Raw genomic sequence first — 70,594 nt, 5'->3', positions numbered from 1 at the left:
AATACACCAATAATGCCATAATTAGATTCTAACTTTATTGCAGTAGGTGCTTTTAACCTAAAGTAGTTATTCCCAAACGAGTTGTTAAAGTAATGTTCCTCCTTATCAAATTACTTGATAGCGAGACTTTGGGGTTGGCTTGATGATATTATTAGGATGATATTTGATCATTCAAATCATTTTCATGTGTAATGAATATTACCGGTCCAATTACGTAACATGGCTAATAATATAGTTAAATTCAAGTTCTAGTATGTTGGGTCTTAATCATTCAATGAACGACCGATTCAATATGAATTTTAAAATAACGCTTACGTATCTATTTATAGAAATATCAATTATTTTTTAAAATTATATGTGAAATCATAAAATAATTTTTGAGATGTCAATAAATAGGCAAAATTTTGACATTTATTGTCAATTTCAATATATTTAAACGAACGATATTATTACGTATATTTATTTTGAATACATAAATAAATATATATTCGATACGTGTTATTATGTGATTATGTAATTGTAAATTAAAGATAAAATAATATCTAATTATGTGATGATAAATATAAATATACACTTATTTTTGTATTTAAAATAAATATGTATAATATTATTTATACTTATTATTAATTTAGGAATTAATTTACTTATATATTTATTAATTTAAAAAAATAAAATCTTAAAAAAACAAAGAAATTAATATGAAAAACGAAAAATGCAAAAGACAATCTATGGTTACAATTAAGTCAAGCTAAGTAATTATTGATTGCAAGTCCAGCGTAATTGGGTATATGTCAAACTCAAGCCCGAGTTTAAGACAGGTATAATTTATTTGAATTCAACTAAACTTCGTATTAATTGTGAAAAAATAGGATTTTAGATACAAAAGTGTACAATTTTTTATTTTAAGATTTGTATTATTGTATTTGAGTAAAGTCAAGAACTTGTAAACTCTCGAACTCAATAAAAACAAGTTCAAATTGGATTTGTCAATAATCAAAGCAATATTTTTATTTGTTAAGCATATTTATCCCATAATATTTAAAGTAATATTATGTGCATAATTTTATAAATAAATAATAACGTATTATTGTATAATTAAATATTAAAAATTAAAAATTAAAAATAAACTAATATCTAATCACAAAGAGACATCTCATAGTTTATGCATAAAAGTTAAGCATATAATTTTATTATAATATATAAATATTACTCATATTTATGTCATCACTCATAAAGTCGTATTCCAATCTCATGTTTAACTCTTCATAATACTATATATATATATTTTTAATATATAATTTAAGTATATAGATGATGTGTCATTATATACTTAGATATTACTTTATCTTTAATTCTAAATTATTTAATTATATAATAACATATCATCTAGATACTAAAAAATATATATATAATTTTATTATAATAAAATAATATTATATATAATTTTAAATATTTAAATAATATAGTATAATTATTTATTATTTTATTTTTAATTTATATTTATTTAATTATATAATAATATATTATTTAAATATTTAATTAAATACTCCTATCGAAGGTAACGGGAGTAACCACGTAACCGTTAGGGGGTGTTTGGTTTGGGTAATATTTTATTATCAAAATATAAAGATTACTTTGAAGATAAATTACTTAAAAGATTATTAGGTATAAATGATTACTATGTCTGATAAAATTTGATAAGTATAAATAATTATTGTGTTTGATTAAATGTAATAAAAAATTACTAGTAAATTATTTTACTTAAATACTATTGAATATAATTATTTTTAAATTTTTTATATTATTTGTGATATTAATTAAAAATAAATTTCAAAAAATTAATAAATATTAATATAATTATAATAAAATCAAGAGTACTTTGATAATTTTTAAATGCCTAAGGTAAAAGTGGTAATCAGATTAATATCTATATTATCTGTCATATCAACATTAATAATAAAAAATTACTATTGTAAACCAAATAAAAAAATAAAAGTTAAATAAAAAATAGATTAGCAAGATAATATTTAAAAACCATAACCAAAGCCCCTTAACATACAATCGGTGGCGGCAGTAAGAAAAAGGCAGAGGGGACGATGCTTAACGGCGAAACACGAAGAGCCGTTAAAAGTCAAAGCAAAAACCAAACGGCCGTCCGTGGAAGGAGCAAGCGATGTTGATACATCGTCACTCAGAGCCAGCCACGTTATCACTGTCAATTCCCAAACAGTCGCCGACAGGTGTCTGTCAAATCTTAATGTCTCACCTGCACAAAACCTGGACCTGTGACCTGACTCGCCAGTCACCTCATCCCCTTCCCCAAAACCTTTGGCGATTTTTTGAAACGGTTAATCTCCTTAAGGTATGAGAAAATAACAGATATGTTATTAAAATTTCATAAATAATAGAAACCCCCTATTGTGAAGGTTTTATGTTAGGGACAATTCAAGCCTATATTTGGCTCGAACAAGTTAAATTTAAGTTAAAATTTTATTTTAGTATTTTAACTTAAATTTAACTTGTATATCTCTTTAACAATATTATTTATCTTATAATAATATTATTTATTTCTTTAATAATATTATTTATCTCATCGATAATTTTTGTATAAAATCATATACTAGCTTGAGGAAGCTCAAATTGGATATTGTGGATTTGAATAAATCTTTATTTGGGCTCGGCAACCACCACTTTAATGTTCGGCAATGTTTGAGGTTTTTTTGTTATTTCAAAACCTGGTGGGGGATCTTGTTAGTTTAGAGAATCCCAATGACTCCACTGACATTTCAAACATTTTGAAGATCAAAAATTGAAAAAATAAAAAATAAATTTTAAAAAATAGAAATATAAATCTCTTTCTCTCTCTCGCTCGTCTCTCAACAAAGACTTTCTCCTTCACCTCTCTCCCTATTTTAATGGCGCGTGAAACCCTAGCGCTTGGCCGCCGCCTTTGAAATTCAAAATTACATGCATAAGAGCAGCACGACGGAACGACGTCGTTGTAAGTTGTCGTTTGGTTGATTAGTTTATTCTACTACGTTTTTTTTGTTCGATTTTTTTTTTGGTGATTTTTCATTTTGGAAGGAGTTTGTGAATTCGTGTTTGTTTGAGGAGATAAGAATCCAGACGGCTTCATTTTAGTGGAATGAAAAATGTGAAGTTTCGTCTGTTTTTTTTATGAGTTTTGAAAAATTGAAAGATTGATTGTGTAATAACTATATTGAATTTTTGTGAGATTTGTGAATTAGTTTTTGTTTGAGGAATTTATACGATGTCTTGTTAGTTGAAGGAGAAATGTGAAGTTGAAGGATTGTAATTAATGTTTTGGTTCAGTGATTGTGGCAGACGTAAGGTCTTTTTTTAATTTTTTTTAAATTAGGAGTTATTGGAAGATTATTATTTGTTTGAGGATTTAGAATGTAAAAACATGAGAATTTTTTCGTTTGTGGTGTGATTTTTTTTCCTGAAATTGAAGAATTTAAGGCTTTTTATTTTTTTAATGAATTTTAATTTTTTTCTGTTGTGTGTTGATTTTTTTTTTTTTGGAGTTTTCAGGGGGTAATGTGGAAGGAGGAGTATCTATGAGATATTTGGGAAGGTGCCGTTTGTGTTGAAGCTTGTTTCTGAATTTAGAGTTGTTTGGGAATTTGAATCTTATGATTGTTTTGGGGCCTTGCTTGTGAATTTGGGAGCTAGTGTTAGCTTGTGATTGCGGATGGCAGAAGACAGCCTACGCATTGGCGGGCTTTCTTCTGGTTTGGCTGTGATATTGAATTGTGAGGATGGTAAAGAGAATTCATCGAGATCCCACTTCATTTCATGTTGTGATGATTTAGGCCATCAGTCTGTGGAGCGGACTCTTGAGTATGTATTTGCCCTGCCTAACAAATCACTTGGTCCATTGAATTCTCCAGTTGATAGGAATGCAGTCCAGTCTATCCTAAAGAATGACTTCTTGAAATATCATGTGAATCCAGAAACTTCTGTCAGTAGCAGAGATGGGATAGCTGTGGATGGTGGTGGTGTACCCCAAATTGTTGGTCTTGAAGGAGTCAGCATTTGTGGTGAGATTAGAATTGTTAAGTCCCCTTTGCTTTTGGAGAGCCTAGCGATGTTTAGTAGTGCAAGAGCTAATGTTCATGTTTGGAAGGGTAAATGGATGTATGAAGTGACTTTAGAGACTTCAGGGATACAGCAGCTTGGATGGGCAACTGTTTCTTGTCCTTTTACTGATCACAAGGGTGTTGGTGATGCTGATGATTCTTATGCCTTTGATGGTAGAAGGGTTAAAAAATGGAATAAGGAAGCTGAGACATATGGCCAACCATGGGTTGCTGGTGACATCATTGGATGCTGCATAGATTTGGACTGTAGTGAGATTTCTTTTTACAGGAATGGTGTCTCACTTGGAGTGGCATTTTCTGGTATCCGTAAGCTAGGACCTGGGTCTGGCTATTATCCTGCTGTCTCCCTTTCTCAAGGTGAAAGGTGTGAGTTGAACTTTGGGGCACGCCCCTTTAGATATCCAATCAATGGTTACTTTTCCCTTCAAGAACCTCCTTCTGTAAATGCCTGCTCTACTCAATTGCTGCGATGCTTATCAAGATTGTTAGAAATGGAGCGGGTTGAACGTTCTTCGGTTGAGAAATCTAGGAGCCTGAAGAGGTTTGTCTCAGTTGAAGAAATATTTTATCCTGTCTCTCATGGGATATGTGAAGAGTTCTTCTCCTTGCTTGGGGCAGATACGAGGAGTATAGAGTATGTCAGTTGTGGTGTACTTGTGTCGTTCATGATGGAGGTGTTTGGAGTGCAGGTGCCGCATAATTATTCCAGTTTGGATAGAATTGTGGATGTCTTTCTACAATATCAGAGTTCACATTTGATGTTTGAGCATGTTTTAGATGCACTTTCCTGTGGTTGCAGAACAGCATCAATTGTTCTGTCTGAATGCCCATATTCAGGATCATATCCTCATCTTGCATTGGTATGCCATATCTTACGCAGAGAGGAATTGATGATGCTATGGTGGAAATCATCAGATTTTGAATTCATTTTTGAAGGTTTTCTGTCAAGGAAGAGTCCAAATAGGCATGATCTTCAGTGCATGATGCCTTCTGTTTGGTGGCCTGGTTCATGTGAGGATGTGTCCTATGAAAGTAGCATGATGTTAACGACTACTGCTTTATCTGAAGGAGTTAGTAAGGTATGCTCTTTTAATACAGAACCAAAATTTCTAGCTTTGGTGTTTCACTACTCTTTGACTATATATGATATATTATTTGTATTTACCTATCATTTGGTTGTTCCTTTTCTCCCTTGGTTCTAAATAATTTGATGACATGGAATTAGAGAAGATACATGGCAACATCATTTGCTGTGAAATGACTGTTAAAATGAATGGCTGAGGTTGCAATATTGAAGTACACATGAAATTTAGCTGTTGAAATGTGCACAAGCACACATTTAATGTCCAATTAATTTAGTTTAAAATTACAAATAGATTTAAAAAAAAAGGTTGAATCACCTTTCATTTGACTTTTTATAATCATCTATGTTAAAGTATAATGCATATTTCTTTGTACAGAAGGGTTCATGAGAATATGGGATTGTGTGCAAGTGGACATACTTGCATGGAAAATGGAGACTGACTTGTTACACATCAATAATCTTTGCTTTCACAGTTCTTAAGTGATTCAAGTTTCATTTAGAGCTTTTTGTAAATCAATTTCCGGTATGAATGATATTTTGTCTTTTTTTTGTCCATGCTGAGTCACTTGAGTGATTCCTTTTATGATGTGATGCCAACCTTTCAATTATTTTCCTTTATTAGATTGATTCCTCCTAACTCTTTCCATGTTGATATTTGACCTATCTTGTGCAATATTTTACTTGACCCTGTTTTCCCTGGAGTTTGATTACCAGCTTTTGCGGGGCGAACTTTTTTATATATTCATTTTAATTGGGAAGTTGTTCTTAGTTGCTTGCTTATTTGAGGATTATTTTTGCCAAAGGGTCCAGGGTGTCTTTATTATCTGTTTACTTATGGTTACAGAAGCCTGTAGATTGATTTCCACAGTTTAAGATACCTGTCTTCAGAAATTCTTTTGCTTCTTATGCCCTGGTCCACCTTTGTATCTCATTCCAATTAATATTATTTTTCACATTGTCTCTGAAAAAAAGAGTGAGATAGCTTGTTTTGACCACATCAGGTGAATTGTTATATTGGATTCTAACTGTATGGATCTTCATTTTTATCTATGGCTAGAATCAATCTAATCATTTGTAATTATTTTTTCAGATTGAAGAGAAGCATAGAGAGCTATGTCTTTTAGTCATGCAATTCATACCACCTCTATATCCTCTCCAATTTCCGGGTTCAGTGTTTAGGACATTTATACAGAACATATTATTGAAGAACAGAGGAGTGGATCGCAATATGTCACCTCCTGGAGTTTCAAGTAACTCTGTTCTTGTGTCTCTGTATACAGTTATACTCCATTTTTTATCTGAAGGGTTCTCCATGGGGGATTGCTGTAACTGGTTGAAGACTTCTGAAGGTGATGGTCGTCAAGTCGGTTTTCTGCACAGAGGTGGTCAGCAAAGCTTTCCCATAGGTTTGTTTCTGAAGAATGATCCTCACCGAGCTGACATTTCAAGGCTTGGGGGTTCATTTAGTCATCTATTGAAGTCTCATCCTGTTTATGATCGAGAAGATGAAGTAATCCGGTGGGAGGAAGGCTGTATGGATGATGAAGAAACTAGAGTGACTCATTCAACCGAGCAGAAACCATGTTGTTGTTCAAATTATGATGCTGATTTTTCCAGAAGCTTGAAGTATCCAATTAGATATGCAGCCAAAGGTTCTCGGGTCCATTGCAGTTCTAATTCAGAAAGGTCTGCTCAGGTTGCTGCGGAGTGTAGTGCTGGGAGTTTGAATGATGAGATAGTGGATAAACCTAGCACCAGTGATCAATCTGAATCCGAATTTGGTTATCGCCCAGTAAGACATTTGAGGATTGTGCCAAGAGAGAGTAATATGTCTACAGCTACACTTAGAGAAGAGGAGCTTCTGGATGCTTTGCTCTTGTTGTATCATCTAGGTCTTGCGCCAAACTTTAAGCAGGTGAGGTGATTTTGGGATAACTTTTTTTTCTCTATTTAATTCACAAGTGGTCTATTTTGTCTATTAAATTCTTTCATCACATCTACTCGGTGCCCTTTCTATGTTTTATGTTACTGGTAAACAACTTGGGTTGATTTGAATTTTGGAACTCTAAAATGCAATGTGAATGCTATTAGGGTAAAGCAGTTGGAATGAGCAAAATGATAGAACTCTTGCCTTTTGTCTCTATTTGCAAGGACTGTTATGATTACACACCTTCTGATTAAGCAGAATAATTTTTCAATTAAAGACTACTATAGCTAATCCATGGAATAGAAGTTAATGAATTACATTTATCGATATCATTTCATTTCACGCTTCTAGTATTTGAAAAAAATAGATCAAAATGATGATAATAATGTCAACAAATTGTATTATTTGCCAAAGTAATGCGGCATTTCTGGTCTTGAACTTAATTAGATAATTTGTTGACTTGTGATTTGGTTTTCCTCTATTTGGTCAGTTTGCCTCTGCAATGGCTTTTTATGTTCTGATTTGGTGAAACAAGTGCCATGGTAATATGTGTGATGTCTTGCTGTTGTCAAGTTCTGCTTATCTTGAACCGTACATTTTCTTGGAATAAGTACTATAATAATTGTTTTTACTTATTTTATAGTAGGCCTGACCTGTGGGCTGTTCTCCAGGTAGCAGTTTATTTTCTAATTGTTGTATAAGATCTGAAAGAAATTTTTTCTGATTGTAGGCATCGTATTACATGTCTCATCAATCACAGTCAATATCTCTCCTGGAAGAAACTGATAAACAAATAAGAGAACGAGCTTGCGGTGAGCAATTAAAGCGCTTGAAGGAGGCTCGTAACAATTACCGTGATGATGTTATTGATTGCGTCAGGCATTGTACATGGTAAGATGACTGAGGTGGAGCTTGTTAAATTATAGTGGACTTTACTTCTCTCAGTCTAAGTTTGTTTATTGTCAAACATCATTTGTATCACCTGACCCCTTCTGCTTTTGGCTGAAGGTTTTAAGGAACAACAGTAACCCATATATCTTCCCTTGTACTGAAAATCTGTATTCCTTAGAGTTGGAATCTGTTTATTCAATTATAATCTACAATTCCTAGATTGGTGCTAGTGTGATAATTTGATATAAGTTCTCCAGTGAACAAATGACAAGTTATTCTCAAGTTTCTAAGATCTGAATTCTTTTTTGTATTTAGGAAGTCTTCTATCCCATTATGGCTTAGTATCATAGTTTTAGCTAGTTTTCTAGTTAATTTTCGAAGTTATATATTATTGTAAAGATGTTTTGAAGCTTTTTATGGGTGTCTTTAGACATTCTATGCTACAAGTCTGCATGTTGCTCCCCCTAAATTTTTATTGTGCTTCTGTAATGCATTGTGTGTTCTTTCTTATGATATGGTGCCAATATAATGCTTATGACTTGGGCTTGCTCTGTGTATGTATGCCGATTGAAATGAAGATCATTAGACCTTGATTAACCTGATTTTTATTTGATAGATTATTATTGGATTTTCATCTTTTAGTGCAAGGCCGCACCTCCAATTGGATCTGGTAATGAAGTCCAGTTTAATGGATTTCAGTGATGCTGCACAACTACATCTTGTTACAATATCATTTTGTTTCCCTTTATAGTTGTAATATATCCTAAGTGCCTGACGACCTAGTTGTATGCACTTGTGGACATGTAATGGCTTCTTCCCTTGTTCTCCAGAGCAGCAACTGTGTTTTACTATTTTTGTCACCATTATTACTACTTTCTGCATCTATAGCATAAGCATGTTTTCTGGTTAATTCTATGATTATGGTATAACAAAGATTTCATTTCAAGGTGGCATTCTCGATGTGACGTTCAATTTGTTATGATTTCGAAGCATATTTTAAATTGTCAAGATTCTTGGAAAACATCTTTGTTCAAAATGGCTTGTAATTAGAAAAAAAGATTGATTAATATATTGCTTCTCTGAATTCTCAGATTCTGTATGTCCCTTTTTCCTGATTTTCAGGTATCGCATTTCCCTGTTTTCTCGGTGGAAGCAAAGAGGCATGTATGCAACATGCATGTGGATTGTGCAATTGCTTTTGGTTCTTGGCAAAATGGATTCGGTGTTCATATATATCCCAGAATTTTACCTTGAAGCTCTGGTAATAATCTTTCATACATATGGACTAGTCTATCAGTCAATAAGTATACAAATAACAATTTCTTACGAGAATATATATTAGGCAGCTTGCGCTTCATCTTATTTAGTGGGTTGGAGCAATTATATTATTATTCTTACATTTCTTCTTAGGCTCATACTTAGTATCTTATGTGTGTGGTAGAATTTAATCAAAATTTTCTACATTTTTTACTTAAGTTAATGTTGTATTTGAACCATGCATGTGCAATGTCTTTTCTGGTATTTTTACTTTATTTTGTTTTATTTGTTTTCTGAATTTTTTTTTTTTAAATTGCTAACATAATGATTCTTTTAGGTTGATTGCTTTCATGTCTTACGAAAGAGTGACCCACCATTTGTGCCTTCTGCAATATTCATCAAGCAAGGACTTGCTTCATTTGTATGTGTCATCTTTTGATCTTTCTGTTGTTTTTGTTTATCTGCTGTTTTCCTTATATATTGGAATATATTTTATTTATTAATTGTTATCATTGTTATTACTTATCTAATCCTATCAAAGTCTTACAGAATCTGTTGCAGGAAATCAGTAATGGGTATTTTTAGATATTCTCAAAGTCCTAACCGGGAAAAAAAAAAAAAAGCTTAGTGCACGATTCAATATCATAATGCAGCGTTAATATTTAGAATTTGAGATTTGCATTCTTCCGAAGCTATGATTATGACTTTTACACTTTTTGGATTGGATTCCAAAATTATTAATTACCGCGTTAACTCCTTTTTGCCTGGTTCTGAGCTTGGTTTTCTATTGTTTAGGTCACATTCGTGGTAACCCACTTCAATGATCCGAGGATATCCTGTGCAGATCTGCGAGATCTTCTTCTTCAATCTATATCTGTCCTCGTTCAGTATAAAGAATATTTGTCAGCTTTTGAGAACAATGAAGCAGCCACTCTTAGGATGCCAAAAGCATTATTATCAGCATTTGATAACCGTTCCTGGATTCCAGTAACTAACATTCTTCTGCGGTTGTGCAAGGTTTGTGGCTTTGGTTCTTCTAAGCATGGAGAATCATCATCTTCATCAGTTGTTTTTCAGGTAAATAATGAATCATTGTTATGGCTTTTTTTTCTCTCCCGTTGTAAATTCTGATAATTGATTTATGTTGTCCTCTCTAATGTACAGAGACTACTTCGTGAAGCTTGTGTCAATGACGAATGTCTATTCTCAGCTTTTCTTAATCGCTTGTTTAACACTCTCAGTTGGACAATGACAGAATTCTCAGTATCTATCCGAGAAATGCAAGAAAAATACCAGGTGCAAATATTTACTCTACTTAAGATACATTAAATCATTGTTGTAGGAAATTCATAAAAATCTATGTTCTTGACTTAAAAGTGAATGACGCACTTGACAGGTTTCAGACTTTCAGCTAAGGAAATGCTGTGTTATATTTGACCTCTCATGCAATCTAGCTAGAGTTTTGGAGTTCTGTACCCATGAGATCCCTCAAGCATTCCTTTCAGGAAGTGATACAAACCTCCGAAGGCTCACAGAGTTGATTGTATTCATTCTAAACCATTTAACATCAGCTGCTGATGCTGAGTTTTTTGATTTGTAAGTTCTTGTTGCTTTCCCCCCCTTCGTAGTAATTTCCCTTTTATATTCTCAATATTCTCAATTTAACTTATGATACGTGCTGCAATTTTCAGTAAGGGTATATATCCTATATGTTCATTTTAAATGTTTTTTTTTTTTTTTGTGTTGGGACCAAACTGATTATTTGATTGGTTCTGATTGGCTCAGCTATTTTCTAATGCGAATCTCCAGTGATTCATTGCTTATCTTATGGTGTTTTATGCTGCAGGTCACTAAGACGGCATGGTCAATCTTCGGAGAAAGTCAACCGAGGCACCATATTAGCTCCTCTAGTTGGTATCATCTTGAATTTGGTGGATGCTAGTACAGAGCCGGAAAGCATCGGGCAGAATGATGTTGTGGGAGTCTTTTCAAGCATGGACTGCCTCAATACCATTCACTCTGGATTCCAGTACTTGCTTGAGTACAACTGGGTGAGTAGCGGCCATCTTTATCGTACATGAATTTCTCCTTTAAAATGCCTTCAATTTTGATTTTCTAATCGTTCCTATCTCTTGCCAGGCCGGATCCTTGAGAGGAGATGCATATCTTACAAAACTGGGGCAACTAAAGTGCTTTCTGAGCCTCATCCTTTGTCGGATTGAGACACAAGAGATTGAGAGGACAACATCTAGGATAGTCACAGATGCAGATGATGGCATGTGCTGCATCTGTTATGCAACTGTAGCTGACACACAATTTGTGCCTTGCTCCCACAGGTCCTGCTATGGCTGCATAAGCCGACACCTTCTGAATTGTGTCCGATGCTTCTTCTGCAATGCAACTGTTGCCGAGGTCGTCAAGGTTAGTGAGAAGACAGTTTAAAATTCCAACCCTTTCATTTTAGGTTCTCAGCATTATCTTAATTGATGAATAGCCGCAGTTTGAGCTCGAATGTTGAAATTCTCATCGATTTTCGCTCAAGAAGAAACATAAACACGAAGAAAAAGAAAAGGTAGTTGATAATTAAATTTAGGAATCTGCAATTAGATAGATTATATGTGTACATGATATGGTATTATCTTGGTTTAATGTAACAGGGTTGGTGATTAAGGAATTTTTGTAGTGGAAGTCGAGGGCATTATTCTGTAAATATGAGATGTAAATGGCAAAAGGAAAAATCTTTCAATGTTCTCCATTAGTCTTATTCAAACCTCCCACTGGACTGGACTGGACCGACATTTCTATAAAATTGCAATTTTTGCGTATAATAATGAAGGCATCAATTGTATTAGCAACATGAATTCAAGACCTATAACGTTTAGCCTATGAAACTCTCACAAAAAAAATCTAAGAAAAAATGACAAAATGTCATTATAGGCATAGTGATCTGAGTTACGGATCCAAATCATAATGAGATGGGCTTAAAAAAAAAGTGTGAAAAGAAGGCTGCAAAAAATTGGGATTAGGGGGGTGGATAGCTAACCCGAATAAGAGTAATTTGAGCTTGATTTGAATTTAAGGTGATTGGTTTGAGATTAAGCTTAGTTTTTTTAGTTGGTGAATAATAAGTCCAAAGAAGAAAAATGGTTAGAGAAGATTTGTTGATGAAGAAGGACAGTGTTGCCAAGGCGTTGATGCACAAATGGAATTTATCCCTACTTGAGATTTTATTAATTTTTATTTGAGGTAGTGTTAAAGCGGAAAATTGGGATGGTACATACAATTGATAAGCCCATTCAAAACCATCCACATCTCGTACCATAGGTGGATTAAGTTTAAGTTCAAGTTCAAACTTATTCATCAGAGAGCTATAACAGGATGAAAAATATCATCAAAGGATGAGAAGTGCTGTCAATAAAATGAATAATATTACTAAATAAATAAAACAAGCTGAGCTGTTGACTTAGAGCTCCAGTTCAAGATCAACTCTTTCGAATTGAGCAAAGCCTTGGATATTAGCCAACGCAGGTCGTCATCTCTAATTAAGAATCTTTCATTTTCAACGTTGGATTCATGGTAAGCTAATATAATTTCCAACGTATCCAAAGCCCAAGCCCATTAAACCTCACTATTCCAAAACGCTATTTGTTGGAGATCTCAAAGCTTAATGAAAAACGACACAAGAGTTAAATCGTCCACATCTACTAGCCTACTACATGCTCACAATCACTGATTGGCGGAGTGAATGAAATGCTTTGTACATCGAAATTGGAGCCAACCGCTCCGAGTCTCGGCGGCTCCGCCGTTCTTCGAAACGATGACTCCTCGCTTATGCTCCTTCGCCGGCCTTCCTACCTGAGCCTTCCGGTCCGATCTAGGCGTTTCGCTCTGCCCTCTGTACGCTCGGAGAACGCGGCTTCTTCAGAGCTTTCCGTTTCGTCTCGTTACACGTCGTCTGTCGGTTCGGTGTCGGCGTCATTCGTCCAGGTGTCGCAGTGGAATCTCACGCAGCGCCACGTTATGATGCTCAATATCATTGCTTGCGTGGTTAGTTGTCGTAACTCTTCTAAGCTCTATAAACATGAACGGTTTTTGAGGAAGAAACATTTGGAGGAACTTCTTCCGATCGAAATGGTTAAAAGTGCTTTTTGAAAAGCGCTTTTTAAGAATCACTTTTATATGAAAATAAAGTATTGCAGTTTTAATTTTATTCTGTTTGGTTGAGATGGACAAAAGTGCTTTTTGAGATCGATTAGGATTTTTAAAGAGTGGTTTCTTTGAAGAAGCAATTGAAAGTTGTTTCTGGAAATGTACTTGGTGAGTAAGAGTTGCATTCTAAGTGATTTTCTGAGAAGCCCTTTTAGATAACTAAAAAGGTTTTGCTTCAATTTTATAGTGTTTGGTTGAAATAATTGAAAATTCTTTATGAATACTTGAAAGAGTGTTTTCTATGAAGAAGCAATTTCGAAATGATACTTTTTTAAGTAAGAATGGTACTGCAAGTGCTTTGAGAGATTAATGAAGATTTGCTTGCAGGCAGCGGTTTCAGCTACGTGGCTGTTTTTCTCTGCGATTCCGGCTCTTCTGGTATCTAATATTAGGATTTCTGCAGCTTTTGATGAGTTATTTATTTCTTGGTTGATTTTTCTATTTTTGTACACTAAATTTAGGCTTTTAGAAGAGCGGCAGAATCACTAGAGAAATTGATGGATGTCACCAGGGAAGAGCTTCCTGAAACAATGGCTGCTGTCAGATTATCTGGCATGGAGATCAGTGACTTAACAATGGAGCTTAGTGATTTGGGGTTAGCATTAAACTTACTCTATTTTATCTTGACTCATGAGTTTGATTAGATCTATTTGTATTTTGTGCAGCCAGGAGATTACCCAAGGTGTTAGGAGCTCAACTAGAGCTGTTCGTTTAGCTGAGGAGAGATTGCGACAGTTAACTAACATGACTCTGCCTAACATTAATCCATCAAGTTCAGGTTCTTATAGCTTTATTTGTTAGTCTGAAGTGTAAAATTGATTTGGAACCATTGATTTTATGACATCTTTACTTGATTAGCTTCACTGCAGGAGGTAGTGAGTCAGAATCCTGAAGCAGGTGGACCTGTATTAGCTAGAACTGCGAGGGGCTTAAGGGAGGGCATTGTCAAGGGTCGAATGATCTTGAAAATGTTTTTCACACTGACCCAAATTTCGAGGATGGCCCTTAACTATTTTGCCAGTCATGCTAAGAAATAGATTCATACCAACAAGCATTGCGATCAGGTAAAACATCAAAATTTTCTTTACTGAAAAAATGTGTTGTTTCTCTGCTTTCAGTCAGCTTTGTTGTGATATTTTCACGTTCTGGCTATTCGACAACGAGTTATCTTAACTTGTTTTTGTTGTCAAAGAATTTAATAGGAATTTCTCTTTTGGGTAGAAATGCTTTTTTTTTTTTCCTCCTTTGAATAGACTAAGTATCATTCAGCTTTATATATCTGTCACTTGATTTTACTAAGCTCTGGTAAAGCAGAAATCTAAATTTGCATCAAAACTTTCTGATGAGAAAGATACATTTGTGCAATTAAAAGAGGTTCATTGTGAAGCGAAGGCATATCAACACTAGCTGAAACTTAACATTAATGCTTATCATAGTCACTTTTTAATGTCTATAGTAACCTGAGAACCTAGTAGCTCCTGAAGAGCTGATTAGAATTTTAAATTTTTATAGATATGGTCATGCTAAGCTTTGGCATTGGTGCTTTAGTTTGATTTGGTTTTGGCTTCTCTCCTTGAACCAAGACCTCGGATAATCTCCACTTCTAGAATATCGTGCTTTTTGCCTTCCCTTTCTGGAAATTTATATTTGCAAAGGTCATCTTTCTTCACATCCTTCATCTTGCAGAAGGCTTTCCACCCATGAATCATTGTTTGACCATGATGCACTTGACAACCATTCCTTGCCAGTTTCACTTTGAGCTTGTTGAGAAAGGTAATGTTTTTGGCTAGTTCAAATTCAAAATTTTCCATGCTTCTGCTGCAACATGCTGCGGAATGAAGACAATTTGTATCATAAGCATTTATACCAATAAAATTCATGTCAATTCTGTTAGGATTCACAGATTAGCTGAGATCATTACCAAGCGGTAATTCTTCTATGTGATTATTTTTTCCATGCAGTAGGGGTTTAGATGTTGAGAATGATGACTCATGTGAACTCCTTTGTGCAATCCTCTGTTACCAGCTGCCCTTTTCTTAGATCCTCCTAAATCAAATTCTCTAGTAGGTTATATTTATCCCATCACACATTCACCTGAAGAAGAATTACATGATATTTACCATTGTTTCCTCGGTTGGTTTTTGCCTCTGTGCTTCACTGTTTGCTTCTTTTTCTTTTTCTTTTGGATGCTTTGTCTCCTGGTCTTCTTCTTTGAAGTCTTTGTCAGGATCCTTTTCAGTGTGTTCTTCAGGATCCTCTATGGGGTTTTCATCTGGATCCTCACCTACATCCTCTTCAGGGTATTCGTCTGGATCATCTTCTGGGTCCTTCTCCTCCTTGTCTTCCTCTTCTTCTAGGTCCTCCTCCTCCCTTCCTCTGCTTCATTTCGACCTTCCTGATAATTTGTTTCATCATTTCTCGCCATCAAAATCGCCATCTTTTTCTCTCTATCTTTATCTTTTTCATTATGTTTTTCCTCCATATTTATCTATCAACAATCACGATAGCATGAGACTTTCTCACCTGAAGATTTCCCAAAAATCTCATACATAAATATATGTGTGCATATATATATAACAATAGAAGATCATCTTAAATTTCATAAATACTGAATATTCTTTATGTTACATTCACTGAAAGCTTCAAAACAGAAACTAGCAAAACAAAATTCAGAAAAAGAAAAGTGCTGAAACAGTGAGGAATATGTTTATGAAATTACTAAGTCATTAAAGCTCTTCTTGTTGTTTTTGTTGTGTGTATTGTTGGATGCCATTTCTCTCTTCAGTTTGTGTGATTTTTGAAAAAGAAAAGCTTTTTTGGAAAGGATGAAAGTGTGTTCTTATATTATGAGGAAGAGCAAGAGCTACAAAATAATGGTGTCTTGCCATGAGAGTTGTGCTGTGTAAACACGCAAAGAGCTCTGAAATGAGAACCCGGAAATTACGGGCAGCATATCTGCCAGGAAGCACTTTTTTACTGTTTACCAAAACGTCCATTTACAATATTGTTTCCCTGTGAATAATGGGTTGTAAATACAACCCTTACAGGAAAGATTATTCTGCTGTTGATAGAATGACTAGAATTGTCATTTTATAAATCTCTCGCAGAATCAAAATCATGGATTTATGGGTGTCTTTTATTTTCGGTAGGGTTGGATTTGAGTTATGCTTGAGTTTCAAACTGACTCATAAACAATCGTTTTCGTCTTGGCTTGAAAAAGTTGAGTTTAATGGGTTTCCCTTAAACCAATTCAAGGTTAGTTAGGTTTGAATAAAATCAAATTTGAGTTTGATTTGAGTTCAATGACAGTGCCAAGTTGGACTTGATTTGGTGTTGTATTTGAGTTAACATCGTCAAAACGACGTTGTTTTAATATACGTTGGTCAAAATGATATCATTTTAATCAATTCACATCAAACTTTTTTAAGCAAGCGAACTTGGTGAGTTGAACACTTCTAAGCTCAAGTTTGAGTTCAACAATATAAAACTTATATGTTAGAGCTTGTATAAGCTAATTTTATTCCAGTCAAACTGACAAACGAATTTGAACTCAATTTGAATCTAACTGTGTATCTGGGCATGCGATAAATGGAAAAGATTTTATTTTCACTGTTCTATTCTATTCATCCTTGAGAATTATGTCTAAATTTTGAAAAAGATTTGATATAGAATGTTTAAGTGCTTAACTAGTTAATCACATAGGTGGATTCGGTTCGATTAGAGTCAATTTGATATTTGACTCAAACGATTCAAGCTCGAATTGAAAAAAAATCAACTTAATGAGCGTAGTTCAAGATTATGCCTTTCCAAAATTGTTACATCAGAGCTTGTTGTCGACAATTCTTTTTTATCCCCTTATTCAATAATTCTTCTTTTGTAATGTTGTTGTTCAACAACTCAAGTTAGTCTTTTTAGATTTAAGTCAAATTTGAGTTAATTTATATTTGGTCACAATACAGTTTGAATCATCCTTGGTGGTGATTCTAATGTTGTTACTGTTTTCCAATTGAAAGTGATTTCATGGAGGAAACGACAAGTTTCAGGTAGCTTTAGGTAGTGTCATAATTGTTGTAAATCTAATTAAGCAATATGAAAAATAATTGAAGGGAAATAAAATATTGAGAGGTGAATAATTGAGAAAAGGAGAAGAGTGTATATGTTGTTTTTTCCTCGTTAAGCAAAATATAAAGGGAGGGGAAGTATTTATATGCTTTCTTGCATCATTTCCTTTACTATGTTTTGTTTTATCGAGTTTTCTTAATAAGGTTTTTCATAAAGTAGTTTAAACACGTTCAACTTTAACTTACAAAATATAAAATAATTGTATTTTTTTACTTTGGTTTTTATCTCATTAAAGTTTCCTTAACAAGGTTAATATAATTATCTATAAATAGTAAAAATTTAATGAAAAGTATTATAAATAGTGGTTTTTCCACCACATATGAAAGATTTTGGGTGAAAAGGAATGTAAACACGTTAAATGCATTGCACATTAACTTTAGAAAATGTTAGCCATCTATTTTTACTTGAGGGGCAAGAATGCCTATATATACCTCCCTTTCTTTGTATTTTGCTTATCTAGGAAAAAGCAATATAGACACTCTGTACTCCTCTCAATTATTCATCTTTCTCAATTTTTTTTTTCCTTTCAATTATCTTTCATATTACTTAATTAGATTTATAACATGTTATCAGTACGATTTGTTCACGTATATCATTATAATTTTTCAATTATTATATATATTTTATTTTTTGTTATGCGTTCATTTAATTTTTCAGTTATAAGTGTATCTTATTTGTAATTTGAAGTTTGTAAAATCATAAATTTTAATCTGAAGTGTAGAATATCATAAATTTGGACATAAAATCTTAAACATAATTTGTAATCTGAAGTTATAAAATCATGAGAATATATATATGTCTGAAGTCTTAAATTTTATTAAAATATTTATTATAACTATATCCTATATGCAACCTGAGAATTGCATAAGTGGTGAAAATAATAAAATAAAAGTCTAAAATATTATATAAATTTTACATATTATAATATTATAAATATTAATCAGAAATTTTGTAAATATAAGACATACGAATCTGAAGTTTGTACATAATTTTTCTGTCATAATATTATTAATTTTTATTCCTTTCATCAACTTGTAGTTGGTGAAAATAGCAAATCTTGTAAAACTTTAATATGTTGTCTTTTGATTGATGGAGAAAATTACTTTGAATGGGCATTGGACATCGTTTTCTATTTACTTTAAAGAAATAATAAAAAAAAGAAATCAAACATTTCAACAGGATAAATCTAAAACTACTATTGTCTTTTATCATCATATCCACGAATGGTTATGAACAGAATACGTGGATATTATGGATCTATTAGAATTATAAAAAAATCTGAAAGAAAGATTCGATTCTCATAAATCAATAACATTATCAATACCCTAATATAAATGAACTCATTTATGTTTACAAAATTTTAAATTTGTAAGTGAATATGATTATCAATCGCAAAATTGTGACTATGCGGAGAAAAAATAACTGAATAAAATATGTTAGAAAAAAATTTCTTCATATTTCATCTCTCACATATGTTCTTGTAACAACAATATAGGAAAAGAAATTTTAAAAAATATTCTAAATTGATATCTTGTTTATTAGTAGTTGAACAACTTAATGAATTGTAATTGAAGTACCATCAAATATGCTCCCTTGGTACTATGTTATTTCTTGAAGTGAACACAATTATTAGTAATACTTTTCATGAGTGCAAACAATGTCATAGACGAAATAAGTTTCAATTTAAAGGTGGTCATAATAAAAAATCTTTTTATAATAAAAGGATCGGAGATGAAGCGAAACACGATAAAAAGAAAATGATACAGAGTAAACCACAAAACCGTGAAAGTAAATGTTATAGATGTGATTCTAAAAGTCATTGGTCGCGTACCTGTCGTACGTTAAAACATATGATTGATTTATATCAAGCGTCTATAAAAAAATGCAAACAAGAAGGTTGAATCAAATTGTGTCGATGAGCTAAACCTTGTCGATCTGGCGAACTTTGATATTTCAAAATTTTTTCAAGATTAAAAAATAATGTATATTATAATATGTAATTAATACTATATATATTTTTTCCATTTAAATTTTATAAGAACTAATTTAAATTTTAAAATGAAAGAAAATAGGCTACACAATTAAAATGTTAACTTCAAAAGCTGGTGATGGAAATATGTGCTTGGTCAATAATGCAACCACCCACACAATATTGAAAGGAAAGAAATTCTCTGAACTTTATTACCAATAGAGACTAAGATAAATACTATATCAAGATCAATAAATTTGATTGAAGGTTCTAGAAGAAACACTATTGTGTTGAAACATCTTTCACCATTGATGCATTTATAGATACAACAAAAGTAACAAGATTACATGTTTCAGTTGTAAATACACTAGTAAGAATTAATCTTACTATTAAACAATTCAGTCGAATCGTGACTGATCAATCCATTATACGTCAGAAACGTGATAGATGTATTGAATCGAAAGATACTGTTCATTGAAAAAGAAAGTAAATAATCAAACTGATATGATCCTAAAATGAGTTAAAAACACTCTAATATTCTTTTAGAAGAGGTTATGATCCTTAAAGAGATTCAAGCTCATACAATGGTACAAAATCTTGAAGAACGAAAAAATGAGAATACTGAAATATCTTTAAATTATACGCACACATGAAAGATATGAAACCACGAAACATTTACAATTGATAATATATTCTTAATTACAGTAACTAAAATTTTAAATGATGATGATTTTAAATCATGTACTATGACTAAGTGTAAACAAAGAGATGATTAACCTAAATGGGAAAAAGCAATTCGAGTGAAATTAGTTTCTTTAGCAAAATGTCAAATGTTTGGACGTGTAATTCTAACACCTCAAGATGTACAACCCGTTAGATATAAATAGTTATTTATAAAAAAACGAAAAAAATGAGATTGCTAGATATAAAGTTAAGTTTGTGGCCAAGGCTTTTTCCAAAAACTCAGTATAAATTTTGATGAAACATGTATTTATGATAGATATAATCATATTTGGATATTTAATCAGTTTAACAGTCTCTGACAGATTAGGTATGCGTCTAATGGATGTAGTTACTATTTATTTATATAGAAATTTAAATACTGAAATTTATACGAAACTCTCTAAAGGATATAAATTGTCTGAAGTGAAAGGGGGCAATTCAAAAGACGTATACTCTATCAAATTACAAAGATTATTATATAGATTAAAACAATCTGGACGAATATAGTACAATCGCTACAGTGAGTATTTGAAAAAGGAGCTCTACGTAAATGACCGTATATGTTTATGTGTTTTAATCAAAAGGTTAAAATAAAAATTTGGTACCACTTGAGGGTTTTAAGTCTCTTTAGGGACTATAACCTCTTTTGAAAGAATATTAGAGAGTGGATTTTTGGTTCGACATTACGTAGGTTTCAATTTCCTTTATCATTGTATAGTACAATTCAAATGATAAAGTAGATAATTTTTCTAAGATAAACCTTCTTCCGAAGGTATTACCAATTGTATAGATAAATTATACACTATTTTCACTCATGGATTTAATATAATAATAATTATTTTTATATATTTTTAAAAGTACATATATTTTTTTGGATTTATTTGAATATAATATATCATTTATGTTTAATTTGTTTCCATTTTTCGACCTAATTGTGGGCTTTCGAAGCTTTCAATAAGATTTATCGATTCTAATATAGTATTTATTTTAGCCTCTATTGATGATAAAATTAAGAAGAATTTTTTTTTCAATATTATATGAGTGGTTGCATTATCGACCAAACACTTGTTTTTATTACACGTTTTGAAGTTAACGCTTCAATTGTATAGTAGTAATTTTATATTTATCCTATTGGGATGTTTGATTTCCATTTTTAATTGTTTCTCTAAGGTTTATTAATTGTAGATGGAGAACTGTGTCCAAGACCATTCAGAGTAATTTTTTCATCCAATTGAAGGGTAACATATTAAAGTTTTACAAGATTTGTCATTTTCATCAACTGCAGGTTATCGAAACGAATAAAAATTAATGATATGATAAGAAAAAAATTATATGCGAGCTTCATGTTTGTATTTGTCTTTTATTCACAAAACTTCTGGTTTTATGATAAATATTTATAGTATTATAATATGTAAAACTTATATAATATTTTAGACCTTTATTTTATTACTTATGCAATCTTCAGGTTACAAATATGATATAATTATAATAAATATTTTAATAAAATTTAGGAGTTTAGGCCTATATATATTTTCTCATGATTTTGTAATCTTCAGATTACAAATCATATACCGTAATCATATTTAGGAGTTTAGACAATGTTCATAATTTTGTAACTTCATGTTACAAATGATGTTTATGAGTTTAGGTCTAAATTTATGATTTTGTAAAATTTATATTATAAATGATATTCAAAATTTAAGATCTAAATTCATGATTTTACAAATTTCGAATTTTAAATATGATACAATTATAATGGAAAAATTAAATAGAAGCGTAATAGAAATTATGATATATCTAATATATATGTAGCATAACAACATAATAAAAAGGTTATTGTTGCAGAAGGTGGATTTTCCACCACGTGAGAAGACTTTAGCCAAAAGGCGATGGGAATGCATTAAATTAGCTTGGAAAATTGGCTATGTTTACAGCCATATTTGTTGACTAATGGGGTAGCCAAATGTCTATAAATACTGCCCCCTTACTCTTCATGAAATATATAGAAATCTTCTTCTTCTTCTCTTCATCCGGATATTATATAAATTCTCTCAATTGCTTTCTCTCTTTTCTTCTCAATTATTCTTTACCCATTTATCTTTATATATTTGTGTATTAATTTTATAACAATTATGATATATTTAAGCTGATAATGTGTTATAAATCTAATTAAATAATACGAAAGATAATTGAAGGAAAAGAAAGAATTGAAAGAGTTGAACAATTGAGAGAAGGAGAAGAGAGCGTATATATTGCGTTTTCCTACATAAGCAAAATAGAAAGGAAGGGGAGGTATTTATACGCATTCTTGCGTCCCCTCAAGTTAAGAAAGATGGGTTATATTTTTTAAAGTTAATGTACAATACATTTAATGTGTTTACATTCCTTTTGAACCAAAGTCTCTCATTTGGTGGAAAATCCCACCATTTATAACAATAATAATAAATTTTCAATTTTCGTCCAACTTATTATGTAAATTCAAAAGAAAGACAGACCTGAAATGTATAGTATAAACATATAACTATTAATTTTGACATCTCTTTCCTAAAAACTTTCAACATTAAAACTTACAACCGAGTTATACAATATATACAATTAATAATATATTAATTTTTTATTAAAAATAATATGTTATTATATAAGTAAATGTTATTTTTTTAATTTAAAATTATTAAATTGTACAAGTATACTTGTATGATTTGTAGCATGATTTGGTTATATTATTGACATCAACAAGAGTATTAGATTTAAATTGAACTAATGGTTGAATTATACTCATAGTTTGATTGGTTTGATTAGTTTAACCGCGATTTTCTCTTGGTTTAATGTCTATATATAAAAACATTTGACCTTGAAGAGACTGGTTGCTGTGTTTCAATCAAACTAATCTAACTAGACTACTCGCTAGATTTTGATCAAATTGGTTTAACTTGACATTCCGTTCAATTTCCAAAATATTGGATATAAGTAAACATGTATAAGGGTCGGATTGGCCTCTTGAAAAAGCACTATCCAAGGAGGGCACAACTTGCAACTCGCTAGAGATCTACTAAGACACAACTAAGGAGCTTGATGTCACATCTTGGGTGTTGTTATGTCGTGGATCTATATGATCCATTGTTTGATGGATTTTGACACATAATTCGTAGATACAATGGAATGCACCGAATTCAGCCTAGTATGGCGTAGCATGGCCACTGCCATGTCAGTGTCTAGATCTATGTAAGCAACAGTAGAGATACTGTACGGTAATGCTTTCACATTTGCCAAATGAACTGTTTCATTCATGCATGCAATAAAGTGGGTTGCACATGGAAGACAAACAGAGTATCGAATGTAGCAAAAAGAAGGGCACGATTAGAGAGACAGTCAGATAGATGGAGGATAGAGACAAATGCAAACACAACAATTGAATCACGACAATTTGCCCCTCCACTTTTACATTCACAAAAAACACACATAATGTTAACATAAAACATTCCAGAAAAAGCTCTAATAATTGAACCATGAAACTTTCAACTATGAGAGCCCAGTCTAACTATAATGAAGAGAGGATCAGTTGGTTTGACCTCCTCCTCCAGAGGCCACCGGTGGCCTCTGTGGCTTCTTTCTCACTCTTATTGCCCTCGACTCCACCACGAACTCTTCCTCTTCCTGCATGCATTTTAGATGCATCAATCAGCCCCGAGTGACAGAGAGAGAGAGAGAGAGAGAGAGAGATGTATACATACAGTTGTTTTCATGGCTCTTTCTGACTGTGAATGAGAGTTTCTGTGAGCAGTGAGAAGAGTTGTGGAGTGATGTTGATCATCTTCATGGTCTTGATCACGACCAAAGCACTGGAAGCAAGCATTGACAAGTTGGTTGAAGAGGTGACATGGGCTGTAAAAATTATATGTTTCTTCTCCTGACCTTTTACGCTCTTCCATTGAAACTTCCATTTCCCTCCTCCTCCTCCTCCTCCTCCTTCTTCTTCTTTGTCTTGGGTTTGTGTGTATATGTTTGGTTTTCGCTCTTCACCTGCCACTCTATATCTCCAGTGATTCCAAGACAGACACATGCCAGACCAAGTCACTCCATATTTAATAAATAAAATTAAATGGATGATATTTTCAATATTTAATTGAAATTTAGATAATATATTATTATATAATTGAATAATTTTAAATTAAAAATAAATTATATTTAAATAATAAAGCAGTTAAATATTTAATTAAATATTTAAAAAAAATATATATATATATATATAACATTACCATTAATTTTTTTTTTTTAGAGTTGTGGACCGAATTGTTAATTGGTTTATAATTTAACTAGTTGAATGTAATAATTCGATTCGATTTTAAAAACACTGTTTTGGAGGCCTTATATAATTTGCAATCTTTCCTTTTTCTTTTACCCTCACAAAATATATTTACATGCATATATTAGTGTCTTTTAATTCTTTTGTATTAAGTTAACTGGCTATGTCCCACCCAAGATTTGAAGGACTAAAATTCACACCCCTTAGTTTAAAAAAGTAATTTTTCCACCCATCTGATAAATTTGTTTAAAAAATATGTTAAATGCTTTTATAAAAATATTAAAAAGACAAAAAAACTTTTAAGTTAATGACACTTCTCTCCAAATTTTTATTAAATATATTTTGACTCCTAATTTATATGAATTCTAATTAAAAATGATAAAAATTAATTGTTGTCAATAATGTCAAAAATTGCACCAATTATGCAATTTTGGTCAATAATCGCACCAATCAATGCTTTTTTTTTTTTTCTATGACTATAAATGTTACTAGCAATCATTAATTTTTAAATTTATATTATGATGGAATAAAAAATGATATTTAAAGAGGTTGATAAAATTGATATAATATTAAAATTTTAGGAAGAAATCCTGAATCCTTATGAAATCCCCTAATTAATTACTAGGGCAAAACAAAATATTTAAGGTTATACTATTAAAATGTAAGTATTTTATTATAATATTTTAACAATATAATGTAAATACCATGTTAGGGTAAAAATTAATAGCCAACTTTAATAGGACCTGGGAAAACGGGTATGTTCCAACTCATAAGATGGGAACATGGTTTTATCATACTTTGGGTGGGAGGGGAACTGTTTATTCATGATAATACTAGACATACAATGAAATACAAAATTTCAACTAATTGTTTCGTTTTTTTGTGTATTATATTTATGGGCAACCTATGTGAATATATTTTTATATATAATTTAAGTATATAAATAATATATTATCATACAATTAAATATTAGTTTATCATTAATTTAAAAATACTTATTTATATTATAATACATTATTATATATTTAAATTATATATAAAAATATATATAATATTGTTTTATATTTATACCTAGGGAATCTAATAATACTTTGTGCATTTACTGTATATACAATATTGAGTGTAATCATTAAATTGGTCGTTATGTTATTGAGAAATTGTGAAATTGGAATATAATACCACCTCACTGCGTGAAAACTAGGGGTCCGAATACCCCTTAGCCCGTGTTCAATTTAGACACAAAAAAATGGCCTAGTTTAAGTTTGTTGAACCAAAATTAAATTTGGTTTAAGTTCAACTCAAATAAAAAATGACTTAATTCAATTCGATTTGAGTTTAACTTAATTTCGTAGCTTAAATTAATTATTTAAATTTGTAACTCAGTTTGGTTTGAATTAATGATTCGAATTGATGGCTCGAATATATAGCTTAGATTCATAGCTTGAGTTAACGGTTTATTAACAAAACAATATTGTTTTACTCAAATAATATTCAAAAATTTTTATTCGAATCAAATCAAGTCATAAATTCGAACTGTTAATTCAAACTACTAAATTCGAGCTTATTCAAACTGAATTAAGTTACAAATTCGAGCTATTGATTTGAGTCAGATTCAAACCGAACGGAGTCGAACAACCTTCGGTCGAATCCGATTTGAATTAAAAAACAAGTCAAATCTTTTAGCTCGAGTTTGGCTCGAATTTTAATCAAACGAATTTGAGTCAAGTCAAATTGACTTTCAAGACCAAGCCGGCTTAGCTCATATACAGGCTTAATGAAAACACATCAACATTTATACTCATATTTCTATTTATCTATCATATGACATACAATCATGTATTATTTTTGTACTAAATATATAAAATACATATATTTAAAATATATATAAATTTATAACAATTTTCATTAATATTATGAAGGATTTCACATTATTTGAGATGAAAATGTTGAATTAAAACTGAAACATGCACACTTTATTTTTTGTGGATATGTATTTTATTATTATAGAAATTTTGATAAGCCTTGAAGATGCATAATGTAACAAATCCCATGTAAAAAAATCACACACACAACTGAATTTTACAGAGGCATTTACCTTAGAAAGATTGACCGATAGATTGCACAACTCATGGACATCTCTTCCTGTCTAAGAATATTCTCAAATGCATTTGCCTTCAGTACTAGTCTCTGAGAGTCTTTGGATCAGTTTAAGTTCAACTTAAATCTAGAACGGTTATCTCATGTTCAAACTCAAGTCAATTTGAATGATGATCAATGATATCGAAAAAAAAGAAAAGTTCTTAAAGAAGAATTTCAAGAGCTATTAGAAAATAAAAAAAATCATTAGAAAATAAAAAAATCACTGACAAAATGGAGATCTAATATAGTGTCATTGGCAAACCCTGAAACTCAATTCGAACAAAAAGTACTGAATATTGAATTCAGTTCAAATCCAATCATACTTGTAAACACAGTAAATATTATTACACTAAGATCAGTTGGTTTGGCCACCTCCTCCGGAGCCTATTGGTGGCCTTGGTGGCCTTCTTGTCACTCTGGTTGCCCTATACTCCTCCCCGATCTCTTCCTCCTGCATTTCATATACAGAACAAAAAAGCTTATTATTAATTTGATCTCAAAGTATATATGTTTCCCTGTAGAGAAAGTCTTCTAAGAACCGGGAATTAGTATTAGCTCATTCATACTACTCATTTCAAGCTTATCTAATAGCCAGCCAGGCATGGCAGCTAAGCGAGGAGATACACATAGAGAGAAAGAGAGAGAAAATTTTGTATAAAAGAGACATGTACAGCCCCCAAGAGGTAGTAATGGAAGGGAGTATGAGTACAAATTCTCTTGGACATATCAAGATTAAAGTCTTAACTTACCTATTGTAGTGGTTAGTTGTTTCGGCCTTAAAAGAGACAATTTAGCTCAAGTGGGGACTTCATTAAAAAACAAAAAAAACAAAAAAATATATACATATCATATCAGAGAGCCTATACATACAGCAGATTTCATTTCTGTTCCTGAAGGAGAATTTGCATGAGGCAGTAGAGGAGTTGTGGAGTGTTGTTCATGATCATGTTCTTCGTCGTGACCAAAGCAGTTGAAGCAAGCTTTGATGAATTGTTGAAAGAGAGAACAAGGGCTGTACAAATAACATGCATCTTCTTCTGAACTTGCCATTACTCTTTTTCCTCTTCTTCTTCCTCTTCTTCTTCTTCTACTTGCTTTTGTTTGTGAATTTGGTTGGTTTGATTTATTAAATTCACTTCACCAGCCAAATTTATAACTCCTGTGGTTCCACAGAGACACTTGCCAGTGCCAGTCTCTATATTTAATGACTTCCATATCCTCCTCCAGTTTTCCTAGGAGGGTTAGGTTCTGCTTGGGCTCGTACTTAATGAATTTAGTCGCCTTGTTGTTTGTCTTTTTACAAGCTATTCAAGGAATAAATTGTCACGGGCAAAACACAATAAAATACGGGAAATATATAGTCAGTTACTTTCGTGCAATAGCATGATCAGTCTGGTTGAACGACGACAGTAAGAATTAGCAAAATAAGTAGAGTTATAACTTTTAAGATAAGAATCTGAATTTAAACTTTTATCATATTTATAAAATATTAATTTATTTCATATAGTAGTTATAAATTTGATTACTATACTCCAAGCAAGGTTGAATTCAAATCGAATCGAGTTCGAGCTCAAACTCGATTCGGTTTGCATATAATAAAGCTCAAGCTCGAACTCATTACAGCGAAACTTGAACTCAATTTGAATTAGACTTGGCTCTTTTTGAGCTCGAGCTTTTAACTACTTCGTTATTAAAACAACGTTGTTTTAATGCATATTGATCAAAACGACGTTATTTTATATCAAAATTTTTAATTCACAAATTTGACGAGTAGCTCAAGCTTGAAACTGTTGGCTCGAGCTTATATAAGATTGGTTGGCTCGTTTCGAGCTCGTTTTAATCGAATTTGAGCTTAAACTCGAATAAACTCAGTTAGAATCTAGTCTTAATTTCAGGTTTATTTGTTTAATAAATACAGACGAAATCTCTTATTATTAAAAAGAAAATTGACTGAAGGATTAATATACTTTATTAAATTGGATTATGACTATACAAATATGAGATGGTCAATATATTGGATTTCTAGTGGGAGAGCCGATGAACTATTATAAAAAAAGTTATGTCCTCTTTCCCACCATACATGTACCGTAAAAAAAATACTCATTCCGGACATTGTTATTTGAGCGTGACTCAAACTCAAAATACATCAACTATATCGTAATCAAATCTATTTAATTCCCTAATCTATCAATTTTAGTATTTTTATAACCTTTTATGTATATGAATTAATATTAATTGTTGAGTTTAGATAGATTAAATGCATGAATATATTTTTCAGAAAGTGTGTAGTTTTATCCAACATAAACATATGTTTTGTAACAGTTGTATGATTACCATTTGATTGTATTGTAATTACAATCGAAATTTATGTAAAAAAAAATTATATAAAAATTTAAATTAAATCATATAAAAATTTATGTAACAAGCGAGACGGAGATGACTCGTCTTCGTCGATGGCACTTCCAGGAGAGCCACCAGAAAAAGATCACACTGGAGAAGAAGAGGCATCATCTGGAGGTCACCGAAGAGAAAGAAACGACACCGAAAAATTGAATTTGAAAAATGAAAACTCTAAGGGGAAAAATGTTGTTTTTTAAAACTTAGATTGGGGTGAAATTACTAATTTTTAGGGTTTAAGGAATAAAATAATATAACTAACAAATTCAATTAATTTAAACAATTTATGAGTGGGTAAATAAAATTTTTAAAATTAACCAAAAAAAAACTTAAAAAATACGCATACTTTGGGTGGAAAATAGTCCTTTGGCCTATTGATATCATCAATTCAATCAATAGACCAACTTTTTGATCGAATCAATCCTATCATCATTAAAAAATGTATTATTAACATAATTAAATTGTAATAATATTTAATAGATAATTAGTAAGTATCTTTTGGATGGATACATGAGTATTACTTGTTGGGATTTAAAACCCCAATATTATTCGGTATTTAATTAATTATTTAGTTTTCACTTTTAACATCAAGAAGAGGAAAGAAAAGCCCAAGATTTATTGGTAAAGTACACAAGGAATGAAATCCTAAATTTTAATGCTATAGATTGCCTTTCACTTTTAACATCCTCGAGAGGAAAGATGAACCTCCATGAAGCAATTCTTCGTTAACCTTAAGAAGGTACTTTCAGCACAATTTACACTTAAAAAACATTTATTGCACCGTGAGATACATTCATCAATAGATTATCTAAAAGTATATTAGAATCAATTCGAATTCAAATAATAATCAACTCAAGCTTGATTTAAATTTATAATATCTAACTCAAACTTAGGTTTAAACTCATTCAAACTAATATTCAATGTTATTAAATGATTATCAATGGGATGAACTATGCTACTAATAAAGTGAACAATATTGCCGCATAATGAACAATATTGCCAAAAGGGCAAACGAACTAAACCAAAACTAAACTACTAATCTGGATCTCTAACTCGAATCGAATTGACTTGATTTGAATTCATTATGTTATGTAAAATAAAAAATTTCAAGATGTAATGACACATTCGTTACGCTGATACAACATAATATTAATAATATAGTATCACTCGTTATTAGTTTTTAAGTATTACTATCTACACCTAGTTTTAAGTATCTAAATGATTAAATGTTATTTTATCTTTTATTTAAAATCGTTTTATCGTAAAATCTTAATACGTAATTTAATATTTAAAATTGAGTACATATAATTTTATAATTAGTTTTTCCGGTTGTTATCCACCAAATAATGTTGTGAAACCAACAATATTAAAAATCCATTGAAGATAAAGAGATGGAATGAGAGAAAGTGGATTTTTTTTTTCATTTTTCTTTGCTTTTTTAAAGAAATTTTGAAGGTTATAAGTAGGCAATAAAATTAAGTTCAGTTGATGAAAAAATACTATCTGTCTTTTCTTTGTTTTGAGTTGGAAGATTTCTCAGAGTCTAAACCTAAACACTTGAGAAAAGCTTCTCTAGCAAGCCTGAAATAATGGCAAGGATGATACGTCATACCATTTGAACTTGAATCCCTCTCTGTATCCTCTTCTCCTCTCACTATTCTTCTACCTGTTCTCGTCAATATTTCCCCTTTTATACTTCGACATCCTCCGACCTGCGACGATTTTGTAAACCCTGTTATGTTACTGGTCCAATATCGTTATCTGAACAATTTCCACTGGTAAATTATTACACTAATAATAAATATAGCATTAATATCAACAAAGGGTAACATCCATTAGGGTAGAACAAACAATGTTTTCAAATTCAAACCAAACGTTGACCCAGTTAATAGACCGATTAAAATCTTGACTAGTGAAACCAATGACATGACATTAATAAATATATATATTAAGAGTCAAATTTTGTATACAAACAACAAAATAAATTAAATATAAACGATAATATATTATTATTTGATTCGATAAAACTTTTTCTAATTTCAAGTCGCCTACCATATGGTGACACTTCATCAATTATACTCAACTATGTATTTATTGTTTATTACCGTAGTTTTATTGATATATAAATATATTTATTGAGCAATTTTTAACATAGATGTTTCCATGTCTATGCCTAGTCATAGGAAGATTTATATATTGTTTTAGTACAAGGTCCCAATTCCATAGGATCATAGGTCAATCTAAGATTAGATTCGAACCGAATTTGTTTAAACTCAAAAATCAATTGCATTCAATTGATTATCATTGCAATCTATTAGAATACAAAACATTGACATTAATACGTTATGTTGCAAGACCAATAACTATTACCTTGAACAAACTCTAAGAATGGTATTTCTAAAATGTTTTCTATGATCCAGAGATTCATTTTTTGAATTCTACAACCTTATGGTATTCAAATAAATAAAACAAAATACACAGAGGTATTTGACACATTTAACATCTCAAAATAATTTAACAATTTCTTTGTTTTCTAGAAAATTATTAATTCAATAACTAAAACAGAAAACAGTGCAAGACAAAAAAGAAATCAAACTTGGTAGAGATAAAATAAAGTTGAAGCACAAAACGGTCAAAATATTGGAAAAAGCAAGTTGCAGTCGGCACAGGCTGCCACCGCCCATCAGCCGTATACTGATGAAAAAGCAAAAAAACCACAAAGTATTTTTCCCACGAATTATGTCTTAACAAAAGTAAAAAAAAAGGGGAAAACAATCAAGAGAAATCAAGACAGAGACCGCATTAGGTCATTAATAAATGAATTAAAGGTGTCCATTCCCAACGCATAGATGAAAATGGCTTTAACAAAAAGGACAATTTTTTTATCAATGCAATCGACTAAAAATCAAAAGCTAATTAATTTCAAAGTTGCCCGTCAGCTTTTGCTTTCAAAGATTCTTTTATTCACGAAAACCAACAAAGTAGAAATATTAAAATTATGAATGTTTTTGTAACGTATACGCATTTCAATTTCATCAAGATCACTAACCATATAAAATTAAAAAATAATAATTTACAAATATACATAAATAATAAATTCATTGTCATTGATTCAAGATGAAGCATGATATATTACATGGCTTCAAAGGTTTTTTTCTTTTGATGTTGATGGCTTCAAAGGTTATTCCAAGAATCTTTCATCATCCTTTAGTATAAAAAAAGCAACACATGATAACCTTTTATTTTATTTTTTATTTTCTATCACTTTCCTAGGAAACTCCCTGTGCTTATTTAAGTATAATATAATAATACATTTAAAGCATTGTTTGGAAGGCAACTCTATATGCACTTACTTAATAAGACTTATTATATATAAATGATGTGCAATTCTATTTATAATTTTTTTTAATATAATTTAAATATACCGATAATATATTATTATATGATTAGATATTACTTTATTTTAAATTAAAAATCATTTAATTACATAAAACTATATTATCTGTATATTCAAATTGTATACTAAAAATACATTCACATAAATTTATTGATAAATGAAATATCCAATGGTAAATTGTGATTGAATTGAACCTAAATAAAGGATTGCTCGAGTCCATATTGTCCCACCCAAATTCAAGTTTATTTATCAATATGATGAATAATGTGAGTAAAAAAAATGAAGTATCATTAAGAAATGATTGAATCAAACTCAAATTGAATTATCAAATTAAAACTCTAATTCAAATTTAATTTATTCAAATCAAATTTAAACTCAAATACGAGCTAATTGAGCTCAAATCCACCTTTTTCTCAAAGCAATACAACAATGAATACCTACTTTATATATGTTTTCAAGTGATTAAAAAATTTTAAATTAAAATTAAAATAATAATTAAATAATGAGAGGGCACTCTATAAAAGACAATGCTAATACGATATGAAAAATATATTTTATTTTATGAATTTTTATTTTTTTCAATATAAATGAATAAGTGCTTATCGGGTACTCCCTTTGCAACTAATCAAAAACCGACCTACAAAAATCATTGGCCCACTTTATAAGTCACGAGGATACAAAGGATATTAACACGACAAAAACTGTTTCATCGTTAAGTTGCCTTCAATACACACAAGCTTAAAATTAATCTCAAATACAAACAAATCAAACAACAATTATTAAGTTTTCGAAGACATTAAAAATAGTTTCCATTTTAAGATTCAATTTCCGCACTTGATTCATCCTAAACCTAAACTAAACAAAATTTAACAACAATCTATCATTACCATTCTGATAACAATAAAACTAATTTCAGGTACTTTAAACAGTAAGATAAAATGATCAAACAATTTCGACATTTTCTGGACAGCCAAACAGAAAGAGATAGCGCTTGTACGTACCTGAGAAGGCTGGAAGCTGTGAGTGACAGTAGAGTTGAATTTAAAAGCCGGCTTCTCGTCAAGAGTCGAATCGATGGACACGGAAGAAGAGGCGGAGGAAGGAGAAGCTAAGGCGGAGTTCTTGACGCGGCTGTTGGAGCTATCGAAATCAGAGGAGACAAGGCTGAAGCAGTAGAGGAGAACGATGAGGAGGAGGAGGATGAGAATCTGGATCCAGATGAGCCACGGAATCTTGAAGGTTCCAATTGTGAGTTCGTCGCCGAAATCGAGCATGGTGTTATGGCTGTTCTGTTGTGTTTTGAATTTACGAGGAGTGTTTGGGGAGGGAGAAACGGAGAGAAAATGAGCTGAAGGTTAGGTGAGAAAATCTTTTATTGTTGCGCGTTGGAAGTGGAGAAGGTGAAGAATATTTATTTTACCGTTTTATGGTGGTGACGAAGAGCGTGGACTTTGCGTACCATGAAGAAAAGTATTTTCATCGTAGACTTGTCACGCGGTGTTTACCGCGCGTGGAAGACATTCTTGAAAACGTAGGTGTCTAAGTTAATGGCTGACATTTCAAGGCCCGTGTCCCTGTCAAGTACTTTTGAAAGTTCAGATGAAACAGAACTGCGTGGCTCGAATTCAATTCGAGCTTTCCAAACAAAAGTTGTGAATAATATTATTTTTGTTATAAACAGCCGAACAGTTTAAAACATATTTATTGGGTTAAGGGTTTCTGACCTCTATTTATATACGTTTAGTGGACTGTACGAGAGCGATGTGGGACTTCAGGTCACAACACACCCTCCATCGCGAATCGTGCTGATAATGTGTTATAAACAGTCCAACAGATATTGTCCATTTTGGGCTTCAGGCCCTCACAGCTTTAAAACGTGTCTATTGAGTTAAGGGTTTCTGTCCCCTCCCTATATACACGCTCAGTGAACTGCACGGGAGCGATGTGGGACTCTAGATCACAACAATTTTAATAATATATTACTTAAATCGAATTTTTTATCAAGTTTAAATTTAATAAAACAATTACTAACTCATAAGTAAGAGCAAATTAAATTTTTTTTAATTCGAATTTAACTTAATTTTAGGATTAAATTAACTCTTTTAATTTGAGTTTAATTTAAACAAATTTGAAAATTGAGTCTAGCTGAGCCAATTTTAAAAGTCGAGATAAACAAATTTCATGGTATGATTTACATTAAAATTATATTAAAAATACACAATCCAAACACCATCCATTTTATGAATAAATTGATATAATACGACTCATTTCAACTCATTTCGATATAAAATATTATGTTTTATTGACACAAAATTATTTTATTACAACTAATTATTTATTCATTTTGTCCGCTACTCATAAGAATTTTAAATAAATAAATTCTCGCTCAATTGATTAACACATAAGAGGGCGTCAGGTTTGAAAAATATTTTATTGTAAAAAATGAGAGATTACCTTGAAAATTATTAGGTATAAATTATTACATAAAATTTAATAAAAATTAATATATATAAATAATTATTGTGTTTGGTTAGATATAATAAAAAAATATTAGCATATTATTTTATTAAAATACCCTTCAGTTTAATTATTCTAAAATATTTGTATATTAATTGTTGTATTAATTGAAAATAAAATTATTTTTACCTTTAAAAAATTAATAAATAAATATATAGTTATAATAAAATCAATATTACTTTAGTAATTTTTTAATACTTAAGGTAGATGTGATAATCAAATTATATTTTATATTATCAACCACATTATTATTGATAATTAAATATTACCAAAATATTTTACTACTTATCAATCAAACAAAATAATATAAATAATAAAAAATAAATTATCGTAATAATCTTTTCATCTCTTGAACTAAAAGCTTCCTAAGGGGTCGTTTGGTTGGGGTTTTAAAAAATCACTTTGGTAATCTATCTTTTATTACTTACATTATCTTGTTTGATTTGTCAGTAATAAAATATTACAGTAATATTCTATTATCACTACTGACGTGACAAATAATATAAGTGGTAATCTGATTACCATTTTTACCTTAGGTATTAAAAAATCACTTTGATAATCTATCTTTTATTACTTACATTGTCTTGTTTGGTTTGTCAGTAATAAAATATTACAGTAATTTTCTATTATCAATACTGACTAAGGATGGCAATGGGGAGGGGAGGGGATATCAATCCCCGTCCCCGCCCCGTCCCCGTTACGGGGATAAAAAAGAATCCCCGTCCCCGCCCCGTCCCCGTTACGGGGATAAAAAAGAATCCCCGTCCCCTCCCTGCGAAGAAAAATCCCCTCCCCATCCCCTTCCCATCCCCGCGGAGAAAAATCCCCTCCCCATCCCCGCCCCGTTCCCGCGGGGAAAAATCCCCTCTTCATACCCGTAAATATAAATTTTAATTCCTTTATACATTTCAATAAATAAAATAAATCATATTCTCTCAAAATATCACTTGCTACAAGAGCTATAAAATATTCATTGTTATTTTAGTTCAAATACAAAGTTATCATAAAATATAACAATATATAATAATCAATCTCTTCATTAGTAGCTCTTCATATAGGTAATTTAGGGTAATTTTATAATAATATTAAATTTAACACTTTTCATTCACTTCAATTGATTTTATCAAGTTTCTAATTTGTTTTTTTTTTTTGTGTAAAACCTGGTGGATTGACTAACTAAGTTTTGAAGTTGAAATATAATTAATTTGGTACATTTGCATTTTATGATAATGAGATTCTGGGGTTTTTTTAATATATTAGATTAATAGTTCAGAAATTAGTAAAAGCTGATAATTGATAATTCAAAAATTAGTAAAATTAAAGTTATAGTTTTAATAAATCATAATGTAAAAATTTCTAGAACTTAATAGTTTAGAAATTATTATATTAATATATTAGATTTAGGGGGTGGGGTGGGGTGGGGAGGGGAGGGAGGGGGAGGGGGAGGGGGAGGGAAGGGGAGGGGTGGGCCGGGGCGGGGACATATGTATCTTCGTCCCCAACTCGTCCCCGATTACGGGGATTTTTTCATCCCTATCCTCGCCCCTTTCCCCGTTTTTATCGGGGATTTCCCTTCCCGTTAGGGTCGGGGAGGGTCAGGGCCCCTAAAATCGGGCCAAATTGTCATCTCTAATACTGACGTGACAAATAATATAAATGGTAATCTGATTACCGTCTTTACCTTAGATATTAAAAGATTACCAAGGTAATTTTGATTTTATTATAATTATAATATTATTTATTAATTTTTTAAGACAAAAATATTTTTTTAATTAATATAACAAATAATATAAATAAATTTAAAAATAATTATATTGAAGGACATTTAAGTAAAAAAATTTATTAATATTATTTTATTACCGTTAATCAAACATATTAATTATTTATACCATCCATTTTTACTAAATTTTATCAAACGTAGTAATTATTTATACTCAATAATCTATCTTCAAGGTAATCTCTCTATTTTGGTAATAAAACATTACCCAAACTAAATACGCCATAAAGAGTCGTTTGGTTCCAGTTTTTGAACATTGTTTTGGTAATCTATCTTTTATTTCTTTATTTGGTTTGTCAGTAATAAAAGATTACAGTAATATTTTATTACCAATGTTGACATAGTAGGTAATATAAGTGGTAATTTGATTACCAACTTTACCTTAGGTATTTAAATATTACCAAGGTAATCTTGATTTTATTATAATTATATTATTATTTATTAATTTTTTGAGACAAAAATAAAGTTATTTTTAATTAATATGACAAATAATATAAAAATATTTAAAAATAATTATATTCAAGGGCATTTAAGTAAAATAATTTACTGGTAATCTTTTATTACCTTTAATTAAACACAATAATTATTTATATCTATCAAATTTTATTAAACATAGTAACAATTTATACCCAGTAATTTTCTAAGTAATATATCTTCAAGGTAATATTTCTATTTTGATAATAAAATATTACCCAAAATAAACACTCCCTACGAGTAATAAAATTATACCAACATATAAATACGGTAAGTGAAATTAAATAATTCAATAATTATCTATTGTATTTCATTTAAAATAATTAAGTTTCTATACACATGTATATTTTTCACAAGTTAATTATCTTAGAGGTGATACTCATTATATTAACTTGCTAAAATTTATTTAATAAAATATTTGGATTTAATTCTCATTACCATTTATATAAAATCTCATTTACAAAAATATGACCCAAATTAGATATAAGTCAAAAATATCCCACTCAAATTTAGTTTTTAACATGTCATATTGTATTAGATAATATCGAAGATTGCAGTCTCTATGTGTAGGGGCATGCATAATTTGATTCAGTAGATTTTTTCAAACTAAATTTAAAAAATTTTTTAATCGGGCAAACTATTTTAAGGTTTAAATCAAACAAAATTAAACTAAAAAAATACGATTTAGTTTAGTTTGAATTACGATTTAAACTTATTAAAATTATTTATTTTTAATATATATTGTTTAATATAATTAATTGAATTATAATTTTTATAATATAATATAAATATATAAAATAATTATAAAATATATATAATATATATATGTATATCTATATGTATATATACATATATAGCCTAAACAATCAAGGGAAGAAAGGCGAGAGCGCGTGTAAATTACTGCATACAACTCCGCCTAGGACCGCTTTAGGCAGATTCATGTGGATTGAGCACGAAAACGACAACATGGTACATGCACTACCTGCTCCCACCAAAGTTTACCTCGCATGGAAGTCAGATCGAACGGTCGAGATTAACTTTGAGTCATCAATCCGATGATCCGGTTACATGAACGGCCATCAAACATCAACCATCAGCTATATGTGCGCAACTACAATGCGAACAAACAATTCATGAGAAAGGGTTCTGAGGCTCACACGACAGGCACGTGACGAAAAGGAACCCATTTGCCTTACTCGGTGGGGCGGTGTCGTGGGCCCCCGGATTATAGGGAGAAGGCTTTCATATGTGGGGTCTAGCTGACATGGGTCTCGGCAACTTGTAGTTAGAGTTGTCGACGGAGGATGTCAAATCTGGTGTAGCTGGTTTCAGTCTGTATCCATGAAAAATAAAATTTTGAGCTCTGACTCTAATAATTTAATAGATAATTTTTTTTAAAAAATTTAATTAAAAATAAAAATATTTAAATTAAATAATTAACCTTCAAATCTATTGGACCCAATTGATAGATCTACTAATTATACATTAATTGAAACAAATTAATTATTCGACTGAGTTTGAACTTGTTAGATTAAATATATGTTAAACTTGAACTCGAGAATTAGAGATTCAAGCTCAACATAAAAATAATCAGATTTGGTTAAAAAAATTATTCAACCTAATTTATGTATATATTGAGGTCATATGACTAGTATTGTCCCAAGCTCTGAAAGCAACCTTGAAAAGAGCTAGTAGTATGCTTCAAGCATCAACAAGAAAATGAAATTTTCCTTCGAAGCAAAGAAACCCTAACATCAAAGTTTTGTTTCTTTTTCAGAAAAATCTGAAGTGGCCTACCTCCAATATATGTAGTAAATTAATTCAATTTCATACATTTACGAAGCTTGTAGAGTTTGAATTAGAATTCTTTAAAGAGTGAAACCTGTGAGCTTTGATGATAAGTGTACTAGAATTGCAAATGCGTCAAGCCATGCATGATTGAGGCAAGCTCGAGTTTGCATTAGTTTCATATGGTGAGTTCGTTAGGTTATGAATAAACCTTTTAAAATTAAAAAACGTATACTTATATTAAGGGATGTACTTGCTATAAATTGAGGGTAGGCTTAGGCCTTCCCTCATATTTAAATAAAAAATCAACTAGTTTTTTTAAAAAATATTATTTTTATTTTAAGTTTAATACATAAAAATAATATTATGTATATTCACTTTTAGTACATAATTCGTATACACAAATATATACGCAAATGAATGTTATACATGTGTAAATTGTTTACAGTTGCGTCTCATAGTTAATTGTTTCAATATTTAAAATAAAAATTAAGATTTTAGATGCATATTTTCATATAAAAAAGGCGTATAAGATTCGTGTTATATTTAAAATAAAAAATAAGATTTTGAATATATCAAATTACTCAATTTTTTATACAATTCACTAGGGTTGGATTCAAGCCGAGCCAGCTCGAGCTCGGCTCGGTCCAATCGAGCCCGAAACGAGTCTGTCTTAACCGAGCTCGAACTACCCGTTAGATTTTCTAATTAAAATTTTTGATACAAAACGACATCGTTTTGACTAATATATATTAAAACGACGTCATTTTGATAACGAAAAACGAGTCAAGCTGAATTCGAGCCCTACAATTCACAATGAATATACAATGAACACTTTCAAAATATATAGAAGTGGAAAATCATGTTAAATTGAAGATTTTCAGATGTACCATTTTAATTTGCTTTCACATTTAAATAATCGACATTCAAATATTTAAATCTTCAAGTATAATATTCTGATTTGGATCTAACTAAATTGTTTTTTTCTCTTCTTATTTAAAAGTTTTTCCCATGTAAACAATTACATGTATTATTGCATTTTTCTTTCATTTTTTTGGTATTGTATTATTTCCTTTGTTCAAGATTATGTGGTTTTTAAAAATTTTTCAGTTGATTGACAAAAAATTACTAAGGTTGGACTTGAATTGAGTTAGCTCGATCTTGAAAGTCATTTCAACACAATTTTCTTTGGCTTTAATTTATTTCAATTAAACTCAAGTTAAACTTGAGTCGAAAGAATTAACTCGTTTTTGAAACCAGACTAAACTCAAACAAGAGGAAGTCCGACTCAATTCAGCGTACAAGTCATATGGATGGCTCAATTTGTTTTGAAGTTGACTCACTACTTGATTAAAATTATGTTAAATAATTGTTAAAATAATGTTGTTTTGCCTATTATTGAGTAAAATAAAATCGTTTTGTTAATGAACCGCAAACTTAAGCAATGAATCTAAATCACAAATTCAAGCCATAAACTTAAACAAAACTTTAGTTAACTATTTTTCATTCAAATTGAATTCGAACTGTTTTTAACCTTTGACTCATTGAACTTGAGTCAAACTCAAACACTAGAATGTTTAGGTTTAACTTGATTTGTATCTATCCCTAGCAACGACAAAGTCATGGAGGCCCCTCTTAGTAAAAATTTTAGGTCAACTACTGCTTACATCCCTAAGGGGATGTTTGGTTTGGGTAATGTTTGATTACTAAAATAGAAAGATTACCTTGAAGATAAATTACTTAGAAGATTACTGGATATAAATGATTACTATGATAAAATTTGATAGATATAAATAATTATTGTGTTTGGTTAAAACTAATAAAAGATTACTAGTAAATTATTTTATTTAAATGTCCTTGAATATAATTATTTTTAAATATTTTTAATATTATTTGTCATATTAATTAAAAATAAATTTATTTTTATCTCAAAAAATTAATAAATAATAATTTTTCTATAATAAACTCAAGATTACCCCAATGATCTTTAAATACCTAAGGTAAAGGTGATAATTAGATTACCACCTATATTACATGTAACGTCAGCATTGGTAATAGAAGATTATTGTAATATTTTATTACTGATAAACCAAACAAAATAATAAAAGATAGATTACCATGGTAATCTTAAAAACCCTCAACCAAACGCATCCTAAAAGTAAAATCTTATTCCCTAACTTTGAATATGTGGGTAATTGATAAATATATAAATTATAAGGTTTAACTATAATTTATTAAACCGAGGTTGAATCAACTATTTGTATCTAGAGCTTAAGCTTAAGTTAATAACTTTTTAGTTCAATAAGCCCAAACTTTGTCTAAATAAAATTGGATGAAACTTAAATAAAATAATACTCGATTTGATCCGATTAGAGCCCTAAAATATATGTGGTGTTACCATTGTTTTTTCAAATTATTTGTTATGGTACAAAATCTAGTAATAAACATGAAATTGACCTCCATTTGAATATTTCATTGCAATGGTTAACTTTAAATTCCCATGTGAAAATGTGTTGCTGAGAAAGGAAATTATAATAGAGTTGATCACGACAACAAGTAATATAACTTCGTGTATAAATGGATAATTATAGGAGGGAATTTCATTAAAAGCACGAGTAATATAATATGCATTTATAATAAGTATTAATTTAATAATTAATAATAATATATCATCATATAATTATATTATTCATATTATTAATTTAAAAATATTTAATCAGATGATGATATATCATAATTGATATTAAATTAATACCAATGTACATAATTTTATTAACTCGATCATGTTTATACAATTACATAAATTTATGGAAGGCTTCGAAATAACAAATTTTTTTTCAAGTATTAGTTAAATGTAAAGGATAAATACAATCAACAATAGGTGTTTAGTTGAATAATAGACAATACTTAGTCTTACATTGTTTGTTTTCTAGTTATGATCCCCCATGATCTTATTCTCCCGATTAGTCATTTATATTTATATAATTATTAACGGGAAATTACATTTTAGAATAATTAAATAAATTATTATTTAAGTATGATTCTAAGGATTTATTATTATTTAAATTAAACAAAAGAAAATATTTACAATATGAGAAATATCGTTCCTTAACCGTTTTGGAAGAAAAATAGGAAAATTCTTGTAGAAAGTTTTCAACAAACTCCTTACAAAGTGGAAGTTTTCTCACTATCTTGAATTGGAAAGTCTACTTGTATCTTAGATAACTAAAATCTTTCAATAAGTGATCCTAAAACAGAGTTTTCATGAGTTGAAGAATATCGTACAACATTATTAATTAACAATTTAATTATCATATGACTTTTTGGTAAGGGGGTGTTTGGTTCAAGTTAATAAACGATTATTTCGATAGTTTATTTTTTATTATTTATATTACTTTGTTTAGTCGATTAGTAATAAAATAATCTGAAATATTTTATTACTAATAGTGATGTGATAAATAATATAAAAGTTAATTTGATTACTAAAATATTATTAAGATAATATTTATTTTATTATAATTTTGTTTTTGCTTATTAATTCTTTTAGCGCAAAAAATAGACTATTTTTAATTAATATAACAATTAACATGAAGTATATTTAGAATAATTATATCCAAAATTATTTAAATAAAACAATATTTTAGTATTTTTTTAACTTCAAATCAAACACAATAATTATTATTCTTATTAATTTTTATCAAATATTATAATAATTTATATTTAATAATATTCTAGATAATCTATAATTTCAGTAATTTTATATTTTTAATAATAAAAAATTATCCAAAATTTTCAAATCCGAATATTATGCTAAAAATAGAGGTGATTTGTTAGTGAAAATTAATTTAAAAAAATTATAAAACTAATCCAAGAACAATTCAATAAAAGCCTCCAAAAATTAATCTCAAACCACAAAAATTTTACCTAACTTAACGACCAAGATTCCTCGCTCCCTCCTTTTCTCACTCTTTGTGCGTGTGTTTACCTTCACTAATGGGGTCACCCGATACTAAAGCCAATCCTCAAAGCCCCACCGCCTACGCCGCCGCCGCCGCCACCGCTGGTGATAATGATGACGACTCCCAACCACCACCACCACCGCCTCCTCCTCCACGCCAACCTGTATCCCTTGTACAGCCCTCTGCAAAGAAGAAGAACAAATCTGCTAAAGTATTTCGTGTCTTGCGCTCCGTTTTTCGATCATTTCCCATCGTCTCGCCGACCATCTGCAAGATGACCATCCCTCCCGGGAGCTTATCCGACGGCCACCGTAGCAGCTCCACCAATAGACATAAGGTCACCGGGACTTTGTTCGGTTACCGTAAACAGAGGGTAAGTCTTTCCATTCAAGAAAGCCCTAGATGTCTTCCTTCGCTGGTTCTTGAGTTGGCAATGCAGACAGCCGTTTTGGAGAAAGAAATGGCCTTCGGTATGGTAAGAATAACCCTAGAATGCGAAAAGAAGCCCGAAAAGGAACTTACAGAGCTATTAGAAGAGCCATTATGGACCGTGTATTGCAATGGGAAGAAGACTGGTTATGGAGTCAAGAGAGAGGCCTCGGAGGATGATTTGCAAGTCATGGAGCTCCTCAAGCCCGTATCCATGGGCGGCGGCGTGTTGCCCGGAAATTGCAAAGTGGAAGGCCCTGACAGTGAGTTGGCTTACATACGAGCCCATTTTGAACGGGTCGTGGGTTCAAAGGATTCGGAGACTTTTTACATGTTAAGCCCAGAAGGGAATAATGGGCCTGAGCTTAGTATATTCTTCGTGAGGCTTTGACACATGAAAGGGTTGATCGATCATTCAATCAGACGGTAATTAGGTTTAACACGTGTCAATCATCGATTCATGACCGTCTTGGGATATGTTCTTGATAGCCATGGAGATATGCTGCCAATAGATGATAGTGATTTGTACGGAGGAGAAAAATTGATGGATTAAAACACCCAATATGGTTTATTTGAAAAGCAATACCACGTGTACAAAGTTTTGAGTACACAATTGAGTATAAAGATGACATATCATTATAAAATTAGATATTATTTTATTCGTAATTAAAAATTACTCAATTATAAGATAACACATTATCTATATACTTTATTATATATTCAAAATTATATACATATAGTTTTTATTGCTATTAGAAATATGACATTTATAAATTGATGCTCAATTAAGTGCTAATTAATTTATATGAAATCCTTAATTGTTATTGTTTGTCAAAATTGTCAAACCGAATTCGAGTTTAAATCAATTGAAAATCTAAGCTCAAATTTGTCAAATTTTTTTTAAATCAATTTAAGTTTGACTTGCTTCGAGAGGAATAAAATTTTAGTTTAACTTGAGTTTGACTATAATATCAAACCAAACTTAAACTAAAATTTACTCAATATTATAACTAAATCAAACACAATAAAAACAATATTGTTTTAAGTAAAAGGATATTGCTTTACTCTATTCGAAACATCTCATTCATTTTTGTCCCATCATCACTCTTATTATATTGAAAGCAACCAACATCAATTATCACTGATACTTTTGTTGACAACATCAACGTTCTTAATCTTGCCAAGTGTCAATTGGTCTTGTCATCGCCATCGATTCAACCTTTCATAATGCCAATTGACAATGTATATTCTTCAATTAGACATGTCAAGCAGAGGGTGGGGTTGCCCTGTGACATAGCTCATGCTCCATTTTTTGGCACAATCTGTAAAATTGCAGATCGTGCCAAGGGCCTTGGAGTATAGCCCACAAGTTGACGTGGCACAACTTGATAAAAATTATAAAAAATTGTAATAATTAAAACGGTGACAAACCAACTAAAATCTACAAAGGCATGACCCAAGGGCCTTGCCATGCTTGTAGGTCCGTCCATCAATGAACATAGTTTGATACCACATAACTTGTGGATACGGTAAATTGTGTCAAATTTGACTTGACACGATCCACTCTCATATCTATCTTCCACTAACAAGAAGATTAAAACCTTAAAAAACAAAAAAAGCACATGTTATACAAAATTCTTTGCTTCTAAATAAAGCACTAGTATATTTCTTTAACGGCCGAAGGACTATTTTCCATTCAAAGTATGCATTTTTTTTCAAATTTCCGTCATTAACTTTAAAAATCTTATTTATCTATCTATAGGCTATTAAAAAAAACAGTTTCAAAGATAAAATCATTATTTTATCTTTAATATTAAAAATAAATTTAAATTTGATTTTATTTTTTCTCCTAAACCATAAAAACTAATAATTTATTTTAACCCAAGTTTTCAAAAACAACATTTTCCCTCTAGGGTTTCCAAACTTTCGGATTGAATTTTTCAACAACGATCAATGATCTTCAGATGACGTTTCTTCCTCCTTGACATCTCCTCTTTCCAATTGTGCAATGTCTCCCCCTCCTCGATGTCTTGTCTCTGAACAAAGACGATTGTCTTTGTCAGAGAGAAAGATGAGTTGTCTTTATCGATGACGATGACACCACATGATATCGAAAGATGTATGGTCAGAAGGAGGGTCGTCGAAGAGAGAGAGTAAGTGCTTAGATATCATCCATTATCGTCAAAAAAATTGAATTTGAAAGTTTAAAAACCCTAGAAGAAAAATATAATTTTTAAAAACTTGGATTAGGAGAAAATTATTACTTTTTAGGTTTAGGAGAAAAATAATATAAGTAATAGACTCAGTTAATTTTAACTGTTTATAGGTGGGTAAATAAGATTTTCAACGTTAACGAGAGAAAATTTGAAAAAAAAAACATACTTTGGATGGAAAATAGTCCTTTGGTCTTCTTTAACCATATTTTCAATCAATTTGATTAAATAAAAATATATATATATATATATATATATAATATATATCACACTGGGCAAGTGAGGACTTTTCATTCTCCGATCCAGATCTATAAAATTTGAACAAATTAGAGTGCCATGAGATGATACTGATTTGCAAGTCGTAAATGTGAAGGTGATGGGAAGGTTAGAGGAGAAAATTGATGGATAAAAATACCCAATATGGTTTATTAAAAAAGTAATATTATATGCATAATTTAATATAAATATGACGTATCATTATATAATTAGATATTATTTTATTTTTAATTAAAAATTATTCAATTTTAAGATGATATATCATCTCTATATTTTATTATATATTAAAAAAATTAAATTCTAATATAATTTGAGTTTGATTACACTATTAAACTAAACTAAGAGTAAGATTAACCTAATATTGTAATTAAATCAAAATTAATAAAATAATATTATTTTAACCTATTTGTAGACATTTAATTCATTTTTGTCCCGTCATCACTTTCGTTTTATTAAAACCAACATCAATTACCACTAATACTTTTGTTCACAACGTCAAGGTCCCTAATTTGCCAGGTGTCAATCAGTCTCGCCATCGTTATCGATTCAATCTCTCAAAAGTGTCGTGGGGTCCCACCCCACGACACAACTCATGCCCCATTTTTTGACACGACCCATAAAATTGCAGGTCGTGGCAAGGGCTTTGGAGTATACCCATAAGTAGATATGATACAGCCTAATAAAAATAATAAAAAATTATAATAATTAAAATGATGACAAACCGGCAAAAGCCTATAAAGGCATGCCCCAAGGGTCTCGCCATGCTTGTAGGTCGGTCTGTCAATTGGCATACTTAAGCATCACATAACTTATGGGCATGATAGATTGTATTGAATTTAGGCCTAGGGACTATTTCCCAGCCAAGATTACCGTTTTTTAAAGAACCACCTTTTAATTTTAAAAATCTTAAATACCCATCTATAAATAATTAAATTTAATAAAATTTTAAATTCTTAAAATTTTATTTATTTTTTTACTTTAAACTTTAAAAACTAAAAGTTTTCTCTTATTATAAGTTTTAAAAAATAATAATTTTCTTCTATGATTTAATTTTCAGATCTCTGATGTCAAATCTGACGTCGTTGCTAGTCGTTTATCTCTTTCGAAACTTTCTCTCTTTTCGACAGTCTCTCTCCACCCATCTAGACACCTGATGAGCATCGAATAAAGCTTGAAAGACGACGAGAGAAGAAAAGCTTCATCACTCTTTCAGAAGAAGATTGGCACCAAACGGATATCCAAATGGATGGAGAGAGACTGTCTGAGGGAGATGAAGTTTCGGGAGGGATAGACGATCGACAATGTTGTTGGATTTAATATCGAAGATTTAGAAACCAAACCCTAGGGAAAAACTATCATTTTTTAAAACTTCGATCGGGAAAAACTTTTAGTTTTCAAAGTTTAAGGGAGGATAAAAAGATTAGATTTTAGTTTATTTTTAATATTATAGAAAAAATAACGATTTTACTCTTATTACCGTTAAATTTAACTATTCATAAGTAGGTATTTGAAATTTTCAAAGTTAAAAGAAAGATACTTAAAAAAATAGCAATCTTTAGGTGAGAAATAGTCCTTTGGCCTTGAATTTAACTTAACACGACCCACTGTCAATATCTTTTTTAAACTGGCAAGAAGATTAAAACCCAAAAATATGGGCACGTGTTCTATGAAATTCTTTGCTTCTAAATAAAGCACTAATATATTTCTTTAACCATATCTTAAATTAATTTGAATAAATTTATACTCATAGGAAACCTCAATTATATCACTGGGCAAGTGAGGACTTTTCAGTACCGGATCCAGATCTATAAAATTTGAACAAATTAGGGTATGTTCAAAGTCAATGCCCAAAAAATAGAAACGTTTGAGTGAAATTGAAGTACCGACGGCCCTTTGAGTTTGCCAAAAAAGAAATAATTAATGATCTGGTCGTTACTTGTAATAAATCCATATCAATAATTTATATACTAAAAAAAAATCAAATAATACGCATATAATTTTTATTTCGAACAATTTATATTCATATCTAGGTTGGATTTGGCTTGGTTTGTATATACCAGAGCTCGAGTTTGAACTCAAACTCGTGAAAGTCAAGCTTGAGCTCAACTCATTTTAAGTTCGAGTTTTTAACTATTTTGTTATTAATGCGATATCGTTTTAATACATATTAATCAAAATGACATCATTTTAACACATATTGATCAAAACGATATCGTTTTATATCAAAATTTTTAATCAAAAAATTTAGCAAGTAGCTTGAGCTCTAACTCGACTAAGCTTATATAGGTTTGGTTCATTTTGGGCTCATTCAAACCGAATTCAAATTCAAACGAACTTGATTTGAATCTAACCTATTCATATCATTTACAATAATAAATTCTAATGTCATTAAGATATAATTTTAAGTAAAGTTAATTTATCATATTAATAACCCGAGTTTAGATTCATATTTATCTTAAATGAATTAAATTTAAATAAAAGTTTTATCTCAATTCAAGTTTGAGGAATTGTTAAAGATTGTTCTTCTTCTCCCACTTCTTCCTTGGTGATCTTCTTCTTTTTCAACAAGTCATAATCTTCTTCCTCTTTAACAACTTGTCTTTTTAACATTACTATTTACTATTTGAATCAATTCAAACCTTAAATCAAGATTACTAATATGGATTTAACTTAAGTTCAAACTAACTTTAATTTGGCCTCACTTAGCTCGAATCCATCCTATCATCTATGTAACAATACAATGATGCATATACTTTGGAAAATCAATGAGGTCAACTTCCAATTCCAAACTAGAGGGGGTGTTTAGAAGAGCTAAACCATCACACATTGTTTTAAAAACTAGACAAGATTAAAAAATAGTTTATTTGTTGATTTAGTCAACCCCAATCAAAATCAGTAAATCAAATGAATTTATCAAAATCGATAGAATTGAGTTTAATCAAAATTTAGGGTATTTTTAGAAAATTTAAATATTTTTGAATAATTTGATTATTTTAGATTAGACTAAATGAATTTTTAAATATCTTTAAAAAAAATATAAGTTCAAAAATAAAATAAAAAAAAAAGAAAAAAAGTAACTCATATCTATTGAAATGTCTTTTATAAACAATAACTTACAAAATTATATTTTTTTTTTCGTATTATGAGATAACGATATTTTTTTATTTAACTATTTCATTGAAATTAAGTAAATAATTATCATTTTTTAAAAATGATATGTTCTAATTACTATAAGACTGAAAACCCTAATTTATTTTGTTTTTCTATAAAATTTTAAACAAAATCTATTAATTAATATGATATTATTTATAAATATTTATTATAATTTAATAATAAATAATTATCTAATTTCTAATTAAATTATAAATTAATAAAACACTCGATTTGATTATCACCCGATTTTAAAAACATTGCCTATCACAATCATTTTGGTTATCGTTAAAAAACCCTCCAAACCTTAGAACTTTTTTGAGCACCCCAGCAATTTAGGGATGTCACCGACAAATCCGAAAGTAAAGTACCCCCCTATTGCGGATCACAGTGACGTTATCTCGTTCATTCACGAGCCTTCGAAGTTCGTTTAACTGTAAGTAACACCTCTCGCTCACTCAACTTTCAGAATTATCGTCTTCAAGCTCTGGCCTTTTCAAAGCTTCAAACCTCTTTTTCTCTCGTTCATGGCTGTTTCCTTCTCCGCCTTCTCAATTCCGCCTTCCTCTCTCTCCACTAAGCCTACCGCGCTTCATTTAGCGTCCACGCGCCTTCCCTCACGGGAACAGACAGCAGCGCCGTTGATCTCCCTCGCGCAATCTCGAAGCGGCGCCCTTTTGTCTATGCCTTCCGTCGGTGAAGACTTGCCTGACGACTACGGCGGCTGGGTTCCGAAGCCGGACCCTAAGTATCGGAGACGAGCCGGTGTTTTACTCCATCCGACGTCGTTCCGTGGCCCCTACGGTATCGGAGATCTCGGTGACCATGCGTTTGAGTTTCTCGACTGGCTTCATTTCTCCGGTTGCTCCGTTTGGCAGGTTAAAACGCTCCGTTTTGTCTTTTTTTTTGGATAAAGTTTTTGAATTTGAATGTTAAGAAGCTATTGATAGCATTAGCATTTTCTCAAAACGCTCCCATTTCATGCCAGTCGAATTGAATGTGAAGTGCTGATGTGGCATTCCTACAGGTTTTGCCGCTTGTTCCTCCGGGAAGGAAAGCCAATGAAGAAGGATCACCTTACTCTGGCCAGGTGATAATTTTATTAAATTAATTATAATGAATTTCTGTTTATCTTACTTCTGTTGTATTGTTACTGTGGACAATCTGTCCCTGATGACTGCTTTTAGGATGCAAATTGTGGTAACACTTTGTTGATTTCCCTTGATGAGCTCGTTAAGGACGGTTTGTTGGAAAAGGATGAGCTCCCACAGCCAATGTGAGGACTTCTGATAGTTAAATCAATGATGATGTCAAACCATTTTTGTATTTTTTGTTTTATTTGCTTGCTTATATTACCATCCTTGGTGCAGTGATGCCGAGCGTGTGAACTTTTCAGCCGTTGCTGACTTGAAAGATCCTTTAATCGCTAAGGTAAACATTCTAGAGATATTATTGTTTCCAGTGATTACCTTTATTTCATCAAAAATATATATATATATCTTTTGCTTCACTCAGTCCAATGTATTGAAAGAATAGTTGCTTTGCTGTTGGTGATGCAATGGCTAGACAGAAACAGAATCAGAATGAAAATATTTTTGTAACTTGGATATCTGAAATCAGTTATGGTTGAAGGTCCTTAGAGAATCTATAATAAAATGGATTGAGGGTTGTAATATATCTGCGAATTTCACTTCTACAAGTTCTAGCTCCCAAACTGCTACTTGGATTTCAAGATTTTTTCCCTGACCTGTCTGTATATCAGATAAATGTATGTCTTCCATGATGAAGAAAAAAATGTTCAAGAAAGGAATAAGAAGCTTGCATGTGTCCCTTGATTAACTGTATCTGTTTTTTACACCAAATTTTATCTGATGGTAGTCCCTTTTTAGGCTGCGAAGAGGCTGATCCAAAGTGATGGTGAACTTAAAAGACAGCTTGAAGATTTCCGCAGAGACCAGAAGATAGCAAGTGAGAAAAATCAAATACTCCATGTATTATCTGTATTATGTCAGTGGGAGGAGAATGGATTTCTCAATAATTCATGTAGTTGGACTTCAATTCTTTAGCCATCAAATTAAATTGTTTTTTAAGTGCAAAAAGTGGATGTAGTTACAATTATCTTTGGATTATACTTTTGTTGGATTTCACTCTGTGGAGGTGTTTCTCATGGAATTGAGTATTTCTCCCACTTTCGTAGGCTGGCTTGAAGATGCAGCATATTTTGCTGCTATTGATGATACTCTAAATACATTCAGCTGGTATTTTTGGCCTGAACCCTTGAAAAATCGCCATCTTGCTGCCCTGGAAGAAATTTACCAAAGTAAAAAGGATTTTGTAAGAACTACATGACTCATAGTCTTATTTAATGGCTTGTCATTACTCTCAACATCTAAGATGCTAGATGGCCTAATGATTGTTATTTGTCCTGTCACTTGTATAGATTGATGTATTCATTGCTCAACAGTTCTTATTTCAAAGGCAATGGCAAAAAGTTCGTAACTATGCACAAACTAAGGGCATTAGTATAATGGGAGACATGCCCATTTACGTAGGTTATCATAGTGCTGATGTTTGGGCAAATAAAAAGCATTTTTTGCTGGTGAGTCTTTCAAAATCTATAGCCAGAGATGTCGATTGTGACATGTTGGTGGCTGTCACTAATTTTGATATTTATTTGGCAGAACAGGAGTGGTTTTCCTCTTCTAGTCAGTGGTGTTCCTCCTGATGCCTTCAGTGAAACTGGTCAGCTCTGGGACAGGTTCGTATACATATATTGTAGTACCTAGCAACCTCATTTGAGCATTCAAATTATGCCACAAAAATCTATTGGTCATATTATTTATAATTAATTCTCATTTGTTTATTTAATACCTGGAAGATAAGAAATCGAAATATAATTTTGCATCTCTAGTTCTTGTTGTTTATCTGTTTTGAATTTTCTTTCATACTCATTTTGTAATTCTATTTTGGTAATTATTGTACAATAACCCCATTAAGCATTCAAGGGATTGCTTCAGAAAAGTGATTGCATACTCTTGTGATATTAGCTACAACACTTGCTTTGACCACAATATACACCCAAAATCAGTGGCCAACAACACCGGATTGATCTCAACAATTTAGGTTCCAAATCATGTTCTGTCTAAAATTAGTACATATTTGCTCTGTTGTTGTACATACGTAATGCTCTTTTTGTAGTATTACGCATACAATATTAACTAGCTTACCTATTAACTTCTTGTTTGACTTGAAAGCCCTCTGTATGATTGGAACTCCATGGAGAAAGATGGATTTTCATGGTGGATTCGCCGCTTACAACGTGCACAGGATCTGTATGATGAATTCAGAATTGACCACTTTAGAGGATTTGCTGGCTTTTGGGCTGTTCCAGCTGGTGAGATGATATTCATTTGAGTGATAACTTGATATTTGTTGCACTGACATACTGTATAAACTAATATATTACACAATTGCGCAGAATCAAAGGTTGCAATGGTTGGAAGATGGAAGGTTAGGTTCTGTAAATCATATCAAGATATAATGTTTAAAAAAAAAAAGAATTATCATTCTTAGATACTGATTTGATGACAGTAGGTTGGACCTGGAAAATTGTTGTTTGATGCCATCTCCAGAGCTGTTGCAAATATCAACATAATAGCAGAAGATTTGGTATGTTTTATAGGATTCATGTGTTGTTTCTCTTTTTTTATCACTATAGGTGTTTCCTTTTTTGGATTCATATCACTTGCTTGCAACTACTAAACCCTGTAATATCAGTGATTTGGTAATTACTTGATACGTTTGTCTATTCATGGATTGCCTTCTGCTGATCTGTTCTCATTGGCATGTGACAGGGAGTTATCACTGAAGATGTAGTTCAGCTTAGGAAATCTATTGGGGCACCTGGAATGGCTGTTCTTCAGTTTGGTAATAGTTACTTGTTAAACAAGTGTATAACTGTCCCTTCATTTTATCATTTTAAATGATTATTTGAAGTTTTCTTGGTTTGATTTTGTATTTCTGTTTTTTTTTTTTTTCACTTGTCCAGGATTTGGAAGTGATTCTGAAAACCCTCATTTGCCTCACAATCATGAGCGCAATCAAGTTGTGTACACTGGAACTCATGATAATGACACAGTAAAGATCTTTATTCCATAAGCATCTTACACTTCTTTAACTTGCTCGATCTGAGTTGAGCTCAAACTTGAATGTTTGAATTGGCTCAAACTCGGCTTGTTCAATCTGAGCTCGAATAGCTTGGATCGAATCCAGCCTTGTTTCCCGTTTTCTCAGCCAAGGGAAGAGTTAAATAAAATATCAACTGGAATGGATCATTAGCTTTTGACCGGTTGATATCTTTGAGTGACCAATGAGACCTTTATCCCATGATAGTCTATGGCCTAATTCTGGTCATTTGAATGTAGGTGACTGATCATATTTTTAGATTATTAGATAGGAGTAGCGGTTTGTATTGTCCATCTGAATTTGACCTCTTTTTGGATTATGAAACGTGGACTAGTAATAATTATCTTGTTTTATCATAGATCCAAGGTTGGTGGGACAATCTGAAGCATGAAGAGAAAAACAATGTAAGTGGCATCTTTTCTTTTCAATATTTTAGCTCTTTAATAAATATGTGAATTCTCTGCTTGTAGTTTATTACGATGCACTTGCTGGTGCAGGTACTTAGGTATCTTTCTTTAACTGAAGAAGATGACATACCCTGGGCACTTATCCAGGCTGCTGTATCTTCTGTGGCCCAAACTGCAGTCGTACCCATGCAAGATATACTTGGGCTTGGGAATTCTGCACGGATGAACATTCCAGCAACTCAGGTAAAAGATATCCATGGATGAAACAAGATGATGCTCCATTGTGCCAAACAACAAAAATTGCTTATATCCATCCAGATCTGTTTTGATTAGATTTAGAGAATAAATCCACTTGAAATTTTCTTGGTCCAATTAAAAATTTAGGCATGGTATAATTGTTTCGTTCAACCCAGATAGATAGACCCAAGTCTTTCTTTTAGCCTTATGCAGATATACTATATTTTTGCTTATCCAAGAATGTAAATTAAAAATTTTAAGGAAAAACAATGCTTATAATGGAGAAGGGCTTCTAGAGGATATAGTTTGAGTGCTTGACTAATCTCTAAAAGTATTCATTTCCTCTGGACATGTGTAACTGAAATTTGATGCTCTGCCTCTTTTGTATGATACAGTTTGGAAACTGGGGCTGGAGGATTCCAAATTCTATGACTTTTGATAGCTTGGAGACGCAGGCTAAGAAACTAAGAGATATGCTTTCAATGTATGGGCGGCTGTAAAGTAAGAACCCTGTGAACTTTCGAAGCGGCTACTAAATTGATTGTTGTTCAGCTATGTCAGTTGTATGAGAGAACTTTTGTACAATAGTTTTACAGTTCATTGAATAAGCGCTTGCCTCAGTTGATGCAAGATTTTGTACTAATATTTTATGTCAATAAAGGTTCTTCTCATTTATTAATCTTGAAATCTGATTGTTTGTTCATACATAGGTTTTTCTCTGTTAATCATTTGTCATTTGCTTTCAAATATAGCTGAAAGGGCATGAAGCTCATGTATTTAGTCATAGTAAAAAGAGTATTAGGACTTAGTTTTTTTGAAGATAAGAGTTTTTAATGATAGTCTTATCAAAGATATCACGGTATCTGTAATATCTCTTTAATCCAGATACTGTAATTTGAATTGTATTTGTGATCAAGGCAGCCAATATAGCCTTATGAAACTCATTGTTTACATATAATTAATTCATTGTGGCCTGGTTGGACAATCGGTATAACATTTTAAGTTATCAAATTTTTTGAAGAACAATAGGCAATTTAATTGAAACTATGCAGCATTCTCAATTGTTTCAATGCACTCTACTACACCTGCTTTCTTTGTCATTGCTTCCATTAGAGCTTCATGAATTGCCTTGTTATTTTTTATGAGTGATCCAGCAAACAAGACCTGCATAAATTATGAGCATCCTATCATTAGCATATGTCAAGTTTGCAGAGCCTTCAGTTTTGAGGAACTGGAACTTACCGCCCATCTGGTAAGATTCTGTTGCTGGTCTTTGCGAAGCTTTGGATTGCTTCTATTGATAAATCTCTGATAGAAATATAAAAAATTCAATTTGTTTGTGGAGGGATACCAAATTATATCTGATAGAAAAGCTTGATCTTAGGTGTTGTGAACCTGAAGAGTGAAAAGATCGGCAGATTGACCGACAACTTTGTCATATTGCAGACCTTCTGCAGCAAGCCCAGCCATTGCTACAACTGCCAACCTGGGAAAAGTTACAACAGCTCGACATTTATTAGGTAAGGATCGAACACTAACATTAAGTAGAGTAGGCTGGAAAACTCAAAAGTTTCTCAGATTGGTTGGGGTATGAAAAAAACAAATTCATAGTTCAAATACCATTTTTCAGGATAGTATGAAAGTTGCAAAAGCTATCAAATGGGTACCTATCAAGTTCCTTCGCATCAAGCTGGCCACTGTATATAAGTTTCTCTAGCCTTTCATCGATAAGATTGACATTCTCCTTCCCGATATCCAGAGAATAACCCAGAATAGGAAGACCAAGCAAATAGGCAGCTGCAATTGAAAGAGAATATCATATAGTAAGAAAGCAACCAAATGACTCAGGTCATCATGTTTCGATGCATTGTTGCAGATAATGAGAGTACTTAAGAAATGTGCCGCCTCATGTCTGGCTACCCTCTCCTGATAATCTGGAAAAAACGATGAAAACCCTTGAATTGCAGCTTGAAGAAGCCTGCTCAGCAAATCAAGTGAACTTTCTGATATTTGAACTTCAAATACAAGACTCTATGATAAAAAGCAAACTTCAAAATGTTACCCTGGTGAAATGCTTCCCACAGCCAAGACTATCAAAGAAATGCTTCCGATCAAGTATGGTACAAAGAACCCCCAGTCCTACACAGACAATACAGGTGGATGAAGACCAGAAATTGTCACAAATTTCTAATATCTGTTACTTTAGTAACTGTGACATGGTTGAGGGAATTCTCAGGTCTTCTGAAGAAGAGAGAAATGAAAGTTACCCCGGGAAGTTGGCCAGCAAGAAGACCCAGAAATCCTGTTGTTCCCACCACCGTGAAGAGAAAAGCTGCCTGCATCACAGAAAGCGATCAAACATATGAACAGCCCTCTGATAGTTAAGCATTAAATTTTGATCAAAACAAGAAGCTGTCACATTAGTGTACTTACATCATTTCTGATGCTAGGGATTGCGAGGTTCTCTGCATTTTTTATTCCGAGAGATGTCAGCTCGCGGAGAGATGTCTGGTTCATGATAAATTCAAGCATCAAACAACCTATGTTTCGAGCATCTTGACACAGAACTATGATATATTAAAAGCATTGGTGAGCAAATATTATTGATGTACATGTATGCAAAAGGTTTCCAGAGATTGCTAAAGTTTCAAGGGCAGTTTCCCAGAACTTCATACTCTTTCTAATTGAGACTGACCGTACGGCGTGAGACATACGGCTGAGAACTCCATTTCTTGGCCCATCCCTCTTCACTCAGCTGATCAAGCGCCTCCTTAACTGCATTACTGTCTTTCTGCAACACAACAGAAATACACAGTGCGCCAGAAACTCAGATTCACACCTTTTGCTCTAATACCCTGTTAGATAACTATTTGAAAACGTTGGGAGAAGAAACTACATACCTTGTCAACAGCGGATTGCAGGGTGTTGAGATCAACACCAGGTGCAGCAGAAGAGGAAGAAGATTTGATTTGTGGGAGCTTGAAGGAGTTTTTATATTTATATTGATGGTGAAATGCAGTCAATGTAGCAGGCTTTGAGAGATGAAGAATCAAGTTCATGGTGAAAATAATAATTTTATTTTGTTTGTTTTATATTTTTTGGGTTTGAGCTTGCTCTTAGAGGGAAAAGATTTTGTTTGTGGCCAAGAGGAAGAAGAGATAAGGTAGTTGGGTTTGGCGCTTCAGGATCAGTTGTTAGTTATTCGACTTGTGAGACTGAGATTGTAACACATCACTCGGGCTTGACCAAGCGTTGATAGCACTTGGGTGAATACTGTCACTTTTTAAAATATATGGACGAACTGGTAATAAACCAATTAGATTTATTGTTGGCAATTTTTGGTGGAGTACTGTCGCTTTTGAGAAAATTTAAGTTCAATTCTAATGAGCCAATGAGATTGAAAACGTTCGGGTTAAGAGACAACATTATCATTGTAAGGGGGATTTTAACTATTAATCAAATCTTGTAGGGGGGAAATTGTTCTATTTCAAACTTATAGTACTTAAAGTTTTTAATATATTTCCTACTGTCCTGTTTTAAAACTTGTGGACTTAATCAAAATAAACCAATTAGCTTTTGTGTTGAAAACATTTGGGCAACTTTGTCAATTCTTAGAAGCTCTGGGTTTTGTATAACCAATCAGATTGAAAAATGTTAGGGTTATGAGAGAAATGATCATTATAGGGGGAATTTGACCGTTAACCAGAATTTTAGATTCTCAAAAACTCGACCATTGTGAATGGGAGTTTGGTAAATATCAAAATTTGGGATAAAATTGATACATATCAATTTTATAGTACTAAAATAATCCACGATTGTATGGACTAAAAATTAACAAATGAAACATATATGGACTAAAAAGAATTTTTCTCGAATGGGCTTAAATGATCTTAATTCAAAATATAATGACTAAAAGATACAGAACATATGTTGAGAGTGGGATTTGAACCCACGCCCTTTCGGACCAGAACCTTAATCTGGCGCCTTAGACCAACTCGGCCATCTCAACTTTCGACTGTCAGTATTCTTAGGACAATAATTATTGTTTATTAATATTAGACCAAAAAAAAAAAAAAAGCCATGACACTACAGAGGTATAGCATAGATCTTCATACATTTGAGGACATAAAAAAGATTAAAATGTGATATCTAGATAAATTCGAATTGAGTAAAGTATACCCTGAATAGAGGTCATTTTAAGTTTTATTCAAATATATAATAGATAGCTAAACTTAACTCATTCAAAATTGGAATTGTAACATTGTGATAGAAGAATAAAATTTGCTAGAGAAAATAAAACAATTGTAGAAGAAAAAAGAATCATTGATGAAATATAAAAAGAATTATTGACGCGACAATCTCTATTATGGTAACACTAATGAAGCAAGTTGTAATACGATGACATTGACAAAATGTCGATTTAGAGTTAAGTTTGAGATTGATAAACTGAAAGTTCAATTCAAGTTCGATTCATTTGAATCGAACAATGATTTGAGCTTGAGTCGACTTAGATCGTATTCACCTCTAATCATATTCTCACCCTTATTATGTAACACATGTCGTCTTTGCAAATATAGTAATTCATCTTATTTTGGTGATTTTGCAAAATCAATTGTCAATGATCAAATTTGGTTAGTTCAATTATTTGTTGTGTTATTGTTATAGGACTTGGATTTTTCATAAGAGTAATGTTATGTGTAACTATTTTTGGTGTATATATGAATATATCATCATATAATTAAATATTACTTATCATTCATTTAAAATTATTAAATTATATGATATCATATTTATATGTGTATATATTTATATACTAAAAGTATTTCCATATAGTTTTATTGTTTTCGTAAATAAAAGGCAAGTTTAAGGAGGATGATCCTTTTGTGAACTCCCAAAGCAAATTTGTGTAGGATTTAGGTCAAAGAGGACAATATCTATTTCCGCAACATTATAGAATAAATATGTATTATTTTTAGTGGATACTATTTAGGTGAAGGATAAATTTACCACCTTATAGAGTTATATAACAATCTTATGAAGACTCACGAGAACATGAGCTCATGTAGGTGGGGAGTTGTGGTTTAGTTTATATAGAGGCTAAAGGACTTATTCCCACCCAAAGTATGTTGTATTCTTAAGTTTTCATCTCTTAACTTTGAAAATCTCATTTACTTACTTATGGACTGTTAAATTTATTAATTTTAAGAGCAAAATCATAATTTTATATATAATATTAAAAATAAACTAAAATTTTATCTTTCTCCCCCCCCAAATTTAAAAAACTAACATTTTCTCCCCTAAACCAAGTTTTGAAAAATCACATTTTCCCCCTAAACCAAGTTTTAAAAAATCACATTTCCCTTTAGGGTTTAGTTTTAATATCCAATCACTCTTTCCCTCCTGACAATTCCCCTTCCTCCGACGGTTTGCCTCAATAAAATCAAAACTCCTCTGATGTCGTGTGATGTTATTTGAGAAGACGAATCGTCTTCCCAAAAGAGGAAGAATCGATCTTGTTTTTATTTGGAAAGAAGAGATCGATCATCTTCCTAGAGAAAGACAAAGACAAGATTGATGATTGATCTCGTCTTCATTGTCTGAGAAGATGATTCATCTTTCTAGACAACCTCTGCGGGATTAGGGTTTCGTTGAGGCAAACCGTTGGGAGAGAGAGATTATCGACGATGACACTAGAGAGAGTGACCAGATATTGAAACTAAACCTTTGAAGAAAAATGTGATTTTTTAAAATTTTGCTTAGGGGAGAAAATTGTTAGTTTTTAAAATTTTAGGGGGGAATGAGATAAAATTTTAAAGAATTAAGGTTTCGTTAACTTTAATCGTTTATGGGTAGATAAAAAAAATTTTCAAAGTTAAGAGATAAAAACTTAGAAATACAACATAATTTGCGTGGGAATAAGTCCTTTGGCCTTATATAGAGGAAATGAGTGATACCATACAATATTTTGTAGACTCGCACCAGGCTCTTGACTAGGATCTAGGTATTTTCTGGATTGAATGGTTGGATCGAAACATGAGCATTGTTCATAAATACATGTATATTTTTAACAACCAAACTTGTGACTTAATAGCATGGTACATCCATTGGCAATTGTTGAAACTCGAGAGTTAAAAAAAAAAGACTAACCAAACAGAATTGTGTGGCTTGGTGGTGATTGTTTGCCTCGCAACTGTTGGGAGAAATTGCAAATTTTTTTTTTTTTAAATTAAACTGGTGTTTGAATTGCAACCCAACACAATTTGTCTAATTCAACCGTAGTCCGAATGCTAATCCTTAATTTTGGATCAAACTACTAGAACCATCTGGCTTAATCTAAGCTTCATAACCATGATATAAAATAGAGAATTTATCACATGGCACATCAATAGAGCATATGATTACATTTAATATCTGGGATTTTGACGAAGGATAGATGCAAGCAGTGTGGTGATTGATTTGACTATCAATAAAATTATGTACATCCAGTTTTAAAGTGTTTAAATAATATATCATTACGTCATTACGTAATTTTAAATTAAAAATAAAATAATACATAATTATTTAATAATATATTATTTAAATATCTTTTTAAAAAATTAAAACTGGATATATATAATATTATTTATTATTTATATTATATAAATAAAATAATTAACCGATTTGTTATTTGTGTGTCGTAGCATTATCTTTGAGAGACAAGAGCATGAGGTGCCTTAAATATTTGATCCTTGAAGTCCATCTCAAAAAACAAAAACAATTCCTGCCGCTATCTTTACCCAATCCTACACCTGAATTTATCCCTGAATCATTAACTTAGCATTATTTCTTGGCACACACTTCATCTCAAATGTCGATCAATTGGCCTGCCCTCTGTCTGCTCCATTTAATTTCTAACCCTAAAATTTTTGCACAAGATATATTGGACACTCAACTGAGCTGACTCTTCGTATTTCATGGCGGCAAGTGAGACCAGACATTCTGCGATGCCCTCCATTTTCTTTTCTGCATGCTTGTTTCATTTACAAGCCCTCTGAACATTGATAAGAAAACAGATAGCTAGCTAGCTACCTTGCATTTCCACCACAAGATTTCCATTTTTTTATTTACATCCGCCTTAATTTGGCACACACTTCATCTTCCCATCAATTGTTAGAATTGTGAGAGTATGACATGTGTTTCTTGCTTGTTTTTCGTCACACTGTTCTTGCATAGGATAAGTTATGGGCGGAGTTATTAGAATTTTAGAAAACTCTGATAAATCTATTACGAACATGTGAGAGGATAAATTGATATATATAAAAAAAACAAATAAGAATATTTATATCTACAATATTCTTATTAATCAAAATATAATATAAGAATAATATAAAATATTATCGGTTTTTGTTGATACAAAAATATGAACACATACTCTAAAACAAATCAATTCAGATTTAAATTTATGTTCTATTCAAATAAATCAAATTCAAAATAAATTTTTAATTTAACAATTTGACTCAAGTTGGATGGTTTGTTAAAGATTTTTTATCAAAATTCTTCTTCTTCAATAACTCATTGTATTCTCATGTATCACTGTTCATTGATGTGTCTACTCACGAATAAAGTTTAGATGTTTCACCATCGAATTGATTGCATTTAAGATTTGTTTTCCTCGTTCTGTGACAAAAGATATCTTGCAAAAGCTCCCAAAGGGTAGAAGACAAACGTGAAATTTAAAGCACACACAACACTTGATGAGTTGAAAGAGGCAAAGTACAGGTGAGTACAGAAAGAAGACGGGGAGAAACAGAAGTTGCTAAATTAAATCTCTCTTCTCTGCGTTTTCTGTATATATGTGCGTGCACGCATATTTTTGTTTGTCTAGCAGGAAGATAAACGAGTACAGCACGGAACAGTTGACCGAATGCAAGAAGGGTGCAGCAAATTATTGCTATTTTCACGTGGTTTTGTTGCTCTTCGATCAACGAGCTCTTCACTTTCTGCTGCAATCACTATGCATGGCACTGGCTACCATACAGGAACTCCTTCTCCTTGCCTTTTATATATATAAATATAGATGTTGATAGATATTTTAGTCTACTTCTGTCTCTTACTCAAGGATAGTATAACCACAAAACGAAACCCTAAATTTTGTCTCTTGTTCACAAGAAAAGAATGTTAATTGTTTATATGAGAAGATTATCAAAACCCTAAACAAAATTTTGAAAAAGCAACTAGTTATTTGATTAACGATAAGAAACATTATTTTCAAGTTGATTCTGAATTTAACTATATTGTATAATGTATAAAAAAACCTAATATTTCTTATTATGCATTATATGACACATCTTTTCACAAATAAAATAATAAACAATTTTTATTAATATATCATTATTTTTAAAAATATCATAAACATCCTAAAAATTTTTAAATTTTTGATATATATTCTTTCTATATCATTATTTTCTCTAATAAAATGTATCAATTTATATAGATAATATGTATAGTATCATAGATACATATTACATATCATAAGATATTGATAACCATAATTTATATAATTTGCATAACATATGTTATTCCAGTCTCTTAACATCACATAATCGTTATTCCTCTCCAACTTGTTCCTTTATGGATAATAATCATTGGCTACCTTTTTCAAAGAACACAACTATCAAGTTTTTGTATTTCGGAAATAGGATTAAATGTCTAGATTCGTCGTGTTAGTACTTAACATATCTAATTATGTAATTAGTCATTCAACCCTGTCTCTTGTCCTTTAACTTCAAAATTGCATAGAGGCTTAATTAAGAATGATAATTTGTAACCATTAATGTTACTTTGCCAAATTTACACTAGAAAATACCGTGCATATAGACTTCCAAATAGTATACTAGACCTTACATTTTATTCATTATTAATTAATATTCTCAATTGTTACACATTATGTCTTATTATAAAAATCATTAGGACCATGTATAATATATAAAAATTTATTGAAGGTGAATTTATGATGACAATTAAGAAATAATATAATTTGAAATTGAAATTTTAGAATATAACGTATGATTCTGAGTTGTAAAGATAAAGATAGAAAGGGATGATAATATTTGTTAGTAAATGAATAGCAACAAAAACTGTTGAAATTCTAACCAAAACATTCATTCGATTAAATAATTACCCATTTTCATTAATTACAGCCACATTTTTGCACATACCTTTCTAGCTAATTATCCCTTTCATACTTTCAGTTACGAATCTTTTGAGTTGCATCTAAAAAAAGAATAAAATTATGTGTACAAACAGTGAATACAATTGTATACACAAACTGTGACACGTTACTATGTGATTAGGTGATTTTGAATTAAAAATATATTATTATTTGTATATAAGATTGTGCTTATTATATATGCACATAGCGTTACTCTTAAAAAAAAATTATTTTGTTTCATAACTTTTGTCTTTGGGAGAAAAAGTTGGTGACACTAAATTAGGGTTACAATATTGTATTAATTTATGTGTTAATATAGGGTATTATTATATGGTGTTGATTTTAAATTAAAAATATTTTAAAATAGGTTTAAGATATGTTTGTTTAATCAAATTGGGAGAATATTAATGATTCATTTGGTGAAGTCATGCATCCTGTTGTTTTATCGCGCCAAAGATCTTACTATTTTTGAAGAAACTGGAGTTGTATTTGTTTTCCAATTGTATTCAAGTGTTCTTATATCCTTCCACACCCTTTTAAAACCGGGTAAATTTAACAAAACGATGAACTACTTTATCTATGAACTTTCATAATAATAGAAATACATGTCTTCCTTAAACATAGCTTTTAGCTTGCTATCCTCTTATCTAGCAGATTTATATATTAACGATGATATAATAGGTTTAAATGTGTTCATACCATGAAGTAATCCTCTTCTACTATTGCACCAAATAACTCACCATTTCTAAAAAAACTAGAATTATATCTCTTTTTTAACTTCTATTCAAAAGTTTCTATGTCTTTCTGTACCTTTTTTAAACCCTAAAAACTAACAAAACTATAAACTACTCTATCTGATTTAAGATGAAAGTCCGACTACATTGCATTACTGGAATCCATGTTGAAAAGAGATTATAAATTGTTTAATGATCACCCAAATCAAATTAATATTATAATATATGTCAAATAAATCTTGTTAATAAGGATTATCATAATTATAATTAACATTAAAAGGCAACCACAAAAAATTAATGTCAAATTACTTCATTAACCAAGCTTAATATGGATTACATAATTATAATGATTGATTAATATATATTAAGCTTGAAATATTGGAACTATAATATACAAGAAATTGTAGCAAAAACTAAACCCTAATCTTCTTTTCCTCAGCCACAGCACACAAAGGATTCTTCATCTCACACGACAGCTTCAGCACCTCGGTTAGGTCAACAGGGTTAGCGGTGGCTTGAACCCACTTGAAACGGCTAACCAGTTTCGCCACCCAGAGGGTCACCATGGCCAGCCCCAGGTTCTTGCCTGGGCAAACCCTACGGCCTGCCCCAAACGGCGCCAGCCTCAAGTCACCACCTCGGAAGTCCACGTCAGATTGCAGGAACCTCTCTGGCTTGAACACATGTGGGTCATCCCACACATCAGCATCGTGAGTGATGGCCCACATGTTCACCATGGCAGTTGTGTTGGCAGGAATCAGCATGCCGTTGCTGAGCTGGACATCTGATGTGGACAGCCTTGCCCAAGAGAGAAGTGGGCCTGGTGGGTGGACCCGTAAAGCTTCCTTCACCACCGCCTGCAAGTAAGGTAATCTTGCTACGTCAGCATCCGTAATGGAACGATCGCCTACCAGGGTGTTGAGTTCATCCTGAAGCTTGGCTTGAACGTCCGAGTTGATAACCAACTCGGCCATAACCCACTCAGTCAACAAAGCCGTAGTGTCAGTTCCTCTAAAGATCATCTCCTATAAGAAGAAACCAAACAAAAAAATCAATTCGAAATCAACTCAATTCAATTATTTCAATTCTTTTAAAAAATATATTTTTTTTTTATTTGATCTGATTTTAGTTTTGATTCACTATAATTCTGATTAGTTGTATATAATTTTCCTTATTTCATAAGATTAAAATTATATAATACTATATAATGTACCCATAAGACGGCGATCATGTCATCTTCTTGGAGCTTCTCATCGCCGTCTAAAGAGAGCAGAACGTCGACGAAATCTCCATTATCGGAAGTTTTCTTCAACTCATTATGTCGGTGTTCATCAATTATCTTTTTAACGAATTGTTGAACTCGGGGGACGAGTTTGGAGCAACGTTCAACGATTCGAGAAGGGTCGTAAAAGAAGCTGATCCATGGAAGATAATCAGACCAGTTGAAAGAGCCCAAGAGGTCGAACCCTTCTCTCACCATTTCTCGAAGCTGTTCGAACTCATTTCCGTCACGTTCTAAATCGTATCTTTTCCCAAAAACGCTGCCCATGACATTGTTCAAAGCGGCGAACTGGAGGTGTTTGCGTAAAGAAACGCAACCGCTTTGCTTCTGTTCATTGGCAATGTTTCGAAGCATGACGTCACAGTCGTTTTGACGGCCTGCCTCGTGGGCGGAAATGCGGCGGGGAGAGAAAAGATGAGAAGAAGCAATTCTTCTCAGAAGCCGCCAGTAAGCGCCGTTAGGGGCAAACCCGATGGCGCGGCTGAACATGAGGCTACGAGCTGATTGTTTCACCGGACGGTCAGCGAAGTGAGGAGAAGTTAAAATCTCACGAGAAATAACGGGATGAGAAGAAACAACAACAGGAGTCTCGCCAAGACTGAACGCCATAAGTTCAGTGCTACGACGTCGTTTCGCCATCGAAGCCAAATAACGGTGAGGCAAGCCGAGACTCAAAGAAAACAAGCTTCCGAAAAAGGGAACACCTTTGAGTCCAGGAATGGCGACTCGACCTTGAGAGTTTCTCCCATTTTTCCAGGCGATGCCAGCAGGGGCAAATGCCCACGTAAGCAGGGCAACGGAGAGAAAAGCGAGAAACAGAGGAAATAACACATGGGAATCAAAAAGATTGGCGACGGCCGGGAAAGTGAAGAAGCTCAAGAGCCAGGGAGTTTTCTGAGCGCTGTAATGAGCAGAGGAGGACTCCATTGGAGAGATTACAAGAGAAGGCAAAAGAGATGGTGTGTGAAGAAGTGAAAGAGATGGGGGGCAATTTATAGGGGAGAAAGTGAATGAAAATGAATAGTTGGAGGGAAGATTTCCGTGGAGAGAGAGAAGGGAAAGGCAAATGCAATGGCGGTTTTTGCATGAAAAAAAGAGATACGGGAGAATAGGATGGCGTTATGAATCGAGAGCTAAAAGGGCATTGGAAAGGAAGAGACATTGAATATGAGAGGGTCGGCTAAAGAACCCCCTTTATGTTTGGTAAATTTTCAAACACATCCAACTGTTTCATAAAAAGCAAAATACACCCAATTTTTAGCCAGTGTCATAGAGGGTTTCTTTGTCGAATAGTGTTTTGAATTTTGATATACAAGAATAAATCAAGCCAAAATTTTAAAATATAACAAGGATATCTTTAAAATTTCAAACACTTTAAATAATCTCAGAATGAATAATTTGTTTTAAATTATATAGACATTAAGTTTACAACTTTATGAAACTCTTTTCAACGGGTAAATAAACTCTCCCAAACAATCTCTCGAAAACTTAATTTGACCATAAAATTTTTTAAGGAATTATCATTTTGCCCTAAAATATAGGATATTTTCCTAAACAAAATATAACATTGTAAACACGTATTATCAAATCGAAAAGTTATGAATTTTAAATGAATATCAACTTTAAATATTTTAATTATATGTATATTTGTTATTTTTAATTAATTTTTATAATTACATTCATAATTTATTCATGACGATTATTAGTCATTTTATTTCTATAATTTGCCTAAAATGTCATTTTTTGTAATAGAAGGTATTTGTATAAAAAATATCATGTTAGCATAAATAATGTTAAGAATTGGGTTTTTTGTTACTTTGAGAAATCTTTGGATGCATTGTTACTTTCATTAAACATCAAGGGGGTTGTGGTATCTTCTATTCGGAAAGGAAAAAGCCTGGTCTTGCCATCGGTTATGAATTGCATGTGAAAAAAACGTAAAACAGAAAATTAATTATGACAGGCAATGTGGTTAGTGTTTAATTAAAATTAGTTACATAATTAAGATTAAATTAAAACTAAATAAAACCATTAAACATATATGATAGTTTGTGATTAATTCCAATACATAATCATAGTCATAATCTAATTGTTCGAAATTTAAGTATTCTCGTATTCGATCAACCGTACAAATAATAATATACATAATACAAAATTATTTAACGTAAGAGTCAGATAGATATTAATATTAAAACTTATTCTAAATAAGGTAAATATGAATCAATAATGTTATCAAATATGTATTGATGTTCTAAATTTAAGTATACTCATGTCTGATCAACCGTACAAATAATAATATACGTAATACAATATCATTTAACGTAAGAGTCGAATAGATTTTAATATTAAAACTTGTTCTAAATAAGATAAATGTGAATCAATAATGTTATCAAATCCGTACCGATATTTGGTATATAGATTGAAACAATATTATCAAAATCCAATCTAGAATTTTGTATAGTTGTTGTTGAGTGTGAATTAACGAAAGTGATATAAATAAAACGTGGATAAACATGCAAGAGCTAAATATGGTAATAACAGAATTTGTTCTTTTTTGGGTGTAGATATTTTTTTTCAATTTTTAACGATTTCTTTTAAGTTTCTCTTGTACTCGGTCTTTTTTACTCTGCATCCCTTTTTTATATTTAATTAAGTATTTAGATTATATGTTATCATATAATTAACCGATTTTGATTAAAAATAAAATAATATATGATAATATATCATATGAATATCTAATTAAATATTAAAATCGATATATGTGTGCATAATATTATTATTATACTAATTAAGATAGATTCAGACAAGTTTGAATAAGAACTAACTTGAGTTTGAGATCAGCTTGCTTAAACTGGTTGTTCAATGATGTCGGAAAAGAAGGAGAGTTGTTTAAAAAAAAATTATGGAAAAATAAAAAAAGCCACCAAAGAAGAAGGGATTCACAGCAGCAACGTTAGTGAGACTTCAATCTCAAGCCGAACTCTATAAACTGAAATTTCGATTCAAATTTAATTTATTTAAACCGAATAACAATTCAAACTCAAACCATTTTTGATCAAATCGACCCCTATTCATTGATAAACGAAATAAGCATTTTTTTTTAGATTTTTTATTATTTAATTTTATATTTTAAAAAATCGATTGGTTCAATGTATCAACTCCAAGTAAAAGAAACATACATAGTACATGGAATCGACAATTTTACACGACTCAAATATCATATTAATTTGGTTAAGTTGTGGAATCCAAAAAACCTTTGTTGCTTATATAAAAATAAGTAAAATATATTAATAATTGCCGATTCAACACAACTCTTTAATATATTTATAGATATATCCATATATACTAAATCTTGTCTACAAATAACTAACAAGCTAATGCTTCTTATAAACCTAGTAGATTTGGAAATTTATCTTCTAATGTGAAATTTTAATTGTTACATCGAAGAATATATATATATATATATATATACACACACACACACATTCAATGGATTTCATCAACATCTATCATTCAGAGCTCTTTTCACACGTGAAGCAAAACTCACATCTTGGTAATATATAAAATCTGAATAATCAATAAACAATCAGGTATGCCCTACATTTATTGTTTTCTCTGTGTGGTCTCATGCATTTTATTTTATTTTTGTGTTGTGAGGAGGAAGATAATAAAGATTTGCACATGGGAAGCTTCAAATCTAGAATCTAAAACAAGTACAAAGGAGGTATAATCCATTTATGATGAAAGATTTAGATATGCAGGTTGTCCTCATCTTGATATTTCAATTTAGGGTTTGGAGGCAAAGGATAACAATCTACAGTATCCTTATAAATTGTCACAATATATATATATATATATATATATATATAAGGGGAAGAACATTGGTAACCATTTTAATTTTATGAGAGGAAAATGAAATTTACCTAGTTCTAATAAATAAATAATCTAGTGAAACAAATATGATAAAGTGAAGAAGTTTATGGTTGCGAGAGTGACAGTTACAATGATAAAATATGTGTTTGTCGTTTGTGCATAAATCTTTTCTTGATAAACGATTCCTTTTATCTTGGATTATCAATAAATAAATTTTATGCATAAAAATTAGTTAAATAAATAACGAAGATAATTGTTAAAAATGATTAACTGTTACAACAACAATCAAGTTAATCATGAATCTTTATGATAAAAATTTAAACTAGATTAGGGTCTTTCGAGAGTGCATGTGTATGTGTTTGTCACTTGTGTATAAATATTCTTTAATTAGCACTTTCTTTTATTTTGGATTATCAATAAATAAATTTTAAACAAAGAAAGAAGATTATTGTTTGGATCAGTTTACCGTTGCAACAAAAATTAAATTAATCATGAATTTTTATGATAAAGAAGTACATATTGGACTAGGATCTTTTGAGGGTGTATGTGTATTTGTCGCTTGTGCATAAATTTCTTTTTGATGAACACTTTCCATTATTTTGGAATATCAATAATTAATGTTTATGGATCAAAGTTTGTAAAATTATTAATTATCATAATTTATAGGCCAAACGACTATTTCCCACCCAAGGTATGCTGTAATGACAAGTTTCCCCCCTTTAACTATGGAAATACCAAACACCCACCCATGGCCAGTTAAATTTAACAGAACCCTAACGCCTGAAAATTTTATCTCCTTTTGCCCCCCTAAAGTTTGAAAACAAAAATTTCCCCCCAGCCTAAGTTTAAGAAAATGACAGTTTCACCCTAGGGTGAAACTGTCATTTTCTTAAACTTAGGCTGGGGGGAAATTTTTGTTTTCAAACTTTAGGGGGGCAAAAGGAGATAAAATTTTCAGGCGTTAGGGTTCTGTTAAATTTAACTGGCCATGGGTGGGTGTTTGGTATTTCCATAGTTAAAGGGGGGAAACTTGTCATTACAGCATACCTTGGGTGGGAAATAGTCGTTTGGCCTAATTTATATATGAATTGTTATTTGTATGATATGGAGGTTTCACCTTATTTCAATTGAGAATGTTCATTGGTGACTATAATAGTCATATGGGAGGTCAACCAGTTTTTGACCTAGTTTTGATAACAAAATAATATCATGAAACTGATACTATACGTGAAGAAGTTTATCATTGGCAGAGTAACGATTAAAATGACAATAAAGTCAATTAGAAGTTTTGAAGAATTATATTGGACTAGGATTTTCTAGGTTGCACGTGCGTTTGTCGTTTGTATATAAATGTTCTTTTAATGAACACTTCCTTTTATTTTGAATTATCAACAAATAAAAAACATTTCGTTAAAGACAAACCACAGTTAAAGCAACAATAAAGTTAATAATGAATCTTTATGACCAAGAATTACATAAGACTAGAATTTTTTAGGGTGCACGTGTATTTGTCGTTTTTGTATAAAGTTTCTTTTAATGAACTTGTCACAAGGCTTTGTGC

At 31.4% G+C, this 70,594-nt stretch overlaps 8 protein-coding genes, 1 long non-coding RNA gene and 1 other non-coding gene across 23 annotated transcripts; 5 read left to right on the top strand and 5 right to left on the bottom strand.

Moving 5' to 3' along the window:
• The first annotated feature begins 2,844 nt into the window (after positions 1-2,844).
• On the top strand, positions 2,845-12,034 carry LOC123199704 (E3 ubiquitin-protein ligase RKP). 4 transcript variants are annotated; one of them, XR_006498406.1, is made up of 13 exons: positions 2,845-3,001; positions 3,556-5,203; positions 6,299-7,123; positions 7,866-8,026; positions 9,149-9,287; positions 9,621-9,704; positions 10,079-10,360; positions 10,448-10,579; positions 10,680-10,879; positions 11,130-11,334; positions 11,423-11,704; positions 11,778-11,855; positions 11,941-12,034. XR_006498406.1 is itself a non-coding variant. In XM_044614747.1 (12 exons), exons 2-12 carry the CDS (start codon positions 3,716-3,718, stop codon positions 11,947-11,949), a joined length of 3,807 nt encoding a protein of 1,268 aa, XP_044470682.1. In that variant the 5' UTR covers positions 2,845-3,001; positions 3,556-3,715; the 3' UTR covers positions 11,950-12,034. The 4 variants fall into 4 exon arrangements, 3 of the variants coding, with proteins under 3 accessions (XP_044470682.1, XP_044470680.1, XP_044470681.1); XM_044614747.1 differs by lacking the exon at positions 11,778-11,855; XM_044614745.1 differs by having other exon boundaries at positions 11,778-12,034.
• Positions 12,035-12,943: 909 nt separating this feature from the next.
• On the top strand, positions 12,944-17,703 carry LOC123199705. Of its 7 annotated transcripts, none has more exons than XM_044614750.1 (6): positions 12,945-13,330; positions 13,820-13,870; positions 13,954-14,087; positions 14,158-14,270; positions 14,351-14,556; positions 17,195-17,703. In XM_044614750.1, exons 1-5 carry the CDS (start codon positions 13,034-13,036, stop codon positions 14,527-14,529), a joined length of 774 nt encoding a protein of 257 aa, XP_044470685.1. In that variant the 5' UTR covers positions 12,945-13,033; the 3' UTR covers positions 14,530-14,556; positions 17,195-17,703. The 7 variants fall into 7 exon arrangements, with proteins under 7 accessions (XP_044470687.1, XP_044470685.1, XP_044470686.1 ...); XM_044614751.1 differs by lacking the exon at positions 17,195-17,703 and adding an exon at positions 16,317-16,864; XM_044614749.1 differs by lacking the exon at positions 17,195-17,703 and adding an exon at positions 15,179-15,452.
• A 5,865-nt stretch (positions 17,704-23,568) lies between these two features.
• LOC123199798 (elicitor peptide 6) lies at positions 23,569-24,313 on the bottom strand. Its single transcript, XM_044614856.1, has 2 exons — positions 24,038-24,313; positions 23,569-23,960 (listed from the first exon to the last, which is right to left on the bottom strand). The coding sequence occupies exons 1-2, from the start codon at positions 24,245-24,247 to the stop codon at positions 23,862-23,864; spliced, it is 309 nt and encodes a 102-aa protein (XP_044470791.1). The 5' UTR covers positions 24,248-24,313; the 3' UTR covers positions 23,569-23,861.
• Positions 24,314-30,542: 6,229 nt separating this feature from the next.
• Positions 30,543-34,040, bottom strand: LOC123198772. 3 transcript variants are annotated; one of them, XM_044613543.1, is made up of 2 exons: positions 33,544-34,040; positions 30,543-30,906 (listed from the first exon to the last, which is right to left on the bottom strand). In XM_044613543.1, the coding sequence occupies exons 1-2, from the start codon at positions 33,814-33,816 to the stop codon at positions 30,886-30,888; spliced, it is 294 nt and encodes a 97-aa protein (XP_044469478.1). In that variant the 5' UTR covers positions 33,817-34,040; the 3' UTR covers positions 30,543-30,885. The 3 variants fall into 3 exon arrangements, with proteins under 3 accessions (XP_044469478.1, XP_044469477.1, XP_044469476.1); XM_044613542.1 differs by having other exon boundaries at positions 30,543-30,877; positions 33,544-34,035; XM_044613541.1 differs by having other exon boundaries at positions 30,543-30,857; positions 33,544-33,985.
• An 8,899-nt stretch (positions 34,041-42,939) lies between these two features.
• Positions 42,940-44,086, top strand: LOC123199725 (protein MIZU-KUSSEI 1). Its single transcript, XM_044614777.1, has one exon. The coding sequence runs from the start codon at positions 43,092-43,094 to the stop codon at positions 43,875-43,877; it is 786 nt and encodes a 261-aa protein (XP_044470712.1). The 5' UTR covers positions 42,940-43,091; the 3' UTR covers positions 43,878-44,086.
• Positions 44,087-49,429: 5,343 nt separating this feature from the next.
• LOC123199366 (4-alpha-glucanotransferase, chloroplastic/amyloplastic) lies at positions 49,430-54,641 on the top strand. Of its 2 annotated transcripts, none has more exons than XM_044614338.1 (16): positions 49,430-50,003; positions 50,153-50,215; positions 50,364-50,401; positions 50,496-50,556; positions 51,015-51,093; positions 51,323-51,459; positions 51,566-51,724; positions 51,807-51,883; positions 52,380-52,519; positions 52,604-52,635; positions 52,720-52,794; positions 52,980-53,052; positions 53,174-53,262; positions 53,670-53,714; positions 53,808-53,960; positions 54,350-54,641. In XM_044614338.1, exons 1-16 carry the CDS (start codon positions 49,653-49,655, stop codon positions 54,452-54,454), a joined length of 1,677 nt encoding a protein of 558 aa, XP_044470273.1. In that variant the 5' UTR covers positions 49,430-49,652; the 3' UTR covers positions 54,455-54,641. The 2 variants fall into 2 exon arrangements, with proteins under 2 accessions (XP_044470273.1, XP_044470272.1); XM_044614337.1 differs by having other exon boundaries at positions 49,432-50,003; positions 50,313-50,401.
• Positions 54,642-54,840: 199 nt separating this feature from the next.
• Positions 54,841-57,125, bottom strand: LOC123199367. Of its 2 annotated transcripts, none has more exons than XM_044614339.1 (10): positions 56,855-57,125; positions 56,650-56,745; positions 56,388-56,462; positions 56,222-56,290; positions 56,017-56,093; positions 55,844-55,932; positions 55,622-55,751; positions 55,350-55,440; positions 55,197-55,262; positions 54,841-55,118 (listed from the first exon to the last, which is right to left on the bottom strand). In XM_044614339.1, the coding sequence occupies exons 1-10, from the start codon at positions 57,011-57,013 to the stop codon at positions 54,999-55,001; spliced, it is 972 nt and encodes a 323-aa protein (XP_044470274.1). In that variant the 5' UTR covers positions 57,014-57,125; the 3' UTR covers positions 54,841-54,998. The 2 variants fall into 2 exon arrangements, with proteins under 2 accessions (XP_044470274.1, XP_044470275.1); XM_044614340.1 differs by having other exon boundaries at positions 56,630-56,745; positions 56,855-56,882.
• LOC123199369 lies at positions 55,344-57,289 on the top strand. The gene is made up of 2 exons (XR_006498332.1): positions 55,344-55,474; positions 55,585-57,289. It is a non-coding gene; the product is annotated as an uncharacterized LOC123199369 (long non-coding RNA).
• A 593-nt stretch (positions 57,290-57,882) lies between these two features.
• On the bottom strand, positions 57,883-57,963 carry TRNAL-AAG. Its single transcript has one exon. It is a non-coding gene; the product is annotated as a tRNA-Leu (tRNA).
• A 6,209-nt stretch (positions 57,964-64,172) lies between these two features.
• LOC123199046 (cytochrome P450 78A7) lies at positions 64,173-66,221 on the bottom strand. The gene is made up of 2 exons (XM_044613847.1): positions 65,092-66,221; positions 64,173-64,903 (listed from the first exon to the last, which is right to left on the bottom strand). The coding sequence occupies exons 1-2, from the start codon at positions 66,085-66,087 to the stop codon at positions 64,292-64,294; spliced, it is 1,608 nt and encodes a 535-aa protein (XP_044469782.1). The 5' UTR covers positions 66,088-66,221; the 3' UTR covers positions 64,173-64,291.
• Between the last annotated feature and the right edge of the window lie 4,373 nt (positions 66,222-70,594).

The sequence above is a fragment of the Mangifera indica genome, chromosome 16, assembly GCF_011075055.1.
Source record: "Mangifera indica cultivar Alphonso chromosome 16, CATAS_Mindica_2.1, whole genome shotgun sequence".
Classification (NCBI taxonomy): Eukaryota; Viridiplantae; Streptophyta; class Magnoliopsida; order Sapindales; family Anacardiaceae; genus Mangifera; species Mangifera indica.
Note: the sequence above shows the minus strand (reverse complement) of the source record. Positions and strands in the feature narration are given on the sequence as shown.

Coding starts and splice junctions, on each gene's coding strand:
- LOC123199046 (XM_044613847.1), bottom strand. CDS start 66,087: ATGGAGTCCTCCTCTGCTCATTACAGCGCTCAGAAAACTCCCTGGCTC. Junction 64,904..65,091: donor ACATGATCGCCGTCTTATGG/GTACATTATATA, acceptor TTCTTCTTATAG/GAGATGATCTTTAGAGGAAC.
- LOC123199367 (XM_044614339.1), bottom strand. CDS start 57,013: ATGAACTTGATTCTTCATCTCTCAAAGCCTGCTACATTGACTGCATTT. Junction 55,752..55,843: donor TGAGGCGGCACATTTCTTAA/GTACTCTCATTA, acceptor TTTCAATTGCAG/CTGCCTATTTGCTTGGTCTT. Junction 55,263..55,349: donor CCGATCTTTTCACTCTTCAG/GTTCACAACACC, acceptor TATTTCTATCAG/AGATTTATCAATAGAAGCAA.
- LOC123199704 (XM_044614745.1), top strand. CDS start 3,716: ATGGCAGAAGACAGCCTACGCATTGGCGGGCTTTCTTCTGGTTTGGCT. Junction 5,204..6,298: donor TATCTGAAGGAGTTAGTAAG/GTATGCTCTTTT, acceptor TTATTTTTTCAG/ATTGAAGAGAAGCATAGAGA. Junction 10,361..10,447: donor CTTCATCAGTTGTTTTTCAG/GTAAATAATGAA, acceptor TCTAATGTACAG/AGACTACTTCGTGAAGCTTG.
- LOC123199366 (XM_044614337.1), top strand. CDS start 49,653: ATGGCTGTTTCCTTCTCCGCCTTCTCAATTCCGCCTTCCTCTCTCTCC. Junction 50,557..51,014: donor AAGATCCTTTAATCGCTAAG/GTAAACATTCTA, acceptor GTCCCTTTTTAG/GCTGCGAAGAGGCTGATCCA. Junction 53,053..53,173: donor AATGGCTGTTCTTCAGTTTG/GTAATAGTTACT, acceptor TCACTTGTCCAG/GATTTGGAAGTGATTCTGAA.
- LOC123199705 (XM_044614750.1), top strand. CDS start 13,034: ATGCTTTGTACATCGAAATTGGAGCCAACCGCTCCGAGTCTCGGCGGC. Junction 13,331..13,819: donor TCAATATCATTGCTTGCGTG/GTTAGTTGTCGT, acceptor ATTTGCTTGCAG/GCAGCGGTTTCAGCTACGTG. Junction 14,271..14,350: donor CATTAATCCATCAAGTTCAG/GTTCTTATAGCT, acceptor TTACTTGATTAG/CTTCACTGCAGGAGGTAGTG.
- LOC123199725 (XM_044614777.1), top strand. CDS start 43,092: ATGGGGTCACCCGATACTAAAGCCAATCCTCAAAGCCCCACCGCCTAC.
- LOC123199798 (XM_044614856.1), bottom strand. CDS start 24,247: ATGGAAGTTTCAATGGAAGAGCGTAAAAGGTCAGGAGAAGAAACATAT. Junction 23,961..24,037: donor AAAGAGCCATGAAAACAACT/GTATGTATACAT, acceptor AAATGCATGCAG/GAAGAGGAAGAGTTCGTGGT.
- LOC123198772 (XM_044613541.1), bottom strand. CDS start 33,816: ATGCTCGATTTCGGCGACGAACTCACAATTGGAACCTTCAAGATTCCG. Junction 30,858..33,543: donor ACAGCTTCCAGCCTTCTCAG/GTACGTACAAGC, acceptor AAATCGTCGCAG/GTCGGAGGATGTCGAAGTAT.